The 70,495-nt window shown below is 47.9% G+C and overlaps 1 protein-coding gene and 1 long non-coding RNA gene across 5 annotated transcripts; one reads left to right on the plus strand and one right to left on the minus strand.

The window, feature by feature from the left end:
* Positions 1–1,239: 1,239 nt before the first annotated feature.
* LOC113607645 (uncharacterized) lies at positions 1,240–27,868 on the minus strand. Of its 2 annotated transcripts, XR_003428013.1 has the most exons (4): positions 24,103–27,868; positions 3,287–3,477; positions 3,028–3,136; positions 1,240–1,379 (listed from the first exon to the last, which is right to left on the minus strand). It is a non-coding gene; the product is annotated as an uncharacterized LOC113607645 (long non-coding RNA). The 2 variants fall into 2 exon arrangements; XR_003428012.1 differs by having other exon boundaries at positions 3,028–3,477.
* Positions 22,896–36,883, plus strand: NR2F2 (nuclear receptor subfamily 2 group F member 2). 3 transcript variants are annotated; one of them, XM_027083175.1, is made up of 3 exons: positions 22,896–23,512; positions 31,371–31,898; positions 34,637–36,883. In XM_027083175.1, exons 1-3 carry the CDS (start codon positions 23,470–23,472, stop codon positions 34,909–34,911), a joined length of 846 nt encoding a protein of 281 aa, XP_026938976.1. In that variant the 5' UTR covers positions 22,896–23,469; the 3' UTR covers positions 34,912–36,883. The 3 variants fall into 3 exon arrangements, with proteins under 3 accessions (XP_026938976.1, XP_026938975.1, XP_026938977.1); XM_027083174.1 differs by lacking the exon at positions 22,896–23,512 and adding an exon at positions 28,035–29,793; XM_027083176.1 differs by lacking the exon at positions 22,896–23,512 and adding an exon at positions 30,957–31,210.
* The last annotated feature ends 33,612 nt before the right edge of the window (positions 36,884–70,495 follow it).

A 70,495-nucleotide genomic window follows, 5' to 3' on the forward strand; every position in this document is an offset into this window, starting at 1 on the left:
GTATTGTCTGCACAGCATCACAGTGAAGAAGAACTTGTTAACCTCAGGATACAGATGAGAAAATTGGGGCTTAGAGATGTTAAGCAACATGTCTAAGACACACAATTAGGGTGATATGAAGCATGGATTGGCACCCAGGCCCTGCTCGCCAAACTATGGCACTTTCACTGATTATGAATAGACTTCATTGTCTGCAGTGGCAAGGGCTCAGAATACAGATTAAACCCTGGAGTTTATTGCAGGCTGGGCTTGAGGTCAATGACACCTGATCACTTATAAGGTATGACTTGGGGTTGTCTGAAAAGCCAAGAAAGACCTCCCAAAGAATTACATTAGATAACATGGCAAAAACGTTATGAAAGGACTAAAAATAAAATATAACACCCATGACACCGTCTGACTCAGACTAGTGGCTTTCAAGAGGTGGGCATCTATGTACCTTTGTTGTACCTATTTTAAATATTCTCTATTTAAAGAGGGTCACTGGTTCCAAGATGTTCCTCGAAATTTTGATAAATAAATGTTCTGAGGATCATCTATGTATGGGGAATTTTTCCCTCACATAATCAGGTTGGATGCAGAGCACAGTTTTATGCCCTGTAATAGGCCTTTTTTTTTTTTTTTTCTTTCCTGATCTCTCTGTTTCGGCTGCTTCCAAGTCCCAGGCTGGGATCCGCAGGCTGTGGGATGAGGGTGGTGTGGCAGGTGGCAGGCTACAGTTCTTCATGCTCTAGGGGTAAGATTTCTTGTGAAAACGGACAGCTTTTTTGTTCTTCCTCAGCCTTTTTAACACACAGCCACATCTCTGGCTGCGCCTGCTGTGGTTGTGACTGTACTGAGCTAAATTTATGCTGCTGACAACTCGCACTGAAGTACATCGGTAGCACAGAGTCAGTGGGAGTTGTGTGTATATAAACTCGGGCAGCCCTTGGCCCGCTGAGTGTAATAGCATCTCTGCCTTGGTAGATTATGGGTATGATAACGGGTGATGCGTAATGGATGGGGCAGTCTGTGTACAAATTTCCAATGACTTGCTACACCCCTTTAGGATCGTGGCTGTCAAAAGTGTTAGCAGGGCTGCCCTGGTGGCGCAGTGGTTGAGAGTCCGCCTGCCGACGCGGGGGACACGTGCCCCGGTCCCGGAAGATCCCACATGCAGCGGAGCGGCTGGGCCCGTGAGCCATGGCCGCTGAGCCTGCGCGTCCGGAGACTGTGCTCCGCAACGGGAGAGGCCACAACAGTGAGAGGCTCGCGTACAGAAAAAAAAGTGTTAGTACTTTACACCCACAACAACCACGGATCCTATTACCTACCGGTGGCCCCTGCGCTCACAGACCGCCTCTTCCTCCGCTTCTAATAGGTAATTGCTGCAGGGGTACCTATGGAACATATACAAAGGAGGAAACACGGGTGAATTTTCTTCCTTGAGCTCCACTGTATTAATAGAAGGAGGAAAATACGGAACGTGTTTGAATTAGCCTGGACGGAAGTTCAAAGGGAATTCCATGTAAAAGATATCTCGGAAAGATTTCACATACAGAAACTGAACCAAGGGGGGCATTATGTTGCTATGCACTTAAATCAAGACCTACCCTGATGTCAGCGCTTCATTTGGGGTGTTAATGGAAAGGTACACAGATGTGGAAACTTCCACGCTGTGGATGATGTTTAAAACATTTAAATTGTTTATCATGTCTTTTTGAATGAGTCTGACGATGGCTGGGGAATCTACAAAAGTTTAAACATGAAGATCTGACTAAGGAACGCTAGCATTCTTGGGTTAAGAGACTTTTCATGCTAAAAATAGACAGTGTCACCTCTCAGATTGGGGCAGGCAAACTAAGCTGTATCCTTGCTCTTTTTCTGAGCTGAGACTAAACTTCGTAGTGTGATTTTTCTGGTCTTCCAAGCTAAACTGAGACATAACAGATTAGCATCAATAAAGACACTGGTGACAATGATGATCATTCCTAGAAAAATTGGGGGCAAAATAACCACCCCGATGATGACCTGAGATTGAATGTGGACAACTTCGTTTTTATAATAGTATTGAAAATCTGTTAGCATTGGAAATCATAGCATTGATTATATTATCTGTCTGCATCTAGTGTCTAGAACACTATGGAAACTCACTCATCCATATACTCAATTTACTAGCCCTAAATATATTCCAGGCACAGTGCTAGTCTCTGGAGACACAGATACAAACGAGAGACTGTCCTTGTCCTTAGGGACCCTGTCTTGATTTATTTTCATTGTATAATAAATAGTGTATGCTATGTATCTGTCACTCGTCTAAGTGCTTTACATATATTAACTCATTTAATCATCAAAACAACCATAGGTATAGTTATATTATTCTCCCCCATTTTACAGATGAGGAAACTGAGGTACTAAATCAGCAGGCCCAAGGCCACACACCTGGTATGTCAGCAGACCCAGGATTTAAATCCAGGCAAATCTAGTTTCCAGAAACCTTACTATTAATGGTTGCTTAGGAGCTAATTAAAGAAATAAAGCTTTAACTATTTTCAGCGTAACTACTAGTGACATCAAAGAGCCTAGAAACCCCAGAAATCCTGGCTTCTGCAATATTCAGATCAATGATTGGGCAAAACTGTAAGAGACATGCTAATGCAATTTGTAAAGGAACAAAAGATGAGAGAGATAGACTCTAAAAGCCACCAAAAGCCAAAACAAAATGCAGTTTAATGGGGATAAACATGAGACGTTCTTAAATGCAATAAATCCCCCATACAAGCCGTAGATGACTGAAGTCTGACTCCACAGTATGGGGGCTCCTCCCTGACCAGGGCTCTGATTAAAGTCACGTGACCTGATAGATAGCACTGGTCACGAGACTTCTGAATATTTTATTTTTTTCTGGATTCTTCTTAAGAGACTCTGGCAAACTAAGGCCAACTCAGGAAGACAAAACTTCTGCGTCCGTGTCATATGGGGCACTGGGGAACTTAGCCAATAAAACAAAAGCAGTGGCTTGAAGGGGTGGGGGAGAATGAAAGTTACCTTCAAGGTTTTGAAAGTCTGCCATATGATGTAGGGATGAGGTGTTTCAACTCTGTTGCTTCTGAGGACAGACTCCAACTCTGTAGAAAGATGCTCCAGGGACACCGTTCTGGTTCCCACAGAAGGAACAAAACTTTCTAAAAAAAAGCTCCCAATAGTGGTAGCCTGGGGGAAAGGGAACCCTATCCCTCCCATCTCTTAGGTGGCTGGCCAGGGCTAACTGGCAACCTTCACCCAGACCTTCACATATTTACATTACCTGCCTTGAATTTACAACTCTTGAAAATGCTGAATCGGTGTCTGCCTGACCGTCTGCCCATTTCCAGACCTCTGGCTTCAGTGGGAAGTTGGACCAGTGTCCTCCAAGCTTCCTTCCAAGGGAGCCGTTCCTGACTTCTTGATTCCATTATGGAGCCTTGAATTCCACAATGTTTTAGAAACCGGTTATCCCTGTTATATAGATGAAGAAATATCAGAGGGCTTAGTAACCAGCAGAGTGAGAGGCAGATAACATCTCCCCCTCACACATAGATTCCTGCTCACACTTGAATAGCTACTTCTACACAACCAACCTTAGCATTGTTACAGAGCAACTTAGCCCTAACCTTATTCTAGAAAATTGGTCTGGTCCCCAGTGGCCACTATATCATTTAGCTGAGAGCTTACTATCATTTCTAAGTTAATTTGTGAGTTAATTGTAAATGTCAGGAAGCTCTGACACTGCCAAAAATGGTAAATTATTGAGATAGACCAGGGTCAGAAGAATCCAAAATTGAATAAATTTGGTTGTTGATCAGTTTTTATCGAAAAAATATGTTGACATCCAAGGGGACCGGAATGCCCTCAGATATGAGTTGCCTCAGAAGACAGCCCTCCATAAAGTGGACCCTGGATTACGGGGTAAAAAATGTTTTCCAAAACAAAACAAAATGTTTTCCGATCCTAAGATTCCCATAATACTCCACAATCACAATGCCAATCATGTTTTCATCTAAATGACTATCCAACCTATAGAACTTTAAAAAGAGCTCAGTCCCTACCTCTGGATACATCCAGTTTGATGGTCTAAATGTGGTATCGAAAGTGGTTAAATTCTAAACCTCTGAACACGTGCATTACGGCCACTGGTAAAATAATGACTCGTCTTTTCCACACCACTGGGTTTGGCAGGTCTGTGCTTCAGGAATAGATATGCCTCCCATTCTTCTTGCCTTCAGACCTCTGTGGTTCCTTTTCCCCCGGCAAGGTCAAGCCCTTAACATCAGGATTATGTTGAAAGAAAGACGAATATTTTCCCCAAACTTCTGGAATTATCAGGATTATATAAAGTGGGGGCTGGCCTCCTTAGTAAAGGGAGAAAACGAAATCTCATTCCCAAATGATTCTGACCTGTATTGGCCTCCAAGTTTTGGCCAAATGATGCCTCTTTTTTGCCCACATGGCTGTATTTACCATAATCTGTGTCTCTCCATTCTCAGCAGTACAGTCCTCATGGTAATGATGCCACTAACTCCCATTTGTTACGGATTAATCCACAGCATATTGGAAAACGGAGTTAAAGTGGAATGCAATGGTAATTAAGCAAAAGATGTCAGAGAGCCTTTACTTTTAACTTCTTTTGCAAAAATCATTTTTGAGGAGTGGCAAACTGAAAAACCACATCCTGACACAGCATCCACAGTCAATTAGCCCCTTCCCTGAGTGAGAAAATGCACGCTTTCCTTGCAGAGGATCTGTGTTAAACATCTTACCTGGAAGACAACATTCAGTTCCCCATTCATTGACATTTTAAGGCAAGTAACAACAGGGTTTTTCTAGCTGCTTTTCTCTACCCTCAGACAGACAGGTCAAAAGAGAAGGCAATGTTAGGCTGAAATTTCTGTAATTTACAATCTCCAGCTTGTGGGCCAGAGCCAAAGGGCTCTTGGCTACAAAGTGTAAACAGAGCATTGTTGCCTCTTAATCTGGGTAATTGGTCCCAAATGCTGTTGCCACTTTTCAGATCAGATGCTTTACATACTTTTTAAAGAACCTGGAACTTTTCTCCTTTGGCAGAGAAAAGTTTGGTGCATTAACTCCGTCTTTTCATCAGCACTAAGACTCCTATAAACAGCCATGTGATTTCATTTGGGGGCCTATAAACACAGGAGACTGGGGGCCCGCTTGGAGAGTTCCAGTCCATGTTTGAATGTTCATCCATCTATCGTTTGCTCCCCCATCCAAGCCAACTTCAGAGTGTTTACTTAACATACATAGCTTCTGCAAAAGTTGAGCAGACAGGCCACCTCCTAGAGGGTGCCCCCAGTTATCAGAAGCCAGGTTATGTCCCATTCCAGCAGAACGTGTTCTTATCAGTACATGCCTTAAGTGTGATGCACCGCAGTAAATTTGGCCTAAAACCAGTTGTTCTGTGACATCATCTTCTGGGAGAAGTCCTGGGGATGCTGTGGGAGAGAAGACAGTGTATGGTGTTCTGGGAGGAGACGAGGCTTGGGACGATGCAGGGGGACCACAGGCTGCATGACCCTGGGCAGGTAACACAACCTCCCTGAGCCTCGGTTTTCATATCTACAAAATGGAGCTAATAATATAAACTTCACAAACTCATCATGAGAATTAAATGAGAAAGTGAATATAAAGGTTATGGGGGCATTCCACATACTATTATGAGGTAAACTAATTTTAAAGCCATATGGCTTAAAAAATACTTTACATCATAATAGTATATATATATTAATAATTGTATAGTATAAATATATTACTATCATATAGTAATATATGTAATAGTATATATTATATATATATTTATATATATGTATGTGTATGTATATATATATATAATATATATATGCCTATCTTTCTGCTTCAACCTACACGAGGCAGGGAACATATTTTTGTTTTCCTGTGACATCTCTGATTTAGGCTTCAGTATTCCAAGAAAATATAGCTTTCATTACTGGTCTTGCAAGAAAATGACAAAATCTGAGTTCCCTTAATTTGTTTTTCTCTTAGACCTTCCTCTTTACCTATTTCCAATCTCCCTGGTGACATTTGTAGGCCTTCATTTTCCTTCTAAATATTTCTAGAGTGCTATTGAGTTCTATATTAACTATTGCTTCTCCAAGTTTCCCTTATTTAGTTCTTCTGATCTTTCCTCCCAAGTCAATCTCTCACCCTGTCATTTTTGTACTTTTTTTCTTTGAATTCCAGTCCATTTATCTCTATCTCTTTGGCATTAAGGTATTCTACATATGTAGCATTCCAAGTAGACACTCAGCAAAGACTTCAGGGAGATTTGGGACTTCGACTCCCTTCCTACTTCTGGGTTAAGAAGATTAGACAAGAATGAGCTTTCTCGACCTTGGTTTCTGCCATTACATTTACTTCTGTTCTCAGCAGTTAAAAATGGGAAAATACTTCTCCTATGTATAGTCTGTAGCAGTTTGTTTTCCAAACAACATTGCAATTATATTTTCTCTAGGGAGGCAGTATAGCATTGTGCTTAAGTACAGAGATTCCAGAACCAGGCATCCTGGCGTTCAAATCCCTTTTAGGAGCAGTGTAACCTTGGGCAAGTTATGTAATTTCCCTGTGCCTAGTCTTTCTTATCTGCAAAATGGAGATAATTGTGTTTGTTTGGTACTGTTATGGTCAACTAAGTTGAGTTAATACATGCAAAGTACTTAAAATTGTGCCTGGTTACAGTAAGCACTCAAGAAATGTTGGTTACGGACATTTCATTTAGATTCTCCTTTTTTAAAAAATCGTATGCGTATTTGTCAGTTTCCCCTCTGGTCTCTCATATGTGGTCACATTTCCATATATATCATTGAAAATGGGCTTCATATACTGTTCTTCCCTACTTCAGAATGTTACAGGAAATACGAAATAAAATAGGACAAAACAGCAATTCCCAAAACATCTAGCTCTCTTCCCCAGCCCATCATCTCTTCATCATTAGCTAAAGTGGGATGAAAGTTTTATTATGAACCCAAAACACAACTGTAGTTTACCCCAAAGTGAGTGACTCTGGGTTAGCTTTAGGAAAATCTGGTTTGAATTTTAGGTGAACCTCCTTTTTACTCTCAAATGCCGAAAGAGGATTTACAGTTTCAGGTGGATACCAAATGAAATTTGGTAAGTTCATCTGAGTTTTACTTTGGGTTTGTCATTTGAATGAACTCAAATTTCATGCAGCCTTAATCCTTATATTTATGGTTTTCCTGCCATTTTCACCTCAGTTGATAAAAAACATTTTTAAATAAAAATTGAGACATGCTGTTCAATATTTCAGCAAATTGCAATATTTTAGAGCATATACATTTCTTTGTCTCAATAAAATACAACTATGAGGAAAATACAGTTTTGGTAATATATGCTTTAATGAGTCATGTTATTTTTGCAAATATTCTCCTTTACTTCATACTGTGTTTATTAGCCACAAAATTCCAAGTTGACCAGACATTAATTAACAAGATTATCTATTTCTGTCAACATTTAAAGATCTGCAGCTGCATCAATTTTTAATCCCTGGCTCAGGTAAACCATGACTTTAAAATCAAATTTGTATAATATAAGCTTTCTCCAGTTTTACATTTCTTCCCCCCCAGAAGTCAGAAGCCCAGACTTTAGCTAATTTCCTCAAATTATATGCTAGAGGTTTGAGGAGATTTAAGGATAGATCTTTTATGTCAAAATGGTAGGTTCACAGTTTGTGACTGATGATCTTGGACATATAAATGATATATGCCCATTAAATAAAGAGGCCTTTGGGATGAGAAGATTAGGCAAAAGTGAGTTTAGGGAAATTTCCAAATCCTACATTTGCAGAGATATGGGCAACATGCTTACAGTTTCTGTTTTATTATAAGGCAAAATAATCTTAAATAACTTATATATTGAGACTAATATATCAATGAGATTAAAAAGATTATTTGCCTAGAAGTGCATTTTTCACTCCAATAGTTAACTAGAAGCTTTGCAGTTACATTACTTTGAATACCTACTTTTCTTAATGGAACTAAACAAAGTTACCCTGGGATTTAAAAAAAAAAAAAAATTCTCTTAAGAAATGTGCATTAGATAAAATTTCTCCCAAATACTACTGACACTTTTTCATAAATTAACCACACTTTATATTATTTAAAAAATTAAAACCTGAAAACACACACAAAAAATGTCACACGTTTTTTCTTCTAATCTGTAGTCCCCAAATGACTGGTAATAAAAATAAACTTTACAACATCTTTGAGAATACCAAAGAACCCCAGTCAAGATTATTTTGGCTAGAAAAGAAAGCAATTTTTATATTCAAAAATTTGGCCTTCGGACATATATACGCTACCAAATGTAAAATAGATAGCTAGTGGGAAGCAGCCACATAGCACAGGGAAATCAGCTCGGTGCTTTGTGACCACCTAGAGGGGTGGGATAGGGAGGGTGGAGGGAGGGAGATGCAAGAGGGAAGAGATATGGGGATGTATGTATATGTATAACTGATTCACTTTGTTATAACACAAAAACTAACACAACACTGTAAACCAATTATACTCCAATAAAGATGTTAAAAAAATTTTTTTTTGGCCTTCCTTAGTCAATTCCCAAAAGGGAAAAAATCAGCTAATCTTAGAAAGGTGGTAAATTTAAGTGATTCTGTAATCCAAGTTAGTCCTCAATCATGTTTTGAAATATGATGAAACAGTAAGGACCGGGAAAAGACATAGAAAGTTTCAAAAGTAACTCCAAATAGAAACACCGAGCATTTCTTTAAGAGGCTTTTGGCTTCTAAATTAGAGGATGAATAGCGTCTAACTGGAAAATAGCAGCAAGTTTGTGCTAGCGTGCCCGCTTCATGGTATTCATGGCAACCAAAAAAGAAGAAAAATACTCTTAACGTATTCTATTACCGGATCATTTAAATCAGCATGAAACATATTTTTGTCGGTCACGTATTCCAGGTATCACCCTAGACAGCAAGTCAGCTAAACATGGACACATCCATACACAGGTTCTGACACTCATACAACAAACAACTGGGCATGCACGTACACTGGCATACGCATGCGCACACACAAACATATACGTCCGAAACCTGCCCAGGCTTCCCTCTGGGTCCTTGAAAACTCTGGCATATTGTAAACCCAGGAAAGAATTTTAATCTACATGGTTTGAAAATAGGAGCCTTTTAAATATGCTGCATACAATTTGTGATGGTCATCTCTAAGATGCTGCTCCATTATCCTTTTCCATTTGGAATGAATGAGGCTAATTAATTTCAGGCCATACTTGATGAGGTCAGCACCATACGAGGGGTGCGTGCTAGACATTGCTAATCTCTTTCAGCTGAGAGTGATGAATTAAAGATGAAGCATGCCTTTGCAGGCCTAATTTAGAATGTATATCAAAAAACCTATAGCCAATAATACTATACCCTACAACAAAGAAAAACTGGTTCACTCAAACTCCCTGAGTTGTGTTGATTTTAAAGACATTTTCAGTCCTCTTTCGAATTCCATCTGTGGATGGGTGAACCATATCAAGAAAATCAAGCCATCTCTCACACATAGCCATGTGGACAAAAAGTGGGATTAAAGGAAAGAAAGAAAGAAAACAGAAACAAAATACAACAATCAGTGTTTGATCCCTTATGTATTAAAATTCCACCTACACATTAGACGTTTTTTTTTTTTTTTCTAGAGCTACCAGACTGACAAAGATCCCAAATTAGCAATACCTGTATTCAAGCAATGACCACCCAGCTCTGCTGAGACATTTCAAAGCAACATGCTAAATGAGGCAGCCTGTTGTTTTTAAAGCAGGTATCTTAATGAAGCTTATTAGGTTTTTCCATGTCTCTATTTTGAAAGCCAATAGAGATTGACCAGGTAGATAATGTGATACCTTTTATAAAGCCAAGAAAGAAATTGTAATACTGATGCCTCCAGGCCAAAATGTTCTTATGAAGTTAATGCTAAGCCAACTTCCGAGTTGTGAAAATGGAGATACTCGCTGATCTAAACTCTAAAGAGAAGAAGGAATTAGTCTAAATTTCTCAAAGGTAACTACTCCAAGTCCCTAAGGGTGGCAAGAAAGGTGTTTCAGCCCAGAGAGTAGAGAATACACCTTGAAAAAAGTATTTCAACATACCTAGCAAGAGAAATCCTGACATTCTAATGAGTGGGCATTTCCAACTGGTGGCCACAATAACTCCTGCCTCTGTATCTCGGTAGCCTTCACTAGAAAAAAGCTGCTTCGAATTAGGTCCAATCTACATGCTGAATCAATCTTTCATCCCTTTGATTGCTTCTGAAAATATTTATATTTCTTAATAATGCACATTTTGTCTTGCAACTTCTGATTAAACCCAGACGGGGTTTCCCAAAGCAGCCAATGTATGTGGAAGGGTGATTTGGGACAGGAAAAGGAAGATAAAAAACACAGGTTTTTCCTATTGGGGAACCATTAGAGAATATAAATCTAGCAATTTTGGTTATGTAAGCATAAGAGGAGGGTTGTAATAAATACAGATTGGAATATTACAGTGACCTAATGGAGATTACAGAATATTTTTATTATTGTATGATTCTTCATTGCAGCTTAAACTCTTCGGCTGGTTAGCTTAACAGATTTTATGAAAAATTATTGTGGGAGAGATTTAGGAAGATTTCATATTACAACCAATAATAACCCACACAAATTATCATATCAAAATAATTAGAGCAGCAAAACAGTTATAATAGGGACACGACAAGATCATCTAAAATTTTTTTTTTTTTTTTTTGATGAATAAGGAGCATAGTTTGGAAGATATTGGGGGAGGGAGGGTGGATTCCTGGTTTGGGGCCCAAGAGAAAAGGGGTCTAATTTCAACCCTGTCACCAATCAGCTGGGAGAACTTACAGAAGTCACCCAACCTCTCCAGACCTCAGGTTTTTCTTCTTGCTTTTATCTGGGAAATAAGGGAGGTAAAGTTCTCCTTGTAAGTTTTAAATTCTATGGTTTTGTAAAGCATTATCCTTGTCCTTAAGCATTCCGTGTTCTCTGAAAGCAGAGAGGAAGAAAAGAGACTTTGTCCAGTGCTGTGTCCCCAATGCCAGTCTCTGAGAGATGGCAGTCACAACTTCTCAAAGTACCTCATTTGTCACTTGTCCCTGCTCGCCTCCTCAGACATGGCTGTCACTTTTCTGTTCCTTACGTCTTCTCTCTTAGAGACCATGACAAAAGGAAGCAGCCAAAAGCAATGCCCGTAGTTTCATTTGACCCAACCACCCATTTTAGAGATGAAGAAAATAAAGGCCAAAGAAGTGAAGGTCACATACTTAGTAACTGGTAAAGCTAGAATTTAAATCCAGGTCTGTTTCCAAACCAGGATCTATTCTGCTATGACACACTGCCTCAGAGTCTGAGGGGTTTTTATATTCCACAAATAAGTGGGTTTCTTGTGACCACTCAGTGCAGTTGAAGACTCCTTGCAATTGGAAACGGGAACATAGGATAGGGAAGTGGCTTTGAATGTAGACTTCCTGGATTTGAATAACATGTCACCAACTTACTAGCAATGTGAGTTTCAGGCAAGTCCCTAACCTCCATAAGCCTTGGTTTGCTTTTTATTTTTCTCTTGGATAATGGAAAATAACACCAACATCTACCTCAGAGTTGTATAAGAGATTAAATAAAATACATGTGCATGTTTACCATAGTTCTGGTATATAGTCAATGTTGGCTGATGTTAGTATCACCACCCTTTTCTTCTTCATTTACATAGAGAAAAACCCTGAAAGGATCCTAGGAAACCTAGGTATGAATTCTGACTGTGCTCCTATTAGTTCCATGGCCTCAGATAAGTCTTTGAGCCTCAGTTTACTCATCAGCAAAATGGGAATTTAAAATATCAACCTTGCAGGATTTTAGTAAAAACCAAATGAGTTATGCATGTGCGAATAACTTTCATAAATAGGTAGAGTCCTATAAAAATACAAGGGTTGATGGTTTTATTAAAACATTATTATTCCTAGGTCAGAAAGCCTCTGGATGCTTAGAGCTGGTTAACAGATGATAAAAGAGATAACGCCACTGATTTGTTTCTCAAATAATTCTCCTTAGAAATGAGATACATGCAACACCATGTAATCATAAAAGAATAAATGCGTTTCCTCAGTTATCACTGTTATCCATTTAATCCTATTCTACTGCTCTCTACCTATACTTGCAATTCTCTCATAATTTTATCTTACCAGGGAATTAGAAGATGGTTAGGTTACAGGAACAGGGTTTAGAACAGGAAAACAGTACTCTCTTCTTTGCCTTCCAAGTAATTAGAGAAAGAAATATCTCAAAGTAAAGAAAACACACTTTATGAAATATTCAATGACAGCTTCCAAGAAGTCTTCATACCTTGTTAAAATACTGTCATACTTTGCCATTGACCAGCTGTCCATTGCACGTGAACTTAAAAATATATACATTATTGAGATACAACTTTTTTTAAGCTAAAGAAGCATCATGGAATGGGAATTGTTTTCTGAGTAGGATTAGTAAAGAGTTGGGGCCTAAAGGTGTATGTCTATTTTAAAAAGAAATTTTCTGATTGCAGATAACTTCTCAATTTGATTTAGTGTCGAACGATAGTGATGGGGTTGATAAGTGAGCATTCATCGGTAATTCATCTTGTGCTGGTAGAAATTTACAGCAAAGCAGTGCTTTCCCAACAGTGACAAGCCCTATTAATCTTCTTCAGACACATTTCAATAGGTGTTCCCATCTGTGGCCAGCATCTAAACATTCTGGCATCACTGGCGACTTGAAGACACCTTCATTTCAAGTTACACTCGTGAAAATGTGATACTAGATTGTACTCTATTTTTTAACCTAATTCTCTCTCCTCATTCAATTAGCCTTTCTTGCCTAGATTTTCTGCTCATGTGTAACATCATTTCCCAGGGAGAGCTCTCAAAGATTTGGTTTCTCAGAGATGCACAATCTCCCCCAAGGTTAACAACTAACAACTTTTTTACAAATTAAAATTGCATAGATTCCTGTTCTGGCAGTCACTGGCCTCAGATTGCATATGTCCTTAGAAAGTAGAACCTGCTCAAATACAGCATTGAGAGGCCTGAGGAAAAGAGGAAGGCTAGAAATTCCATTGTGTTCATATTCGGAATGCAATTTGTTATACTGAACTGTGATGCTTAATTTCAGTGCAGGGGAATGCCGGGAAAAGGAGAAGCAATTAGGAAAACCGAAAAAAAAATGAAACATCAGCCAAGTGTTCAAAACAGCCACATGTACTCAACATAGTCAGTCTATAGGATAAAACCCCTCTCCTGTTCTTTGCATCTGCTGGAGGACCTCCAGTTAAGAAAGAAATACAATAAGTACTTTAGGGATAGCTTATTTCACTTAAATTGCCTTTACCTACAAGCAACATGCTCTATCTGGCTGCAAGGTTAGTCTAGGTGAAAAATCTGGAGGGGGTGTTTGATTTTGGATTGCACCTAAGTGCTTTTTTGTGCCATTTCATCCTCATAATGGATTTGGTCTTGCAAGGTGGATTTGAACAGCATTTTTCTTGTTCACTTTAGAAATCATTCAAAAGAGAAAACTGGCTTACACATTCTTAGTTTAGAAAGGTTAGATCTACCTGCATCATGAATGGATATTTTTAACTTTACTGAACTTTTTTGTTTGCACGTGATCTGACATGTATGTGTGTTACTAGTATGTGTGTATGTATATATGCATATGTATGTGTATGTATATGTGTATATATATATGTAATAAAGATATTCATTCTCAGAAAGATCTCCCGCCTTCACACAAACTATTTTTCACAATAATCATCTGAGTTTTTTACAGATCTCAAAAACCTTATTGTAGGTGGCAAGTTTAAATGTGCCATATTAATAACTTGTTACCCAAGACAAATTAAGTCCTTATATGTCAAAAGCACTTGGCACTGTATTATCTACAAGACAAGTATTTATTGAATAAATGTTGAATCCAATTTCATTTTAATGTGACTGACTGTATGTTTCAGCCTCTTAGAGATAAAAACACTCAGACCCATAACTGTGTTGCAACATTACACCTAACTTGTCTATTTCTATTATTGTCTCCTAACTTAGAATATGGAAAGAAGCGTTATTTTGTTTTGTTTTTTGGGGGGTTTTTGGTTGTTGTTCTGAAGAGCAAGGGAAGAGATAGAAAAACGGCTGGCATTCAGCCTAAAGAGAAATCATTGAAACAAATTAATCCTATGCCGTTTAAATTGACGTGGTAATCCATCATCAGAGAAGGCAAACTCTGAAAGCAATCTAGAATCTGCCCTGCTCTTTCACTAGCCCTGGAGGCACAAAGATGGATAGTAAAGGAAAGGGGGGGGAATCATAAAAGTTAGCGATGCCTTAGAAAATAATAAAATTGGTTATATCAGCTTTCACTGTCATGCCTCTGAAAACCTTCTTTGGAAAGGAGAGGTTAACTTTCAACAGTTGCTTTCCAAACTTTACCTCAAAGTGGTAGGTCATCTGCAGTTGAGCTCAGAGAATCTGCCTCCTTCTTGAGGCTGCCAGGCTATGGACTAGAGTCTAACCACTGCAGGACCCACAGTTACACAGAAACTTTCCTTATAAGTGGTAAGGGTGGGGGTTAGGATTGGGGTTTCTTTGGGGTTTTGTTGTTGTTTTGTTTTTTGGTGGCGGAGAGTGGGAGGGAGTCTTTTCTTCTTTTTTCTCCTATAATTATCTTGTTTTGCACCCAATGAAAAAGCATGTTATTGTAATTTTTAAAGTAAAACTTCTGTAACATTCCTAAAAACGGAGGCAAGCCATCATGCCCTGTCACTTATCTGTGTTTTTTTTCATTCTGGAGGCTTATTTTTCAAATTTTCTTCGCTTCAAAAAGCCTGTGATATGTTGTTAAAACTTGCTCAAAATTCAAAAATCATACGAAACTGAAGTGTCCCATCTTGGTAGATAAGATGAAAAAAGCCTTGTAAAGAGCTCCATTGTAAAAACAATGATTCTGTATTTCCAACACACTGAAGCTTAAGGTTTTTGTTTTCGATTTTGTTTTCCTCTTTAGCTTGTATATGTAGTGATGTTTTATTTTTTGTTATTAGGGTTTTTTTGGGGGGTAGTGCAGAAACTCACCTCTTTACTATTGTCTGGACATAGAAATTTGAACACAGAAGTGAATGTTATTTTCCAATTTAATAATGCATTGAGCTATAAAGGCAAGACAATTTGAAAATATTTTTTAATCTCAAAATCTGCTAACAATAGACAGTACGTGAAGACAAAAACCCAGATACCTTAGTGCCAAAGGCAAGAAGGCAGAAGCACACGAATATAAACCATACCCAATACTGCCCTATTTAAATTTATCTAGGATAGAGTTTCTTCTAGTTTATTAAAACTTTACATGTTCCTGAAACTTCAGAGTAAACATCACACTTTTTCTCTATAATTAGAATTTTATTCACTTTTTTTTTAAAGGGGATGAGTAATTCTTGCATATGGACTAACACTTTTTTTAAAAGTATTTAAGCATAAAAGACAAATTAGAGGCATTTCCCTGCTAAACAAGAAGAGAACAAAAGGCTCGTATATAAAATATTCATCCACAGCCATGCCAGTTGCAATTTTAAGAGTTGTTCGGAAAGAATAGATTCAGGTGTTTGTAAGTGTGTTTGTTTTTAATGGAACCTGGGAAATTTAAATAGTAGCTCTTCATTAACTGAACATTCAATTGCACTTTCTGAGAAAGATCTGATGCCTTTGAATTTGTTTTCAATGTATAAACAATGACTTCAGCACAATAGTATATGATTTTAAAACCTATTAAATTAATCAAAATCATATGAAAAAAGTCAATGAGTAACTAAGCATAATTATTGAAGACTATAAAGAAAAACATTGTTTAATATTTTTTAAACCCCATCCCCCCTCGCTTAAATTTCACTTCTTTCTATTTGGATGGCAATATGGCAACAAAGTATATGCAAAATAAAAAATTCCACCATAACTTTTGGAGTCAGTAAATACATTATTAACATGCATTCTGCAAGAAATAGGGTTGCCTAAATTTTTAACTTCTCCCTGACATGCGATGTAATGTGGTCCTGTCAATATATACCCAATGTGACATTTATCACTGAAGTCAATATTTTCTTCCTTCTACATTTTCACTTTTGTTTTAAACTATTTTAAGTGATATCATCTCAGTCAATTTACCTCAGTCAAGCACATTGTACTCCCTTTGATAAGGTTGATTAATTTATTATAAATTGTAATGTAGGGATAGGAAAGGTACCTTTCTGTGTCCTGTATTCAAAATAAAAAAGATCAGTGTAAATTTTATTTAAACATTACACTTTGTAAAGCCTCAAGTTGATACTTCCTATGGTCAAAAAAACTGAATATTATGTTAGCCTCCTCTCACTTTTGCACAGAAGTCCTTTATTTTTAATGTGTATGTTCAACATTTCAAGAAACCATCCATTTAAGAAGAGAAGTGCAGTTGATAGTTAATTAATTATGTTTTCTAAATTCATACATTATGTTTTTCTATTATGGCAGTATATCTGTCTTTGTCCATTTACTTACTTCTCTAATTATATGCTTTATATTGAAACTGGGGTTTTTCTAAAAACCAACAGAATGGAAATTAGCCCTTGTTTTCTCCTTCTGAAATTCACCTTGAGTTTGTGGCTAAAGAAAATTAAGCAAGATAAATCCCCTTTGTTGTTCTGTTTGTATTTTCTTTAAGTACACTGATGCAGCTAATTAACAACATAAATTTACCTGGATATTTGCCTTACTAACTAACACCTGCACATTTAAATGACTGGCACTTGATACCATTTGATTAATGCCTTTTTTGACATACCAAAAATGAACTGTCATTTTAAAGGTTTCATTACCAGTCTCCTAAGAGAAAAAAATACAGAATCAGACCACCTTTCCTCACCCTGTCCACTTCTAAATAAGAACTGATGTCCACATGGCTTTAGATATCTTTAAAACTTTCTCAGCTGGAGTTGCCTTGCAATATAATATTAAAAGCATATACAGCCCACATCAGACTTAGTTAAATGGGCAACAAATCCCTTATGCTAGCATCTATAGCTAGAGCCTATTCTCTTTTAATTCTTCAATTCATTGAAAAGTAAAATAAACAGAGTAGCATATTGTTGAATTTTAAAATAAATGTATTAGGCAAAAGATGTTCACCTCTTGTTTAAATGCCCTGCCAAAGCTACCAAACTGAAAACTGACGTTTTTACCTTGAAGTATCTTTCCATGATTCTGCAAGGCACAACAGCTTTACCATTACTAAGTTGCTTCAGCTTGTATTTCAACAATAGAGGTTCCAAGGAACTCATTCAAAACTCTTTTTTGCACTGTTTTCTGCCAGACCCTCAGCATGTACACATGAGTGACAGCCTCTGTCTAGTGCTTGAGTATATAAACCTTTAATCTATCATGAAACTTCTACCACCATAAGAATATATACACACCCATGTGCATATACCTTCATTCACATAACTATTATATAACTACTCATTAAAAATGCCACCAGGTGTGAAAACAGCAGAATGGATTTTCCTAATCTCATCTAGATTTCATGGCTATAATTTGGCTACTGACAAGATTCTAAATTAGCTTTTACTTAAATGAAAGAAGGTAAAACGTATATTAGGATTTGTATTTTTTTAAAAACCTCTCCCACAATAATTAATTGTTGCATATATGTTAGAATTATTTTTCAAGTGAACTGGGTGGTCAGTTAAATAGAAGAAAATATTTCACTACATTGTGTTTTCTTATTCCCTAAAGTCCATCTCCGTGGAGTGAGCTGCCTTGATGGATGAAACTGTTGTCTCTCAGAATGGAAACCCGCTTTCGTAGGAAGGGTGGGGGTGGGGGAGGACCAGTGAAAGACAGAGCTCTAAAATCCTTGCAACTAGAGTGAATTTACCTCCCCTCTCTCCCCCTTCTTCCCTTTCACCCTTCCTTCCTTTTTTGCTACAGCCCCTTTGGTACATTAGTGTAGTTAACCTTCGCTCTGGCCGAGACCAAGAAGGGTTAATGGAGACCCGGCTTCTGACAGCCTCCAGGTCAGCGATGCTCTCGAGCTTCCATCGCAGGAATTAGAGGATTACCGAGGAATGAATTCGAGGCACCAATCGCCTCACACCTGAACACATCACTCCAAGCCACTGGGATTCATACTTAAAAAAAAAAAAAAAATTCTCCCTTCTGAAAAACGGTTAATTAGATCTGCAGTTATATTTCCTGTTGCACCGAGGAGCCAAGTAGGGCAGCCTGAACTGAATTCCTCAATCTGCCAAGGAAATCGAGCAATTTGGGGAGAGGGAAAATAAATAAATAAATAAATAAATAAATAAATAAATAAATAAATAAATAATAAAGCCAGCAAGCTATCGGTTTCTTCAGCAAGGGCAGATTTTTAGGAAAAGGTTAAGAGCGAGAAAGGGAAGAAGAAACGAAAAAAATTCTTCCCTTTCCTCACCTTCGGTCTCCCCTTTTCCCCCCGAAATTAGTGCCTTCTTGATTATTTGCAGCTGTTTCGAACCTCAAGGTTTGTTCACAGCAGCGACCGATGCCTCCCGCTTCCAGAAGTGAAAAGCCATTTTCGCGCCAGGACTTTGCTGCTTGAGTTTGGGGAGAAGGTTTTCTTCTCCTTCCTAGCAAACTCCACCCAAAGCCTTGCTAACTTCAGCGAGCCCCGCAAGCCTTTGCGCCCTCGCACTTTAGGCTTCTGCACCCAGCCTTGGGGCCACAGAACCATTTCCCTCGCTGGACTGTCGCTTGAGACCCCCAAAAGCTGATTTCCCGCCCTGGAGAGGACGGGGACATCCAGGGGGCGTCGTTGGTGTGTGTCACCCTACCTCTGCCTTCCTGCTCCCCCTCAGACTTCCTCCCACCTGCCTAGGAGCCCCGAACCTGGAATCCACTTGCCCTGCGGTCCGCAGCGGGTTCCGCCACCCGGCGGCCGCCCTTGACACTGGGTGGGTGGGATGGAGAGGCAGCCCGCTGGGCTGGGCTGGGCCGCTGCGTCCTCTCTGGAACACTAGGGGAGACGAGGGGGCAGAGGTGCATCCGGGAGAAAGTTCGGGGATGCTGCGTGGCGCGCCGGGGGAAAATGCAACCCGTTTGGGCCACGTCGTTACTCCGGGAAGCTGCCTGGAGAGCCCGCGCTGTGCGGGAACCTGCCAGCATCTCCACGCCGGGCCTGCGATCCCCTTCCGTGGCCACCTGACCACTGGCACTCGCGACGTAGAGCCCCGTGGCGCCCAAGCGCTCTGCCCCGCGGCGGCCCGCGCAGCTCTCACCCAGCGCCAGCCCAGCCGCGCCGGGACGCGGCGGACTCCCTGCCGCTGGCTGCGCCCTCGCGTCTCCCGTCGAGGAGGGAGGGACACAGGCTTGCCCCCGGATGCTCTCTGGCGGTGGTCGGGTCGCCCCCCTCGAGGCTCGCTCCCCCCTCTCAGCTTCGCCAAATCCCTGAAAGCCCCGGCCCCCTTCGTCACCCCGGGGGCTTCTAATCACTCCGTATCGATTTCCCTAACTCTTTTCATCCAGTTGAAGACACATCTTAAAACACTCCAGCCCGGAGTGTGCTCTGGGCTTTATCCACACTAATAAAATGATTTACCCTTCTCTCTGCGCTCTCCTCACTGAGGAAAATCGTTCGAGCCCCGGCTATTTGTGTGTGATCAGTAAATATTTAGTGCGGTGACATCCTCAGCTAGGCTTCTGATCGATTCGGGGCCCACCGGGAGGTGCGCACGGTCAGGGCGGGGCCGCGCCGAGCCCGCCGAGGGGGCTCCTCCCGCCCTCGCCGCTGGCCGCTGATTTACGGCCTCTGCAACCAGCAAAGGGGGGCGAAAGCGCGCCGGGAAAATTGGCTTTTCAACCTTTTCACTTTTGACATTCAGCTGCCTCCCCAGGCTCTAATTCTCGCCCTACTCCCCCCTCCTCACCCCAACCAAGGGCGCCCAGTGCGCCCTGCGCGCCCTTCCTGCGGCAGCGCGCTGCGCTCGCGCCCCCGAGGCCCGGGGACCACCTAGCACAAGCCTACGCCTTGACACGGGGAGGCCCAGTCCCCTGCCCTGGGAGTCGTCGCCTTCGGGGCGAAATGCACTCTGCCCGCCCACACCTCAGAGGGTGGAGGGGTTGTGGAGAAGCCGAGAGCTGCGGTGGCCCGGACGGGGAGCCACTGTCCTCGCTACCTTTTCTCCGACCCTCAGTCTTTTCCCCACTTCTGTGGCTGGTCCTCGACGCCCCTCGGGCCGGATGGCGTCGGGCGGGAACTTTACTTTCCTCGCAGAGACGCTCCCGTTTCCTTAGAAGCGGAAAAAGCGCTTAGCTTGGAGGAGTTGGAAGGGGGCCTCCTACCCTGATCTTGGCTGCCAGAGGGTTGCGGCCGCGGCAGTGAGAGTGTCCTCACCCCCACTGGCCTCCCCGCGGCGCACACTCCTTCCTTATTTCAGGGCCGCGCCCTGAATCTAGACACCAGGCAATGGGCCGACCTGGAGTAAGGCATGACACGCTCTCGCCCCCTCCTACAGACCCACCACCTCGGGCCGCTGCCTTGTCAGAGGAGGAAGATGTGAAAGATACTAACCCCCTGGGCTCCACCGCTCTGCAGTCGGGGGCACGGGCCTGAAAAACTCCAACACTGTTGCCCACCTGTTAGCGGCCCTGATCCCCTCTCACCTGAGGCCGAGGCTTCTGCAATTCCCCCCGGGTCCAGGGAGGGAGGTGAGCCACATCGCTGGTTCACGCACCCCTCCCCAGCGCTAGCACCCTCTCCTTTGTCGCACACGTGATTTTCTAAACCACTTTATCTGCAGACTATATCTTTATACTAATGCATACTTAATTGGTCCGTCTTGACTGTCCATATAAAACAATTTAATTAGGGTGCTTTCTTGCTTTGGAAAGCAAAGAAAAAAATCTGCCCAGTGCTTATTGTATTTAGCACCAATACAGGCAGAAAATGTAGCACAAGTTTTTGGTTGAAAGAGCACCTCTGTGCCCATTGAAGGGCGTTGATCCGAAAAGACAGAAAGGACAAGTAAAATCGATTTGAAGCGACCCTCTCTGTCCCTTTCACACCATTCAGAAACTCCATTCCTTCTAAGACAAAGACCAGAGCCTTGGGAATTCTCAGGGAAAAAGAGGACTCCAGTCCCACAAGCCTAGGGCACTTTTTAAAAACCTTCAATATTGCACTTAAAACCCGCTCTCGGTTCTGTGCCCCCTCCATGCGGGTTTCACTGGCACCCTCTCCAAAGCGTCAGGCGGCGTGGCTGACAAGCCCCCACTCCTCTGCGGGCTCGGCCTTCTGGCCAGGCCGGACCAGGCTTTTAGGGTTAGTGCAGCCCTCACCTTTGACCCCCAAGATCGAAGTGGCTGCCACACTGCAGAGTGCAAAGCTACAACCCAGGCCAGAGTTAAAACAAAACAGCAAAATATTTCTCTACTCCCAAACCCAGGGAAACCAGTTCTGGTTCAGCCGCCTGAGCCACCTTACCCAGTAATACCTCACTCAACTTTTTTTTTCTTCTTCTTTTGCAATGAACTGCCCTAGCCCCCTCTAAAGCAGGGAACTTGGGTTGTCAGGGCTGCATCGCTGGGTAGCGGTGAGTTGTCCTCCATTAGGAACCCAAACACCAGGTTATCCGACAGGCGCCCTGGCTGGGGAAGGCAGTCATCGATCAGACCTGGCAGGAAAGGGAGGAGGGAGAGGAGGAGAGAGGAGGACGAGGGGAGGGGAGGAAACAGGCTGAGCTGTGATCACCTTCACCTGCCCTGAGCCCGGCCCCCCTGTTCAACTATCCCTCGACCTTCTGCTGGGGTTAAAGGGGGCGGGGGTGAAAGGGAGGGGGGCATCCCCAGTTACACAAGTGGCCTCCTTCTATAAGAGAATGAGTTCATCACCTCCCCAGAGAAGCCTCACCATCCATCCACTCGTATAACTGATGAGACAAACCACAAGGAAAAACTTCTGTAGCCCATATTTATGGTATTAATGAATAGTTAAAAAAAGATTTACACTTCTTATGATCAATATTCTGAGTTATTTCCCTCAAAGTATATAATTACAGTGTCTTCAGAGTTTTCATCATTGTTTGAGGTGGCAAAACTATTTGTAATTTTCATTAGCCAGTAAACATGTAATTAACATTCAGCACTGTGTTTAACTTAATTCCTGTTTAAGACAAGGACAAGAAGCAGCCGAAGAGGGTTAGTTCCATTTGTCAAGTCTGACATACATCTTACCATAACAGTTTCCTAAAATAAAAGATCCGTGTTTCCCCATTATTCTTCTCTTAAAACAAAACAAAAAAATTCCATTAGTTAAAACGGTATTAAACTGCGAGGGGAAGCATAGTTTATTCTCAAATTTTGCTAGTTACTGTATTCCTGCTTCCTTTATTCATTTTGGGAGGTGGATGTAGAGAGGGGGTGAATTAAGCATGCATTATCTGAAGACAGAAAGTGGGGAAACCCCTCCCCCCAAAGAAATAGGTTTCCTCTTCAGGAAAGTTCTAGAAGGGGAACTGGGAAGGGGGGACATGAATCTGCAGGGGAGAAGGAAAAATCACTTGGGGGGGGGTTGAGTTAAAAGTAGAAAATGAGGATTTCAACGGATTCCTAGGAAAGATGTTGCCCTCCTGTTTCAAGTTCTATCTTTGATCTAGGGTGAGGGGAGCCTGTCTGCCAGTCTGCGAGGCTGCTGCTTTTTTCCCCTCCTCTCCCACCTCTGTTTTTTTCCAACTTGCTTTAGGATTAGCCTCCATCCCTCTCGACCCCAAACAGTGGAATTTGGCTGTGCCTTGGGTCGTCTTTGCTCTGCAATATCGCCTATAGTTGTTGGCGGTTTTCTGCTGAGGCTGAGCCGTTAGCTCCAGCCTCCGACTAAACTCATTAAGTTGGGAGATTTTTTTCAATTGGACGGGTGTTTTTAAAGTCTCGTCTTTCCAGCCCCAAACAAGGTGTAACAACGCACTCTTCCTTCTAAGGAATGAGATGAGAGACAAGGATCACTCCAGACATCTCCTACCTACGGTTTGGGGTTTTTTTTCTTAAAGGCGAGGCTTGCATTCCTCAGCAGCTATGTACAAAGCTCCCTGAAACCTCGTCTCTCTAAAGTTACTGTGCAGGGCTTTCCAAGGCTGAGAGCGCCTAATACATGGGGAAGCACTTCCCTGAGGTGGAAGATCTCTCCCTTCACCTTTCCTCTTTTTCCCTGCAGGCTAGTGCCTACTTTTTATCAGTTTGCACAATCGCTTAGATAAACACCGAGGAGGAGATTCTCTTTAATTATCAAAGACACATCTTTTCAGGGGGCCAACAAAGCATTTATTTCACCCGCCAAACTAAAGGAGAGTTATTCCAGTTTAGAAGGAAGATGCAAGCGGTTTGGGACCTTGAACAAGGCAAATATGGTTTTGGTATGTTTACTTACAGTATTTTTTTCTCTCTCTCTCTCTCCTTTCTCACTTTCCTCCTTGTGCTGTGTGGGGTTGGGGATGACTTGGGGATTTTCAAAAAATCGGATTGCTAACGTGTATGAAATGCCTAGGACTGTGGTTTAAGGTGTTCGGGGAAGGGGGGACAGTCAATTCAATGCCTTGCCATATTTTATTACATGTGTGCGGTAGGAGAGGTGGTGGGGGGCGGGGAGAAGGGGAAAATACAATTGCGAAGCTGCCAAAATATGATTAAACCGAAGCGTAAAGACTGCGGTGCCTCCCATCTCCTCAAACTCATTTCCTTCGCTAGAGCAAACTAAAAACCAGTCCTATAAGCGTGTTTTTCCAAGCAATAGACGACTCGGTTTTCTAGCAAAGGAGCTGCTAGGCTCGCACTAAGCGTCAGAATTTACTGTTCGATCTGCCTCTGCGCTGTATTTTGCAACCTTGTGCAACTGACATCCAGCCAGGCAGGGAGGGAGAAAAGCTCTGCCCGGCGCCCTCGCCCGCGGCTCGGGGAGCAGAGCGCTCGGTTAAGCTAGGAGAATCGCAACGAGAAGGGTACTCACCATCGGGCGGGGTAGTGGAGCTGGCGTGCGGATTTCAGGCAAACGTTTACCTTTTTGCTGTCTATTACAACCGTGTCGGGCTGACTTAAGCAATTCTGTGCTCTGTCCAGAACGTTCAAGGAACGGTTCCTCATTTTTAAAAAGCCAGCGAGAGAGACGACAGAGACAGAGAAAGAAAAAAGAGAGGAGGGGGTGAGGGGGACGCGCATAAACCCAGTTCAGAAAAAAAAAAAAAAAAATCATCACCTCTCCGGCAGTGACTCAGGAAACGCAGAGGTGGCGAGATCGGAGTCCGGTCCAACCAAGCCAGAGCCAATTAATTTTAAACCCTGAAGAATTATTCAGATTAAAATGTACAGAAGTTTCATTCTGCTATGCCTACGTGAGCTCAAAGTCGTTTCCCTTTAAGAGCTCTTTTCTTTTAAAGTTGCGTTTTAGGCAGCGAGGACTCTTACACTAGGGGGCAGACAGATACTGTACTTGCTCCAATCTTAAGCAATTTTTTCCCTCCCAGCATATGCTCTGATTTAGCACTGTAAATTTTTCAGAGGACCCAACTCTGACAGCCCCTGGTGATTTTCAAAGTACCACAAGCCAGTGGTTAAAAATTGCATTGACTTGGAAGTTCAGAGAGACACAATGGAAGCCCCTTTCTCTATTCATGGAGCTCCAGTGTGGTGGAAGAGAAAAACACACACGGACTAGATTGAGGGGAAGGAGGAATTCAATGAATCCTGGTGGACAGAACTGGTTTCTACTGAGTTCAGAGTTAATCTCGACATTTGCTGAGGTCTGTATTCATATTATGATTTAATTTGTGGAGAATTACAGCCACTTTCTGGAAGAAAATCATATTCCTGGGTGGCTTTTTTTCCCCCTACAGTAAAACAAATGTTTTTTCAACTTTCTCCGGCCAAATTAAAGCTTGCCATTCTTCTCATTAAAATAAATTTACATCTACAATAAAAGACTGGGCTGGATTTTCTTAAAAAAAAAAAAACAGTAACAACATATTGATATTTATCTTTTAGCCTTAGAGCTGTTTTAATCAAGGAATATGAGCATCTCAGAAGAAGACATTTTAAAATATTTTCTCCTTGTTTTTCTTCTCAGTCTGCAGTCTTCTCTCTTCTTCTATACAATAAATTAACTACAATTGAAATGGTCATTTTTTTGTTGTTTTTGTTTTTTGGCTTTTTAATAGCACCCCCATAACTGAATGAGTCCTAAAATACAGAGTAAAACACCTCTGACTTATTGGCAGCCCTGTGGTTGTATGCCTATCAGGATCCAGAGCTGTAGGAGATGGTTGGGAAATCCTTCATTTTAAATCTGAAGCCATCAGAGCGTACTTCAAATACCAAAAATCTCAAAGTGTCCTGGAGAAGCTCTTCTTCCTCAAAAATTTCCGACTGCATGTTTGTAAAAGGTGCTCTTGCCATGGAAGTGTCTGCACCCAAGAGGCGAGTTTAGGATTTCCTTATAATCAGTTATATCTTCTATTAAATTGAGATGGGGATGCCCATTAGATTTTCTATCTCAACCTCAGCCCTACCACATCTCTGCTGAGTTTGCCCCTAATCTACTGACATTTGTAGCATTAGGAAATTCCTCAAATCATAGAGGTTGAAAAGAAAAAGAGTAAAAAAAAAAAAAAGCACAGCCTTCTCCGAAATGATTTCTTTTCCATCCTTCTCGTCCTCTTTAGGAGAAAGTTATATTGTGTCTCTAATCAACCTGAAATTTTCTGCCTGGCTTTGCTCTATGGCAATCTCATTACACACCAGGTTTATGATAGCTCAGTGTCCACTATAGTTCTTTTTTTTTTTTTTTTTAACAACTTCCAAATAATCCCAGCACCTGCAGCCTTAGTGAAATATGTGATTTCAGCGGAGGAAGGGTGAGGGCTAAGGAGGTTTCAAGAATGAAGCATAAGGAGAATCTTTCCTTCCCTATAAACTAGTGCCTATCTGCCTACATCTTCATTTAGTTCCTACCTCGTATTCTCCCCATGTGTGTAAAGGGTATTGAGTGCAAAGTGCAATCTATACATGTCAGTTATATGTATGGTTTATTATTTTTTAATCCTTCATCACTCCGATTTTTTAAACTATCAAGGATGCTTTCCTATGGTCATTAATTTACTCTTTGTGTTCATGTTTCCTGAAGCTCAACATGTTTTGTGTAAAATATCTTGTTCATAAACCTGGTTGCATTACCAGTCTACAGTTTTTTCTTGGTGCAAAGAGTGTATGATGGAGTCACAGTTTTGTTCTATAAATTTTGAATAATCATAATCCACTAACTGGTCAAAATCCAACAGACAGGTTACTGATTTGGAATACAGTGTGTTCTGAGGGGCAATTCTAGATGTTTGATGTTTAAAACCGAAAGCCCTGGAATTCAGAGACATAACTGGCTTGATGATTTTAGCACATTGAGCAGAATGGCACAGGAGATGAAGTTGTTCTCATTGCAGTGAATCTCCTGAGGAAGAATATGGCTTGTGCGTGATTCCTGTGAGTTGTACTTGTTATTATTCCCAATTTGGGGCAGAATCTCTGGGTGTGTTTTAATGACTGTATGAATGCTTAAAAGGAACTTGAGGAACAATGAAGTCGTACTCAACTGTTCTATTACCTAGAAGCATAGTCGCTGAAGCCTTTGTCTGTGTACATTGACAAATGCGCATCTGATATATGTGCGCTTACATATGTGTACAGAGGGTATGCACAGGGGACGCTGGGAGGCTGCCTCCGCTTGTCCATCAGCGGGCAGAAAGGTCTTTTCACCTCTCACCACGACTGGGTGTGTGGCAGGACGTGGGCTTGGGAGTTAGCTGAAACTAACGAGAGAGGATAAAGTTGAAGAAAATTGATTTTAATTGCATCATGACAATGAGATGAAGTCTATTTCTGCTTCTCAGCATCCGAGATGCTTTATTTGAGCAATTAAAATGTCAGGCCACATTCCTGTGAAATGTTAACCCTACAAGGAAAACACAGCCACTGACGGCTCCTTTTCTCTAAAAAAACGAAAGAGAGAGAGAGAAAGAAAGAAAGAAAGGAAGGAAGGAAGGAAGGAAGAAAAGAAAGAAAGAAAGAAAGGAAGAAAAGAAAGAAAGAAAGAAAGAAAGAAAAAGAAAGAAAGAAAGGAAGAAAGGAAGGAAGGAAGGATGGAAGAAAAAAAATAGCCACCAAACCAAGCAAGTGATCAGAGTAGACTAAGGGAAGGGTCTACCATCACCCGGATTTGACCAAATGTTTCGTTTGGAAAATGCCTGCAAGCTCGGTTCGAGGCACCTTCCCATCCTCACCCACTACCCCTCTGCAAAGAAACCGGGGAACTTTTCTTTCTCTGGTACTGTGGGCATAAAGATGCGCTGGGAGTCCCGGGTGGTGCGCGAACAACGGATTTGGTGGCATCGCCAAGTTGCGAGAGTCGAAGTCCTCGATTCCATCCAAAGCCTCTCGCGGAGCCTTTAAGAGGCGTTGTGTGTGCGCGCCGCGGTCCTCTCCCCTCTGGAGCGGAAACCTCGGGTGCGGGGTGCGGACAGAGCCGTGGCCGCGCGCCCGGGGCCAGTGTGGGCCCATCCCCCGCTTGGCAGTGGCGGCGGCACAGCCGCCCCCTCCCCGCCCCCCTTCGCCCCCCGCGCCAGGGCCGCGACACTGCTCGCGCTAGGACCGGGCTGAGCCCGCGGCCGCCATGGCGGGGCCGCCGCGCTCCGGCCAATGACTGCGAGGGGGCGGTGCGCGCGCGCCTGGCCAGGCCAACCCCGGCTGCTGCCTTATAAGGCGCGCCGTCGCCATGGCAACGTGCGCTAAGTTGCAGCAGTCGTGTCAAAGTTCACTATATAGAGAGCTCAGTGAGCTGATCGCGGAGAAGCCACTTCTGCCAGCCCCGGCGCCTATAAATCGCATTCCCTCCCGCGCCCCCCTTTTTAGCATATTTGATCACTTTGATTCTCTGTTCTTTTCTCTCCGCGGTGTGTGTGTGCGTGCGCGCGTGTGTGTTTTCTTCTCCTCCTCCTCCTCTCCCCGAGTTGTCTTCTTTCTCCGGGTGCCGTGCTGCCTTTTTTCCCCTGTTTCATTCTTTCTCTCCGTCTTTTCCTCCCCCCTCTGCGCACGAAGGATGTGCTTCTAGGTGGTGATCTGCCCTCCTCTCTCTCTTTTATCATTTCTCCCCCGCCGCCGGCGAGTTGACTCTTTCCCTATGTGTGTGAGGCGGCGGCGGCGGCAGCAGCAGCAGCGGCTCCGGCGGCGGCAGCAGCGGCTTCAGCGGCGGCGGCGGCGCTAGACGCGGCGGCTCCGGGCCCGACCCGGCGGCTTCGGCGGCGGCGGCGGCGGCTCCAGCGGCGGCGGCGGCCCAGGCGGCCCGCAGGGAGCGGCGAGCGGCCTCTATCCGGCGAAAGCGGGCGGCGGCGGCCGGAGCAAGCGAGGCGCGCGCCGGGCGCCTGTGGCAGGCGGCGGCGGCGGCCCAGCGCCAGGACGACGCCGCGCAGCGCCCGACGCGGACCACTTTCATGCTGATTCCCCCGGACCCGGGCAGCGCTCCGGCCACTCCGTGGGCCGCCGGCCTCCGCCCCGGCCTGCCTGGCTCTCTGGGTGCGCCCGAGACCGGCGCCTCTGCTCTCCTAGTCCTCCTGATTTCGATGGCTTTCCTGAATGGCTGACTGTGGGCTGCCCTGGACTTGGCCCCCGGACAGTCGCCTCTCCTCCTCCACCTCCTCCTCCTCCTCCTCTTCCTCCTCCTCCTCCAACTCCTCGGCTGCACACCAGCTCTGAGAGCGAGAGAGTGAACGAGAGAGGGAGGGAGAGAGTGAGAGCGAGGGAGATCTTTGGAGAGATTTTTTTTTTTTTTTTTTTTGCCTCTTACTTCTGTCTTGAAGCCAGACAATCGACTTGCAGCTCTCCCTCCCCTCCCTCTCTCTCCACGTTCTGCTCCCACTTGCTCTCCCCCGGCCCCATCCCCTCCCCTCCCGGCGGAAAGCCCCCCGAAAGCAACAAAGCTGAGCCGAGAGAAACAAACAAAACAAACACACCGGGCCAGACAAGCAATCGACAAAACTTTGCAAAGCAGAAACAAAAAAGGAAAAACTAACCAACCTCAACCAACCAGACCCCGAGCCACCCGGGGCGCCCTCTCGCACCCTTGCACACACAAAAGGCGGCGCGCCGGAGCCCGAGACCCGGGAGCCGCCGCCGCCAGCAGCCAGGGGAGCAGGAAGTCCGGACGCGGCCCCCATAGATATGGCAATGGTAGTCAGCACGTGGCGCGACCCCCAGGACGAGGTGCCCGGCTCTCAGGGCAGCCAGGCCTCGCAGGCGCCGCCTGTGCCCGGCCCGCCGCCCGGCGCCCCGCACACGCCACAGACGCCCGGCCAAGGGGGCCCGGCCAGCACGCCGGCCCAGACGGCGGCCGGCGGCCAGGGCGGCCCTGGCGGTCCGGGCGGTGACAAGCAGCAGCAGCAGCAGCACATCGAGTGCGTGGTGTGCGGGGACAAGTCGAGCGGCAAGCACTACGGCCAGTTTACGTGCGAGGGCTGCAAGAGCTTCTTCAAGCGCAGCGTGCGGAGGAACCTGAGCTACACGTGCCGCGCCAACCGGAACTGTCCCATCGACCAGCACCACCGCAACCAGTGCCAGTACTGCCGCCTCAAAAAGTGCCTCAAAGTGGGCATGAGACGGGAAGGTATTGGCCTCTCATTTCTACCCCCCTCGCCTGGGGTCCCGGGGCCCTGGGTGCGTTTGGCTAGCCTGCTCTGGGTAAGGACACGGAAGCCCCAAGCTCTTCTCTTCGTATTGCAGCTGAAAGGGGTTTTATACTAGAAGCAAGTTCTGCATTGGAACCCAGATCCCCAAATCCGCATGCTTTGGCCGACTGATTTCCTCTTCTACTCTCTCTTCGGGCTCTTTTAATTTTCTTTGCATTGACTGCCAGTTCATTCGAGTTCGCCTTTCTGCAAGTGATGGGGTGTTGTTTGTTGTTGTTGTTTTAAAGCCTGGTTTACTTCTCTTTCCTCTCAGTTTTTTTTCTCTCTCCTTGTTTTTCCTGCATGTTCAACACATGTCCCTCCTCCCCACCCCTCTCCCCAGCCCCCCCCCCCCCAAAAAAAAAAACCAAAAAAAAAAAAACCCAACAACCTGAGATTGTACTTTTGTACAGGAGGTTCAAATTACAAATGGCAATTTTACGCACTTCGCCGTATTAACGCTGCCGCCCGGGCAGCACTCATGTGACCCTCCGTGGATTAACATTCGGCTGAAAAAAAAAAAAAAAACCCTCTGTTTTCTTTTTTCCTTTCACTTTTGAAAGGAGGAGAGCGCGATAGGGAGTTAGGGGAAGGGTGGGCGAGGGGCCCTGGGCGGCTGCTTTCGCTCTGAGCGAGTTGGGTCTTTGTGATATGAAATTCGCCGAGCGCCGCAAGCCGTGCTCGGCCAATGGCGCGCTCGGCGCCGGGCGCGGGCTCCGGGTTGGGGCGAGCGAACGCCGCGGTTTCTTTGTGTTTCTGCGAGAGCGACTCTCCCCGTCCGGCGTCAGATAACAGCTCGTGCCCGAGCCTGGCCGGCTTTCCCCGGCCCTCCCCGGCCCTCCCCGGGCTGCGCCGGCCGCCCGCTCCCCGCCTCTCCCCGGCTTCCTCTCGCCTCGGCCGGCCTGTCTCTCCGCCCTCTCCCTCCGTCTCTCTTCCTCCGAGCACACCGATTAGGATGCCGCCAGACCTCGGTTCTCAGCTTGTCTCTCACCGGGGGTGCCCGCGGGGCTGGGGTTGCGGGGTTGGGGGAAAGCGGTTCCGGGGTGGCCACAGGCCGTCCGGGGTGCAGCTTGATGTCTTTTGCAAAAGCGTCTCACCCTCCCCCCAGTCTCGCCCCTCCCGCTCCCTCTCCTCCAATCAATAAAAAATAGCCGTTTAGCAGTAAGGAAGAAAGATGCCCCCAGAATGCTCCATCCCTCCCATCGTGCCGGGGACCGCGAGGCAAAGCGGCCAATTCTGGGTCCTCGGCCGCCCAGCCCGGAGTGGGCCTCCGAGGCCAGTGTGCCGCCCTGGCCGCCAGAGCTTGCCTGGGTGGTGATTTGAGAGGAGTGCAGCCGGGCTCCCGGCGACTCCCAGGTCTGTGGCCCTAGCGCGCTGGTGAGAGGGGCAGGCCTGCCTGTTCCTGCGCCCCGCGGGGTCTGGGTCAGGTGGGGGTCGGGCTGGGGCAAACCCTGACGGGGGAGCAGGGGAACGAAGCTGGTCATTAACTGCGGAGTGTCTCCTTTCCTCCCTGCAGCGGTGCAGAGGGGCAGGATGCCGCCCACCCAGCCGACCCACGGGCAGTTTGCGCTGACCAACGGGGACCCCCTCAACTGCCACTCGTACCTGTCCGGATATATTTCTCTGCTGCTGCGCGCCGAACCCTATCCCACGTCGCGCTTCGGCAGCCAGTGCATGCAGCCCAACAACATCATGGGCATCGAGAACATTTGCGAACTGGCCGCGCGGATGCTCTTCAGCGCCGTCGAGTGGGCCCGGAACATCCCCTTCTTCCCTGACCTGCAGATCACCGACCAGGTGGCCCTGCTTCGCCTCACCTGGAGCGAGCTGTTCGTGCTGAACGCGGCACAGTGCTCCATGCCCCTCCACGTCGCCCCGCTACTGGCCGCCGCCGGCCTACACGCCTCGCCCATGTCCGCCGACCGGGTGGTCGCCTTTATGGACCACATACGGATCTTCCAAGAGCAAGTGGAGAAGCTCAAAGCGCTGCACGTCGACTCCGCCGAGTACAGCTGCCTCAAGGCCATAGTCCTGTTCACCTCAGGTAGGAAGGAGCCCTGCCCTCTCATGCCCATGCGCTCCTAGCTCAGAGTTAGGGCCTAAACTCTTCGGAGCCCCCAGAACTAGCCCAGCCTCCCCCTTAAAAAGCCAAACTGTCTGTGCAACTTGGAATGGGAACTTTGCATAGCTGTTGGGGCCCCACCAGGCCTGTCCTGGGGAGAGGGGAGAGGAGAGGAAGGCTGGGTTGCAGGAAGGATGCTTCAGACACAGACTCTCAAAATAGGCCATGGGGAAGCCTCTCAGGCCTGTTCCCCTCCCACCAGACTAGGATGCATGCTTCTGCTCCTTCCCTTAGCTCAGGCCCTCTGGGCCAGCTGAGCCTGTGGAATCTCCTCTACCCCATGGCTGTCTCTGTCACCCTGGCTGAACCTCTAGAAGATGCCCCTAGGCACTGGAGCAGTCTTGGTATCATCCCTGCAGGGGAAAGTTTGCCCCTGCAGGGGAAAAGTTTGCCTGCTAATTCAGTAGGAGTTGGAGCTCCAGGCACATCCAACCTGAGGGCAGCAATTTTCAAAATTATATTTTTATTAAAACAATGCAGACTGCCAGGAGAGGGGAAAGAGCTGTCAGAAAGGGGCAAGAGGAAGAAAGGGGCCATCATAACTCTTCAGAATGCCTGTAGGGGGTTGAAGACTCTGGCCTCTCGCTTCCCCTGCCCAGGCAAACAGTTAAGGCAATTTTCAAATAACCCAAAGTGTATGCCAACTTGGGCTGGGTATGAGTATTGCTTGAGATATAAAACCATCATTGACTGCATTATGAAATCTAATTAGTTTGTAGGTAGTTTAACCTGTGTGAGTAATAGACCTAATATTAATTAACTCTTGAGGCCAAACGATTGTTGAAGGTGTCTGGCTTACCACTTTGGGCCACACCTGAGCCTTTTGGCTGCCTCCAGGCTGAGTTCAGCAGAGCCCAGGTGGGTGGAAATCACCCCTTCCACATTCCTGTTCTAAGTTGTCAGCTGATCCCTTTGTCACGGCTGAGAGGGGAAGGGGTTCCCAGTTCAGGATAACAAACATCTGGACCTGGGTAGGGCTTGGAACCTAGTCACCCACTGCAGGTTTTGCAGCTTGTAATCAGGACACGAGGAGAGCTGTGGAATTCCTGTGGCAGACAAAAAGATCCACAGTCTCTTCCTTACTGTTCCAAGGAATCCTGGGGGCCCAAGTCATTAGCTGAATCTATTGCAGGTTCTGAGTCCTTAACCCACTGTCTTTTACATATTGCTGCTCTTCACATAAAATCCACCGCCTCCACTGCCACCCCAAATTCTGCCTTTGAAAGTCCTTAGGTAATCAATTAAAGGACAGTGTCTGGGCAAGGAAGAGCTGTATGCAGAGGCTTGGATCTGGATTATTTTTCTCGGGGGACCTGTCATAACTAGAACATTTGCCTGATGCAGAGGTACAGGCAGGATCTTCCCCTAGCCTATAGCCACCTTCACCCCTTCCCAAAACCCTAACCCAGCCCAAGTTCCCAGACCATCTGGGTGGTGGTTCATTTCTTGATATCCTTGTTAGCTCTTAGACTTACCCTTGGTCTTCCAAGGAAAGAAATGTCTGATACTGTCGTAACAGTTTAATTTATTACTATTTGCAAAATGTAGAGGCCTGTGTGGAGAATGCAAATCACCTCACAAAGAGATAAAGGTTCCTGTTATCTGATTCTGAGACAGTCCGCTGTAAGAAGGAGTCCTATGCAAACAGATCTTTTAATTCCTGATCACAGACACCAATGCATTCTGTATACATGCAAAGTCCTAGATCCACACATGAGGAGATTGTATGTGTGTTCTGTTTCTTGGGGTGGACGTGGTGGCAGCTCTTTTTGAATATCTGCTTTAAGAATTCACAGTATGCATGTGTTAGCCCTCGTCTTGCCTGGGGAGCCCCCAAAGGTCAGGTCACAACCTGCACTGCCTTCACTGAGAAGCCTCTCATTTCAAAGGCACTTATTGTATTTTCACGTATCCGAAAAAGAAAAGTGTTTTCCTGAAGATAACGGGGAGGGGTCTCTTCTTGCAGGGACCTGGGTGTAAAAAAAAATAAATAAATAAGGGGGGGCTGGTAGTTGGAGAAAAAGGGAGAGAGAAGAAAAGGAGGGAAAAGAAACAGCTCAAATGAACAGAGAGATCACAGTTTGCATGGCTGCCCTTCAATAGGCTAAACTGACAAGATCAGTTTTAAAGGGCCACTTAAATCAGTTTCAAAGACTGGAGAAAAATGAGTCGCCCTCTTTGGGGAGAATCTGAGGCTGGGTCGTGGGCGCCATTACCCGGGGCTGGGCCAGGTTGTTGCCCCCCCACACACTGTATAATTATAAGCCAAACTATTATTTACAGAGGAGGAGGGGGCAGAGCACTGGCAGTTTTGGTTTCATCTGTTTGTCTGTCTGTTTACTGACCTGGGCCAGATTTACCCAATGCACTTCGCTTGGGCCTCCCAGTGACCAAGCTTGAGGACTCGGACAGGGAAAGCCTGCAACGCATTGAGCTGTGTTTTTATTTTAAAGCAAATACCCCAGGACCATCTCTTGCGGTCCCCACCCCCCGCAACCCCCTCCATCCCAGTTTTCAGTATGTAGGCATTTGCTCCAACTCCGGTTGGGGCAGTTTGACAGAGCACTGTACACACACCTCATGTGACCCATATCAGACCTCTTAATCTGATGACTGAATTCTTCGTCTTCTTCTTCTTTTTTTTTTAAACTTTCTTCCAGATGCCTGTGGTCTCTCTGATGTAGCCCATGTGGAAAGCTTGCAGGAAAAGTCCCAGTGTGCTTTGGAAGAATACGTTAGGAGCCAGTACCCCAACCAACCAACGCGATTCGGAAAGCTTTTGCTTCGTCTCCCTTCCCTCCGCACGGTCTCCTCCTCAGTCATAGAGCAATTGTTTTTCGTCCGTTTGGTAGGTAAAACCCCCATCGAAACCCTCATCCGGGATATGTTACTGTCCGGCAGCAGTTTTAACTGGCCGTATATGGCAATTCAATAAATAAATAAATCAAGATAAGAAGGGGGAGTGAAACAGAGAGAAAGAAAAGGCAAAAGACTGGTTTGTTTGCTTAAATTCCTTCTATTAAGAAAGGATATAAAAGGATGTTACAAGTTTGCTAAAAGAAGAGAGGGGAAGAATTTAATGGACTGTGAATTTCCAAAAAAAAAAAGACTGTCAAATGAACTTTTACAGAATGCATTAAAAAAAAACAAACTCCTGTGTCGTTCAGAACAACTTGCTACTTATCATTTTTGTATAAAAAGGAAATTAGTCTTTTTCTTTTTTTGGTAAATTTTGGAAAAATATTGCTAAAAGTGCATTTAAGGAGATTGGGAGAAAAATTAGCAGAATGGCGAAAGTAAGTCTTTTTTTTTCCAAATTATTAATTGTCCTGTGTCTATGTACCTCTAGCTGTTCTTTTTTGTACTTTTCTGGTTCCAAACCAGTTTATTCTGTGGTTCTATAATAAGTTTTGATATAATCTTGGCTTCTTAAAAACTGTGTATCCTTAAAATATATGTTCTGCAAGAATTAAAACTCAGTCCATGAAAATATCATAGGAAGACATAAAACTTTAAAAGGCAACTCAAAGATGATGGAAACGCACTTACAAGTGGTGACCAAAAATTTTAGGTGAAGTTGAGCACTCTAATTTGAGAACTGGAGGAACCACATACAACACTTAACTTCCCCTACCCTCCCCACCCCCCCAAAAAAAGATACCATGACAAACCTAGCTTTTTAAAAATATTTTAAGAAAGAGAATGAACTGTGGAATTTATTGGCAGCCAAGGAATGTGTCCAAGACACATGCTGAGGTTTTGAATAAAAAGTGAACTTTTGTAATTTGAATTGGGTCCCGCTTACTTCTTGAATTGTTATGAAAATCCTATATCTGTTTGTATATTTGCAAACCCTTTGTATTATAATTGTTGATATTTTCCCTTTTTAAAAAATACCATTGAAATCAGCATGACAAAATAACACTGTTGGCACTTATAGGTAACGTGATTGATTCAGTATCTTAGAGTTTACAGTTTGTGTTTTAAAAAAACTGAAGGTTTTTTTTTAAGTGCAACATTTCTGTATACTGTAAAAGTTATAATAACTGAACTGTTTGGTCGAGTCTTTGTGTGTTATATTCCAAGGAAAATTGAAAGTATTCAGAAATTAAAATATTATTTGATATCTGAAACCTGTTTGGCTGTCCCCACTCACTGTCTTTCCTTCGAGAAGCCCCTGTGAGCTCTCACTGAGCTGGGCCGGGGGCTCTATTTGTTTACTCCCCTCAGCCAGTTTGTTCAAAGGTAGACTAGTGTCTTTGCCTGTTTAATTTGGGTGTGTGTGGGGGGGGGAGCTGAAGTTAATGGTTTATCTATGGTTTAGGAAGTGCCATACTGATATAGTAAACCACCCCTATTCACCTAATCCTTCTTTTAATTAAAAATGGATTTTCCAGGAAAAAAAAAGGCCCTTATATTTGTCACACTTAAGTGCCTGCTTAGGGAAGGTATTGTGAAAAGTATTAGAAATCTTGAGATCAGTATCTATTTTATGATCAGGAAAAAAATACTGTTTTGTACATTTCTGACAGTTACGCAGAAGACCGTTCAAGCAGGCTATCACAGCCTTGTAAATAGAAGGCAGTTGTTTGCAATGAGTTTTTCCTTAAGTAGGTGTGATTTTTAAAAATATTCTGTGGTTCTCATCTAGTGTGGTTGTTGAGAGGATTTCAAATTCAGTGGTATAGCTTAGAGCGGCTGAAGGGTTTATTTTTAATGTATATATGATAACTTGCAGTTGGCCTTCCTCCCCCCTCCCCCCGTACGTTCATTCTGTGAGAGCATGACCACAGGTCAAGGGAATCTTTTCCATTGGAGTTCTGTACATAAAAACACGTCGACATTTTGACATTTCAGATTGTGTAGATGCAGCCTGTACTGCTCTTGGGATCCTTTGTCCTTAAAAGCCAAATTAAGAAAAGGAAGAGAAAGAAAGAAGGAAACTTTACAGGGTGTGCGGATTTGGAAGTATCTTGTTTTGGAGTCTTTTCCTCTTTCTCTTTTCCTGGTTCGGAGGAAGCTCGGTGTGTGGGAGCTTTTGCAATTTTTGTTCCTATTGAGGCTTTGCAGCAGCCCCACCACTATCCCTTGCCGTGGTTTGATTTTAAAAGGGGGTGGTGGGTAAGGGGATGTGAAAGAAAAGGGATCATTTTGTAAAGTGTATTAAACTTTGATACTCAGTTCCAGTCAATACATGTAGACCAGAAAAATCTGTCTGATTTGTGCATTTGAGCGGAGTTCTCCATCTGACCCTCAGCTTCTTTCTGTAGATATATACATACATAAATATAAGTATGTTCTTATGGCAGAACATCGCTGACCTCTAGATCGAGGTTTTGTAGGTTGTTGTTTTTTTTCTCCTCTTGCAAGTGCTATCCATGTGAGTGTGTGAAGTTTCTCTAATAAGTAAAACACAGGCCCTTTTCCTTGTTTGTTTTGTGTTAGTTTATTGTAAACAGCCATTTGTTGTAAATTATTATTGGCATTAAATTATAATTTATGATTTTCAAAGCAAAAGACAGTCCCTGTTTTATTATGCTTTAAGCATGTGTTTTAGACGTTGGAAATCTCTCTCTCACTCTCTCTAAGTTTCAGCAGTGAGCTTGGGGTCTGCGAGGCAGAAAAACAGGACCCAAAATTTTTCAAACGGTTAAAACAAAACCCCTTGTATATGTTTAGAGTGGCCGGAGGAGGATCTGTTTAGAGTCTTGAGTTTGGTTTAAGTTTATTGCATTTAAAGAAAGTTTTTCTTTTCACGCTGAGTTAGAACAAAAGATCTTTGCTGCGACTGAATTGGACAAAAGACGAGGGCTGGGACCCAGCGAGTGCGTTCTGTGTGAAATTGACGAGATCTTTTAAAAAGCTGCTAAACATGGCGACTCTTTCCCTTTAAGTGTCTCTTTTTCCTTGCTGGTTTTTTTTTTTTTTTTTTTTTTTCCTCCATCTGATCTGAGCTCGCTTTATTTCTTTTCCCAACCCCGCTCCCCCTCCTCCTGTTGGTGCTCGGGGGAGTGAGAGAACCCAGTTAGAGGCGAGATGCAACAATAGTCTGAGGAGGGAGAGAGAGGGAGAGAGGGAGAGGGAGAGGGAGAGAGAGGGAGAGAGAGAGAGAGAGAGAGAGAGAGAGAGAGAGAGAGAGTCGGTCGCTGCTTCTCGACACTTTCAAACAAACCTGGGGGGAAGACTAAGCTGGGGTGGGGGACGGTGAATTCTAGCCTGTTCGCTCGGCTCGCGGTCGTCCTGCCTCGGCCTTTCACCAAGAGTTCTCTCTGGGCCGCCAGGGACTGGGGCTCAAAGTTAGCGGGCGACGTCCGGGGCTGGTTCCGCGGAGACCGCTGGGTTAGCATCCGGCCGGCTGCGGGGACGGGAGCCTGGAGTTGGCAGCAGCTGCTGAAAAGTGCCTGCCCCCCCAGCCCCCGCCCCCCACTTACGTGCGGCGGAATTCCGCCCGCGCCCCCGGAAAGTCCGGGGTGCCGGGCGCGCGGAGCTGCACTCCTGGGATGTGCATTAAGCGGCGACGGGCGGGGGGCGGTCAGGGGGAGCTGGAGCGTGTGAAACTCTGCCTCGAAGCTCGCTTTTGACTTGGTCCTATGAGCTGAGCCAACATGGCGTCTCCCATTGCACCGCGAGCGCCGGGCTGCCAGGCACGGCAGGGCCGGGTAATAGAAAACACATTGGTTACCAAAAAGAAAAAAAAGGGGGGGGCGGCTAAAGGCCATTCCATCTGCAGGCAGAAAACCCTCTTTTAAACTCTCTGGCGAGTGAGTGCGGTCCTCGATTATTCTGTAATTAAAGCAGCAGAATTACTAGGGAACATATTGGTGACACAGTATCCCCTTCTCTGTTCGCCCCCTCCCCCTTATAATCCGGAGAGTTTATTTCAGGCCTCCCCTCCCAACAAGAACCAAATGAGAAAAAGTCTGTATCCTCAACCGTGATCTTAAATGTTTGAATGGTATAGGGGGAGGGGGAGAGGCCAGTATTAACAGACCTCGGTCAGTTCTCGCGCTCATTAATGCAGGGGCTGCGCCGGGGGGTTGTGCCGGGGCCTCCTCCGAGCTGGGGGCTGGGGACCGGGCTGCGATCCCCGCCGGACGTGGGCACAACTTGCTGCTTGCATGGCAAACTTAGAGGAAAGCTGGCTTTCTGGGCGGAGGGCTGACTTGGGGGTGCGCAGGGGCCGAGGGCGGGTTCCGGGCGGGCGGTCGCAGGCGCTAGAAATGTGTGAGCCGGCGTGGACGGCGCCCCTGACAGGAGCACTTCACAGCGGGGGATCCCCTTTATCTAATAGGTTTGAGAGGAGGCGAGGTCGGCCGTGGGACAGACCTGGCCGCCCAGAGAGGGTCTTCTGAGAGCCTCTGGAGAGACAGTGTCTTGGCCCGGGCTGAGCCTTCAGTCGACGGGGGAATCGCCCCTTACGTCCAACTGCAACTCCAGCCCAGGCCTGGAGACCCTTACCCTCAGCCGCCTGGGAGGGGAGTGAGGTACTCTGAATTCTGGGCCGCGTCAAGATTTATTGAAGTTAGGTTTAAAAAACGTGCTTCAGATGATTTTTCCCATTTTCTCAGATTTCAAAGGCTCCCTGCAGTGCGGCTGCCTAATTAATGGTGAAATTCAACTAAATCTAATTATGCAGTAATTTTAAAGCAGTTAGTGCTGGGCGTTGGTTTGTAATAGGACCCCAGTTTTTTAAAGTTTGCTTACTCTGTTGGTTTAGGGGAAAGCTATCTTTTGTAAGGCAAAGAAAGACGTGGAAATAGTTTTACTGCGTGAACTGGAGGGCTGAGAACGGCCCCCACCCCGTCCATTTCCATCCCCACTTCTATCTCCCTTCCCCTCTCTCTCTCTCTCTCTTTTTTTCCTCTCTCAAACTCACGCTCAAAAACTGAGCGAGGTGCTAACCCAGCCAGGGGACCCGGTTTCATAGCCAAAGGGGAAAGAGAATTTTTCATAAGGAGACACAAAGGGACTTGGTATCTGCCCTCTTGGACGCATCTGTAAATGCCCGAAAACAGGGAAGCTACTCTCATCTCTTCTAATAGAGAACAGATTTCCTCTCCTTAACATCCATTGTCATTAAGGAGAAAAGCTGACTCTTGGAGTTATAAATCTTATCGTCCTTCTGATAACACACTTGTAATAAGCGTCTTATTCAAAGTGAATTGTAAAACTGCCTCATTTAATATGGCATCTGTGTCATTAAAACTTTTCATCCCCCCCCCCTTGCGTCTTGCAGGCTTGGCATTCGAGCAAGCGCCTAGGTGCCATGTGGGCCTCTGGGGTAGGACCAAGGGAGAGAGAGGTGTAAGAGATGGGCTACCCGGATTTAGCCTGTGGATCTTAGTCTGGGGTGAGAGACCCCTGAGGCAGAGAGGGCCTGGTGAGGGGGGGGGTGCTGTGTCCCCCTTTCCCATCCCCCGGAGCAGCCCCCTCTAAATGACGTTCCTTGAAAGAAACATGCTTGTGATTAGCTAAGCAAACACATCTGCTTTCGGAGTTGGGCCTTCGTTAATTAGCTGAACAAAGGGCCGTTTTGCTTTTTACCTTTTGCTGGGGGAGAGGGTGTTATTTCAGGAGTGTCGCGGGCCCTCCTCTTTTCAATTGCAGCCACGACGTTAATTTTATTGGGATTACTGATGGGAAATGAGGTGGCGCAGGCTTCCGAGAGGAAAAGCTTGATCATTACCCCCTTTGGAACTATATTTTTCCACCCAACCTCCTGCTCGCGAGGAGGGGGTGGGGGGCGAACTACGCAGCAAGTTCGGAGCAATTGGAATCAGGTTCGCCGTCCGCTGATATCGGGTGACAGAGCGTGTGTTGAAGCTGAACTCTATAATTTGCGCCTCTGTTTCTTTATTAGGCCTGGACAACGAACTAATGAGCTTTGGCCCAGCACAGTGTCACTTGTATTTATTTTCTTATGGCAACTTTGAGATAGCGGAAGTGTTCCTTACCAGGAGCCAGAGAGGGCTCGGAGTCCTGACTCAGGCTGTCCCCGGCCGGGGTTGGTGGCTGCGTCCCCGGGGAGCGAGGGCCTGCGCAGAACTGACGGAGCCCGGAGACTGGGCCTTTAGGTGAGGCCCTGGGGCGCTCAGGAAGGGGTTAGGCCCTTTGTAGGCCCAGACATTCCCGCAGGCCCAGCTCCCTGAGGTTGAGGTCGAGGGGCGCGGGGCTAGCCTAGGGCAGGTCCCCAGGCAGGATGATGGTCGGAGGTGCAAAGGTGGCTTGGCTCCCTCCTGGCGCCGGGCGGAGGAGGGATCCACAAGCAGAGCGTGTCGGGCCAAAGAACCCTTGGAGCGAGCGGGACTATCCCACCCTGAGGCCAAAGCGTCTGTCTGCTTTGTGTTGAGGGAGCCCTGGCTCAGCTCTCTGGTTAACTGGTTTGGGGGGTGGGTGGGGGAGAGGATGCTTTAAAGGAGCTCGCGGGGTCCTGAAGTGCGGGGGCTTCCCTTCCCTCTCTCCCTAGTTTGCTCCAAAGAGTCTCAGTTGGAGAGGCCTGAAATAAAGTAAAGGAGAAGCTGGGGGGTGGGGACCGAAAAGGGTCAGCGGAGGCAGCACGAATATCCCTTGTGCTGTGGCAGAGAATACGAGCCCCCCACGCGGAAGGGGGGTGGGGTGCAGGGAAAGGGGAAGCCCAGGGAACTGCGAGGCGAGCCAGGACTTCTCCGCTCCGCAGCAGTCGGAGACTTCCCGCGGCTGCCGCCTTGCTCCCCACCAGGCAGCCCTGGCTAATAACGCCCAGGCTCTGTGTCCCCGCCCGCCCCATCTCTCCTAGCTCCATCCCTCTGCCTTACTAGCCCCCTCCCCACCTCTTCCTTCCTTCCTGCAAATGGGTGTTAACGTAGGTCTTTATGTTCTGTCTATAACTAGGATGTAATCACGCGCCCCATGCCTCTCTCTAAAAGCATTTAATAAATGTCTATTAAAGCGCTACAAATGTAAGATGAATTTAGTGGCGCGGCTGCCTCCCTGAATCCGAACGGTAATGATGGATTTATCAACGGGGATTCGCCTTCAGCCCAGCAAGGGAGGTTTACTCAGCAAATATGTCGTTGAGCACCCACCCAAATACAACCATTTGACCCCCTGCAGGCGTTACCCACCTCACCCCTTCCAGCCCCTGCCTGGTGGGCCAGGGTTGCCCTGGGGCCAGCGACGGCCCGAGGACCAGAGGGGCACCGCCCCTCTCCTGGCCTCTCGCCCCCTCCTCTGCCTCCTCTCGGCCTGCGGGTCTCATCTTTTGGCGAGTGGGGGACCTGGCTTGAAGGTTTAGATGTGGGCAGTGGGTGATAGCAATATTAGAGCACATGACGAAGCGTGGGCTGTCTTGGTGTTGCCGACTCACATCAGTGGGCGCCTTCGCGCTCCTGTTGGTTTTTAGGGGGTAGCAGTTGTTCCTGAGAGTGGGCTCTTGAGCACTCAGGCTTTGACCAAATCTTAGGTTGTGAGATCCTCGCTGGGCCCCCAGCCCATCCCTGGGCAGCATTCTAGGCGAGATGGCTCGAGGACAGAGGCCTCGGCCCCCAGGCCCTCCAAGGGCCCTAAGTGTGTCCAGAGTGGGTGCCTCTAGTGCCCACATTCTCCAGGCTCCCCGGACCCGGCCAAACCAAACTAGAGGCGGCTATTTTCCAAGGTTAGGGTGTAGCCCCCAAGGCAGAGGACAAAACTTCCAAGTCTCTTCCCCTAAACAGATCTGGCCTCTCTCCCACCTGCCCTGGCAGGGCCCACCGGCCATTTTAAAGTTTCTGTGGCTGTGGATTTTATAGAATTTGGTTTGGACTGTGATTATTAACGCGCACAAACCCCGGTGACCACCACTTCTTTCTTTTTGTCTTTTATCTTTCTTTGCGAGGGGGAGGAAAGTGCTGGCCTGTTCCGTCAAGCCCAGTTCGCATTTGCTTTGGCCTCTGATTTCTTTCTTCTTTGGAAATTTCATTGAGATGTCTCTGTACTTCGCTTGTCAGTTATCTTTGTTCCTTTTAAATAAAGGGCTTTTAAATGGACTTATTGCTCCCAGCGTGGGTTCCTCTCTCTAAATGTTAGAAAATTGTGCCATCTACCCGCTATGCTGAGTACTGTCACACTCGGAGACCTCGGGGACCTCCGGGCCGGCTTCAATGCAGCGGTGTCAGGGGCCGCGGGCGGCAGGAGGAGGGGTGGCTCACGTGGATTTTTTACAGATCTCCGCCTGCAGTCGGCCCGCGTGGCCGCGGCAGGGCACGACCAGCAACGCGCGCAGCCGCCGGCTTGATGGCGGCCGCGAACTTGGCGGCTGCGGCTGATCCGGCACCACATCACAGGCGTGGCTGGGACTCTTCCCTTCTCAGAGATGCCCCGGGCCGCGAAGGGGAGCGCCGGGGCTGCTTTTAGACCCGAACAGCCGCTGGGGGTCGGGGATAACAGTGGACAATGTGGGGGGAGGCTACCAGGGAGGGGCCGAGGGGGGGACTTGGCCACGCCGCTTTGGAGCGCTCCTACCCGCCTCCAGCCCTGCTGTCTCCCTCGGGGAAGCCGGGCCGAGGCCTGCGGAGAGTCACAGCCGCCAACTGGCTTCCCAGCCTGGGTGAGCGAGAGGAGGGCTCGGGCCAGGCAGTTCGGTTGCAACTTTCAGCTCTGTCTTCTGGAAGGCCACAACTTGCTTTGCTTTAGGGGAGTGTAGTTTAGTTGGACCAAGTTTGAACGAATCAGAGGTCTGACGTGGGGTCTCCTCGCCCCGACCCCTTCTCTGCAAAACATCCCACCCGCAACCGCAGGTTCTTTTTGAATGAGTTAGAATGGATTAACAGTTCCGATTTTATTATGTGGCTACCCCTCTCAGATGCCTTTCTTTTTTAAAAAAACCCATTAAAAGTATTAGCTAAGATCTTCAAGTGTCATTTGGGTATTTATGCTTGTGTGTGGGAGGGGGTGGGGAAATCTCCGATACGGTTTATGACTTTTATTACATGTTTCACACTGTTCGAGAAATGGAGTTTTAAACAACATACAATTAAATCTATATTGCTCTTTGGAGAAGGGCCAAGGAACTCGACAGTCAATTAGTTTAGATCTTTTGATACTTGTTGCTAAAATCAAAGTGTGAAACTACAACCCCAATGTAGAGCTGCTTCCCCATTTTTCCTAAGGTCGTGGAGCTACCACATAAGAAATGGCAGTGGCTTTTTTCCACCCCGGGTTGTTTTTCCTGATAATTCTGCACAGATTATTCTTTTAAAAAATCAGACTATTTTCTATGTTTTTCCCCCATTTCTCTCGTCTCCTGACTTTATCAGCCCGATTTAGTTTTTAAAAATACATTTACTTTTAATTTGTGTTATTTGAAAGTGAATTTTCCATTCACCCTCTCTCTCATCCCTCCTCTCCTTGCCTGACAGTAAGAAGGGAAGCCAGGTTGTTTAATAACCACAATAATACAGTGGTTTCCAGACAAAGGCAAAATTAAATTCTTTATAACCACAACAGGACGAGAATCGGGGATTCATTCTCCACCCCCACCCCCCCACCCCCGCTTTCTCTCATCTCTGTCTCTTTCAATAAGCAGTTTAGGAAATAATCTGCATTGAACAGAAACTGCTTCCTCCTTGAAAATGTCACCGTTCCCACCTCCCTGACTCTCTCTGGGCCAATCCCCTTGACTGCCTGGTGGCAGTCTGCCTGTCCTTGGCCCGAGCAGGGGCTGATGGGGGTGGGGGCGCCTATGGAGACAGAGCATCACGAGAAAGCGGTGGGGTCCAGCTCGCCTGTACCGGGCCGCTGAGGCAGGGCTGCTAGCAAGTTCCAAATAGGGGCTTGCTAATTGATTAGATAATTCTTACTTCCCCTCAGCATCTTCTCCCTATAGACACCCAGGTTTTCAAAATGAGGGGGAGGGGTCTGAGGTCTCATATCTGTCCCCCCATTTTCTTCTCCATTTTCCAGGCTGGGTTGCCCTTTCACCAGCTTCATCACTGATTTTAATACCCTGTGGCTTTGGGACTGAACAGGCCAGTCATTGAACTGTCATCTCCACCAGGTTAGAACATCCAGAACCTCCTCTCTTCTCCAAAAGAAAGGTTCTGAACCGAGTGAAGTGATTGGGTGGAATGTCATTAGCCTCTCTCCAGAAGCCTTCCTTTTCCTCCCAGGGAATGAGGACTCCCGGGTGGGGAGGAACTTTGCCTCCACCAGTGCTGTGGCCTTGCAGGGTCTGGGCCTCGAGTTTCCACCCCGTCTTGTGCCCATCCCTATGCTGTGGCCCTAATTGTAAGGAAGGTCTGGGAAACATTTTCTCTGCTAATTTTATATTTCCCCTTTCCCCCTTGCAACATTAAACATAATTTTGCGCTGTCACTGTCACTAAGATTGTGGTTTGTTGATGTCTCTACTTGGAAACATGACCCCTTCACCTCCAACAGGGAGTCCTCCCTGTGCAGCTTCTGGGAGGCCCCTTCTCCATCCGGGACTTCAGGGTTTCTGGAAAACCCTGAAAGAGAGAGAGAGAGAGAGAGAGAGAGAGAGAGAGAGAGCGCGCGCGAGCACGGGAGAGAACTGCAACAAAGGCCAGAAAGGTCCCTACCAGAACCCCACAATCATTTCAAATCCCCTTTCCCTATGACAGCAGGGGCCAATGTATTTTTGATGTGCGTTTGGTTGTTGGCTTGTTTGTTTAATAAAATCTGTGTGTGTGTGTGTGTGTGTGTGTGTGTTTTAATGTCTCAGTGTCTGTGATGTGTAACCATAGCCACTCCACTTTAAAAATTTCCCTTCAAATTTCTTTTTTGCTTGTTTGTTTTTGTGTCTGTCCTCTTCAACCTCTCTCTGTTCTTTATCCCCCCACGCCCATATATTTTCTTTGCCTAAGCAATAATCCCCTGGCCCAGTGACCACGTTCCTGGAGATAAAATCCATTTATCCCTTGTGTTGCTTCACCAACGCCCAGTTATCCGGGGCATTTGGTGACAGACTGGAGCAAGAGAGATGAAGATATTTTTTATTTTGCAGGCCCTGCTCCTTTCTTTAATGTGCCAGCCTGGAGGGGCTTGGGAGTTAAGCAAATGCACCAGGGTCTATGGGTTTGCTCTCTGTGCCTGGTTGTGGTTCTGGTTGCTTCTCATCTGTTTTCCTTTTCTTTGGAAGAGCTGCTAGCTACTCTGCACTCTCCACAACAGTGTTTCAGAGCCTGTGTGCACCAAGGCTGGTGAGTTTCAGGGCGATTATCTCATTTCGCTGGTGCAGAGTGAAGCGGCTTGCAGCCCCTGGGTAAGGCATTCAGCGGAGGGCCCATGTCAAAGACCCAACCCGAAGGTTAATTTTCCCTCATTAGCATGTCCATAGTTTGCTTCTAGCCCAGGATCTCAGGTCCTTGCTGTGTCACCTCCCTGCTCCCCTCTCAAAGTCCCTGGTATATTCTGTCTCTCTCCTGGACCCTTCTTCACAACCTTACAGTCTGCCAGGTTCCTACTGGGTTCATAGACTCTAATCACTGAAAACCCATTTCATCAATTTTCAGTTTGTCTATTTTTATTCTAGAGCCTCTTTCCTCCATCCACCTCTCTCTCTCTCTTTCTCTCTCTCCTCCATGCACTTCATTTACAAAGTATTCTGCTTTATTTGAATTAGTTCACTTCTCCTCTTTTACTTTCTCTCCCCCCCCCACCCCTTATCCTTTCATTCACTGCTAGTAAAAGCAAAAGATACAAAATGGCCAAGTTCAGCTGCATGTGCGTGGGGGGAGCCAACCATCCCAGCCACCTAAAGTGAAGCTGGAGGTTTCTAATGACAGAAGAAACAACAAAGAAAAGAGAATTGCATTTGCAGCTTAAGTGGGGGCGAGTGTGTTTGTGTGTCTATATCTGTGTGTGTTTTTAAGATTTTTTTAAACTGCTTTTGTGCTGACTTGACAGAGGCGTTTGCCGAAGCTAGTCACAGTATAGGAACTTTGAGTTAACCTCTTATATCAAATGAATCTTCTCATTTAGAGACCAATACATCTCAATCTCTAGCTACGTTGTGTAGACCCAGCCTGAGCTCAATGATACAAGACTGGGGCTTATAATAAAGACCAGATAAAGTTTGCCAAAGTTATTTTTTCCCCTCCATCCTTTTTTAACTAATCTAAAAAATTCCCCCATCTAACAAATAAAAGTTCGAGGAAGTAGCAGCTTTTCCTCAGTGAGCAGAAGGTTGGGGATTTCTTTACCTTTTCACAGCAAGCCTGTTGACTGAAGTGGTTTTCCAAGCTCAGACGCTGAAATGATTTATAGTTTTTCAACGTCATTATTTTGGTGTGTTGTTTAGGTGGGGCTGAGACAATCTAATAATCAATGTAAGGCTGGGGGGAGGGGATTGCCTGTGACCAAGAGGAGAGTTAACACCAGAAACATGAAAGCCAGTCCGGTCTCCAGGGATGGAATTTGGGAAAGAGCCTGCACACGTCTGCTCCTGGGCTATAAAGAAATACATTGTTAACAACAACAAAACAGACAATGCCCTGAGCTCTGCCTTGATTCAGAGCTGAGCTACTTTCAAGATTTTTTAGCAGCACTGTTCATTTTGATGGGGTTTCTGGGCCATTTGAAATTCAACCTTTAGCCAGCCTGCTCATGGGGTATGGTTACAGAATTCATTTTCTGATTTACTACCCCTCCTCCTATATTTTCTTTATTTCCTGATGGCCTCCCATGAGGCTAATTTTTTTCCTTTCTTTTATATTTTCCAGTTTTGTTCTCCCCACAAACGACTCAGTGTTTTTCCTGTTTCTACTGATCACTCATTTGCTTCCTTTCTTTCCTTCCTCAAGAGACAGAGGAAAATAAAAAGCATGGGAGGGGGATTTCCAAATCGTTCCTCTCTAAGTGTTATTAATTACTGTTACAAGGCAGGCGATTCTTAACTAATAACAAAGTTGTAAATTATCCCTGACTTTCAAATATTTCTCATTTGTCAGCTCTGATTGATTTGATTAATATTCCGTTCTTTGAAATAATTTTAGCCACACTTACAATCAGCTCTACTCATGAAGCACTGAGCAGATCATCACCCCTGCACAGGACCCTGTCCCTCTGGTTTTACTTTTCAAGTGAAGTGTTGGTTTTCATCCTGAGGTCCATGATTCTGCCTGCAAAGCAGTGCTGGAAAGGCTCATGGGTAGTTAAACTGCAGAAATTGAGTGGATGGGGTACCTGCGTATGTTCAATGATTATATGTAATTTTGAAAACATTGTTGGGGAAATTAATTGTATTGAAAGAACCAAAAAACTTCATTTCCTAGGTCTCCTAAACATATTTTTCCCCCCAGATTCAAGGCTGAAGGAATGGATGTTTAAAGGATGCCTAAACCCGGGACATTCACCCAAGCTAAGACCTATTTCTCCTTATTCTCCTCCATACCATTTCTAAGAAAGAGCTGGTCTACTCCTAGCTCACCTAATCAGAGATGGGAATTACTGATGGGGAAAAAAGGTGTATGTTGGGAGTGGGGGGCAGAAAAGGTCAAAAGGGCTCCCGGGACAGGAGCACTCTGAAAACCCCACCTTTGGGAAAGGGGGGTTATATTTTCCAAAGGTCTTTTTCCCTTGCACCATCATATCCAGAATGCGATTTTTGAAGCTATCAATACCTGCTGCCTCCAATACCTCTGGAGTTTTAATCTTAATTATATTATTAAGTGAAGTACTGTGCTGTCAAGGAATTGAACATGATTTATGACGTCTGCCTATTAAAGAATCGATTGTGAATATCGCTACTATCATCTGTCAATATTCTTAGGCCGGGGGTATTTCTCGCTCCACGGTTGTTATTTGTAATACCGAAATGATAGACTGCAGGATAAGGCTATTTCTTCTTCGCAGGACTAGCTTTCCAGGTGCGGCGGGGAGTGAGCGTGCGGAGACAGGAAACTCCGCGCGGCCCACCACTTCTCTCACCCAGGGAGAGTTTTAAGTTTTTTTTTTTTTTTCCTTAATGTGAAAACCAGTGAATTCTCCTTCGGGCGCGTAGTAGAAGAAAGAAAGCCAGAGTCGTTTTTAGGGAAAGAAATAACCTCTGCAGGTCGATATCAGGAGCGAGCATTTCCGAGCTGCCAGGTGATTTGCAATGAGACCAGAAGCAAAAAAACAGAGACGAGGGAGCCCCTTTATAGGAGAATGGCTGGATGGGGGCTGGTGGAGCGGGCTAGGGCAGATACCCGGGTCGTGGCTATGCCCTTGGACTCGGAGGTGTTCAATTTCTGGGATCAATCAAGGCTCTCTACTACGAGCCACCCCTACCACGACACTTCCACCTGCTCCCGGATGCTCTGCATAGGTGGAGGCGGGTGCGAAACGCGCAGCGGCTGAGCCCGGAGGAGCCTGAGCGCAGAGGCCTTTTGTCTCCAGACAGAGAGCAGCGCCTGCTTTTTTCCACCCTCGCGGGGCACGGCACGGGGTCATCGGCGAGTCTCAGCCCCTGTTTTAGGGGGATGGGAGGGAGAGGCCATGCATGGCGCCAAAGTCCGGTTCCCGGAGAGGCCTCGGAGCGGAGGCTGGAGCACCAGTGCGGCGTGGGGCGTGGAGAGCAGCCCGAGCGCGGCCAGGGGGCGGCACGGCCTGCGCCCCGTTCCTGCCCTGGGGCCCGCACCGGGCCGCGAGGGCTGCGGAGGCCCCGGAGCCGGTGCAGTGTCCCCGGCCCCGCGAGGGAGGCGCACCTCGCCTGGAGCAGCGCCGCCGCGCCCTGGGCCTGGGCGGGAGGAGGAAGCGCGGAACACGGGGCCTCGGGCTTGGCTGTGGGCCTGGTCTCGGCGCGCCCAGCACTCGCCCTGACCCTCGCCTGGACTTCGCCGTCCTCACGGCCCAGTCGACTTGCCTCCAGAGTTCCAGCGGGAACAAATGAGCACATCACTGAAACTGTTGGTATTCCTTTTCCCCGGCCAGAGATTTGGGGCCCACACCGTGCGTGGGCACGCGGGGCAGAGGACCACAGACAGGGAGGGAGGATGCCATGACCCGGCTCCTGGCAGCCCGCAGTGCCCCCTTCTCACCGGGCAGAAAACGGATTGCGGGGCAGAAACCTCTATCCTCAGCCATGGGATCCCACCTAACTGGCTACCTGCCTGCTCCCTCCCGGCTTCCCTGCTCTGAGGCCTACCCTTGGCCACGATGGTGTATCCTCGGCCAAGGGTAGGCCTCCCTGGGGGGATGGACACGATGTCTGGTACATAGTAAGCACTCAATAAATGTTAGCTGTGGTTCTTATTATTATGAGGCTCGTCCGGTTTCCTCCGTGAGCATCTCCTCTCTCCTACACGTTGATCCCAGATCAACCACCGCATAGCTGCGGTCCCCAAGCCCCCAACACGTGCCTAGGTGTCCACCAGCTGCTTCTGCCCCCTCTAAGCCCCAAAGGCACAGCCCTCCACCCCTAACATACGGGGAGAAAACCCGAGGCCCCTGCCCTTCCTCCCCCAGCGTGTTTGTTCAGGCCTGGACCACTGTGAATGGAAGACACGGAGGCCTGAAGCAAGTGTTAGCAGGTTTCTAATGCGCCCTGCCCCGGTCAGCGCCAAGGGAAGGGAATGTCTGTTAAATAAGAACTTCCTGGGAAAGGGGGTGGTGGTTTGTTTTTTAAAAGCAAACAAGAAAAAAGAAAAGACACTTCAGTGTGGGGTTTGGGAGGAGCAAGGGCAGGCCGAGACAGGGGGAGCAATAGTAGCTGGGTCAGAAGCATCGGAATGACACCTTTTTCTTCCAGAAACAAGTTCTTGGGTAAGCCTTTAATCGGCCTAGGCCGAGGGGAATAAGTTGTCAGAGACAGGCCACTAAATATACATAGGACGCCTTGAGGCTGGAATTTATCTTAAGACCTCAAATAAATATCACCCCGCCTTCTAGATTCTTCTTATTATCAGTAATACTCCGAATATTGTCGTTATTGTTTTGCAAACGACGTTTCGGTCCCGGACATCCCCTGAATCCTCAGCAGGAGCCACGCCCAGGACGGCGATCACCTGCAGCGCTGGGGCTGGGACTTTGCCCCCATCATCGTCCCTGCCCTCCTCCCCACTCCCCTTAGGCTGATAGATATTCTTGGATGTGGACCCCTTTGAAAAGGACAAATGTCTTGTCAATACAGACCATCCATCCCCTCTTGCTTTCTAATTGTGTGTCGGAGCGAGGAGGGACCCAGGCGCAGGCCCAGCGGCGCGTGTTACGCGGCCTGCGTTGTACTGTAATCACCAAAACGTTGGCCTAATTTACAGCTAATAGATCTCGAGCTAGGGAGTCGGGAAGAAATCAGTGGCCCAAGGAGCTGATTTAAGCTTTGGAAGGATCGGAAATTAAGGGACTGGAAGGAGGATGTGATTCATATTATTCTCTCCCCCCTCCCCCTCCCACACAGGACCAGGCGTCTCCCGGCTCGGCTTTTGGGGATGCAGCCCTTAGCTCTCCGCAGCCCGTGTCCCTGTCGCTCGCTTCCCTCGATCGGGACCACTGTGCGTCTGGGGCGCCCTTCCGTGCGCTCAGACCCCGCGCCCTCCGCCTGGCTTCTCCCAGCCCCCGAGAGGAGGCGCTGGCGCCCGGGTCGGCCTCTGATCCCTCCCAGCCGGCGTCCCGGAGCCCCCATTCACAAAGCCCCGCTTGGAGGAGACGACACACACACGCACACACACACACACACACACACACGCACGCACACGCACACGCACACAGCGAAGAGGGGAGCTTGATCTTGTCTCATTGGTGTCTCGGGCCTGAAAGGAAAATCGTTTGGGTAAACAGCCAAGCTTCCAGGCTTAACGCCCGGCTCCCGCCTCCGCCCCCTCCCCCTCCCCCCTCCGCCTCCCCCACTCCCCTTCCACCCCACCCGCCACCCACACTCCGCGCCGCAGCCGGGCCCCGAGCGAGCTCCGCGCGGCGGGCCGGGAGCCCAGGGCTCCCGGGTTCAAAGGGCCGCGGCCCTGAGGGGATGCCCTTCTCGCTGTGCCCCGGGGGGCAGAAGCAGACTGCAGGGCGGTGGGACCGGCCCGGGCCACGGTAGGAACCGCGAAACCTCCCGCTTCCCTAAATAGAGCTGGTCCCGCGGGAGGGCGCCGGGGAGTTCGGAGCCCGGAGGGACCTTTTCGCCAAGACCAAGCGGAGGCCGACCCCCGGGCCCAAGCTGGGCCTGGGCGGCCCCGGCGGGTACCCTGAGCCCCAGCAGGCGTTCCCAGGCAGGTGTGCAAGTGTGTGCACGACCGCGGGCGGGGGCGGTGACCCTCTGCAGGCCGCGTGGCGCTCCGCACACCCCGGGGTGATTACCGGGTCTCCACCTCCCTCCAAACGGGGCGGCTCCTGGAAAAGCCTTTAATCTGATATGAAGCGTTTTCCGAAGTTAGATTCTTTCCGAAAGGAGAGTTCTTCACTTAACTGACTGTAAACATAATGAATAGTTATTAACATGCAAAAAAAAAAAAAAAAAAAAAAAAAGCAACCTTTGTGGTGTTTAAAAGGTTACTGCTCTCTCCCTAGCTCATACTCTCAAGCATGGAAAGAACCTTGAAATCTGAAAATATTCTGATTAGATTATTAGACTTGATTATACGGTGACCCCCCCTTCTTCTAATGAAATTCCTCTCTCTTCTCCTTTCCTCTCTCTCTTGTTCTCTCTCTCTCTTTCTCCTTCTCCCAGTCTCAATCTTGCTCTAATCCAGAAGTCATTAGCAACACCCTCTGGCTACATGTTTTGCATCAGTGAAACATTGTGACATAGTTGTAATACAAACTCTGTCGCCTTGCACTGCATCTTGCGGTAGGAAGTGTAATAGCAATAAAAATCATTTTTCGTCTCTAGGCATTATTCGGTGGAAAAAACAAACCCCAGAAAATCTTAATGTGAGAAGTGGAGGGGGTGGAGGAGAGAGAAATGAAAGGAGGGAAGAGAAGGAGGGAGGGAGAAAGAGAGAGAGAAGAAAAACCTTTCCAATTTAGACTGCTCGAAACTAGAGACACATCAATTCAAGCATATTATTTTCTCTGCTTTCCTCTTCTCTGGTTTTGTCCCTGGTCCCATGGCTGTCCCTCAGTGGACCCCTGGACCCTCTCAGGAATTGCCTCTTAGTTCCCAGGATATCTCAGCAACTCCCTTCTCCCCCAGCACAGCATCCCTTTGGGCGAGAAAGCCCCAGGACTCCCAGGGTCTGGGCCACCCCTTCTCAACTGTCTGGGGTGAGGAATCCTTATTCAAATCCTGCTAAGAAATTGGGGCCTCTTTCCTGTATTGTATCTCAGGAATGTTTCCTTGCCTGATGAAGAAGGGACAAACCACCCAGCAAGCCAACCTGTCTATTTTCCTGACGCAGCCCTATAATTTCTGAGCAAGGGCTCTCTGAGAGCCTCCTAATCTTCAGTGAGGAGTACTGCCTCCTTTGCCTGCTGGCCCTTTGGGAACTCACCCTGCCAACTTAGGGAGGGCAGAGTTTCAGAGAAATGGTCTCTATGTTGGATTTGCTTAGGCAGGGAAATGCAGGGGCTTACACACCACCACGTGCACACTCCCCCACCCCCCCACACCATAGTTCCCAGTTCAGCAATCATTCCATATGGGATCCACCGAGTTCCTTTAAACAAAAACAAACTTGCGTCAAAACTAAATTAGAAAAAGTTTCTGTACCTGCCTGAAAACAAAGAAAACACACAAATTTTATCAACATAAGGTATACACTCTATTTTTAACAGGAAAAATCTTTTTTGTGTGTGAAAATATTTTACTATAACCCTATCTCTGGGACAGTGCACTTTGAAAACAAATTGAACAAATTCACATATGAGTTAAATTTTCTGTATATTTTTAGTCTTGTGGGCTTAAGAGTAGGGCAAAACTCCTAAGTTACCAACTGGATAAAATAGGGTCAAACTTGCACCTTAGAGAGAAATGCTGTGTGATTTGTAACTCTTGCCGTTCCTGTTTTCACTGGCCCACAGGTGTACAAGTTAGGGGCTGCATTTTGTGGTTATTTTGTCAGCAGAGCCAAGGGCTGCAGGGAACAAGTCCCAGTAGGCTGGCGACTGGCATGGCGCAGCCCCCCTGATGTCCGTCTGATCAGAATGAGTGGATTTCGGTGGAACTCGTAATTGGGAAGGGATGACTTCATAAGCACCCGCCTCATGGGAGATATCTGCATTGGCCACAGCTGAGTGGCCCGAAACACACGGCGGCCCCAACCCGTGGCAACCCGTGGCCTCCGAGAGGACATCGCTCATTTATTTTATCTTTTCTATGAAAGCAGCATCACAATTTAGACTTGGAGATATTGTACCTATATATTTGTTCCTCTTTCTCCTGTTATTTGCCCTTTATCCCAGTGCAGACATTACGGGATATGTCGGTCACAGATCACGGGTTTTAATTGGTGGGAAGAAGGCCTGCGCGTTTCGGCTTCTCTTAAGGTTTAGATGAAGGAAAAACTCCGGTGACGGTCAAGTTAGGCAGGAGGCTGGGCGGCATGTCCGCGTAATTCCAGTTTCCGCAGCGAGGTGGCGCTCCAGGGTACGGCAGCGCGCCGGGCTGTCCGGCGCCGAGCGGCGTGGCCGCGTTCCCGCAGTGAGGCGGCGGCCACCGAGCATCGTTCACGCCGGCTTCCTTTCGCCTCGGCGTCAAAAGTCGGGGAGCGCTCAGGCCCGCTAGGCCGACCTGTCCTCGGGGTGGGCGAAGGCCCGAGGCCACGACGGGGAAGCTGGCGGCGGCAGGGAACGCGGCGGGACCCAGGCCGGGGCACATTCCGGGCGCCTTGGCTCCGGGGAATCTCTGAAGTCCGTATTCGCGGTGGGACCCGGGCGGGGCCGGTGCAAGGGTGCGGGGCCCGCAAAGCCCGGGGACCGCGCGCGGGGTCAGCCTTGGTCCAGTCGTGGAAGGCCGAACCCAAACACACCGAAGGAGTCGCCCAGCTCCTTCTCCCCGGGCTCGGGAGACTTCGCTTCTTTTTTTTCTCCCCCCGCTTTTTAAAAAATTAATATAAAATAAAGGAAAGAAAATCTAATGCATTCGTTATTGGTTTGTCCCCAAACTAGGTAGTTTTCCAGTTTGATAGGTTTTTCTTTTTCCTTTCCTTTCCTTCTCGTTCTTTACATTTTTCCCTTTCGTCCCCCACCCCCCGTTTTTCTTTCTTTTCTTTCTTTATTCTTTTTAAAACCTACTTCTGAGAGCTGGTACCTTGTGGGTGGGTGGGTGAGAGAGAGGAAGAGAGAGAGAGAGAGATTAACACCAGCCCTGGAATACCCAGAATTGGGCAAATGGCAGCGAAATTGAAGAAGAAACTATTTTGGTTTATTGAACTACTTCCATACATGCGATTTCATTTTCACACAATTGCCTTCCGTGGGTATCTCACAAGCTCTAAGTCAAAGACGACTGGGAGGAAATGCTTTTCACCCTGTCACTCTCAACTTGTGGTTGTTGGGCCCATTACGACCAGTTTGGAAAAAATACTAGAAATAATAATACTAATAAATAGTCACGATGAACAGCATTTCCATCCTGCATGAACTTTCTCCTACGTAGCTCTGTGCCTGGATCTCTGGGACCCGGGCGACACGCGCAGCCATTTAGGCTGGGCCCTCTTTTCAACAGTTTGATCCACTGGAGGGCCCTGCCCCGAGAGCTGCCCCCTTACCCGGTGGCTTTGGGTGCCCGGCCTGGGCCCTGGCCGCCACCGGGAAGCTTTCCTGAGGCTGCACCCGGTCGCTGACTTGTCACCAGCTGCACTTCTTCTTTTAGTCCGTACTTTTGGCCACCTCACCTTCCTTGAAGTTTCCTGGTATAAACGCAGGAAATTTCGGCATTAGGAGTCTGCAGAAACTCAGAGGGTCAGGTCATGAGGAATGTTAACGTGGCGACCAAGGATTATAAACATGATCTAAAAGTCTCTTCCAATTCATTTCTTCAAGTATTTATTTGAGTTAAGCGATGAAAAGTGACAGTTGTGAAATAGACAGCTTTTAAAAGTAATGAAGTCAGATGAGGATTTAACCTGTCGATTGCTATAAATCAACTTTGAAAAAGACAAATTAAGAATATTACTTGGGCGCCTAACCGCCAGCATTCGCTGTGCGGGCTGCAGACCCTGAAATCTGCTTGCTATTGCCCTGGGAGCAGCGGCCCCGCAAGGCTCTGAGATTGGAGCTTGGCCCTTGGGTGACTGAGCGGTCCTGGGACTTGCGCTGCCTGAACATGACATTTTGGCAGAGGTGGGTGTCCACTTCCCCTCGGACTTGGGCAGATTTGGGCCACCGCAGTGTGTCTTGGGCAGGTGACCCCAGCCCTCAGCACAGCTGGAAGTTCAGAGGGGCCGCCACCCACAGTAAATGCCATGATATAGATGGGCGCTTAGCCCAGCTCCCCACCCAGCTGAGGGTGCCAACTTCCTCCAGCCGAGCGGAGAAAGACCGGGGCCTGCCTGACCCCCAACCCCTGGCCTGCCTTAACTAACCCTTTGGAAATGGCGGCAGAGGCAGGGAGGAAGGTGAGGAAGAAGATCAGGAAACTAAATTTCCCAGGGGCCCAGGGATCCTGGGGGTGGGGTGGGGAGGGGAGGGGAGGGAGGTGCTTCGGGTTCTCAGTGACATCAAATGGCCTTATCTACAAGGGAACCCGGAAAAGAAAGGGACCGAGACAGGCATCCGGAGGTCTTGTGATGGGGAGAACGATCTTAGTTCTCCACCTGCCCCAGTCAAGGGGTTCAGATATGGCTTCTAAGGAAGGTGAACTGGTGGGGTGTTTTGAAATAAACTGGACACAATTTCTTGGAGATCTTAAGTTTCCCACAACTGCAATTTTAGTCAAAGCCAGGCTTGGGGGGACAGTCCCTTTCCCAGTGACTTCACCCCCAGGTCCCCATCCCACCCCAAGTCTGAAGGAGCATGCCCGGAGCTTCTGGCCCTCTGGGTTAGCTAGGGTCTCTTTCCTCCAACACTTCTCCCAGATGAGGAGGGCATAGAGGTTCCCCCCTTTTCCTTTGCCCCTCTCCGACGTTGCTTCTTGGAGAAGTCGGGCATCCGATATCCTCCCGGGAGAGGCGCCGCTCTGCTGGAGCACCAGCAACAGGTCCTATGCACTTTATCCCCTGAGTCCTCCACCTCTTTCCCTCTCCATCCTCACTTCTTGGGTCAACTGAGAAGAGGGAGTACCTCTCTTTTGCTCTGTCCTGGGACCACCGAGCGCAACCCAAGGAAAGTGAGGAGACGGCGCCCGAGTTTGGGGGCAAGTGCCAGGCCACTTGGCTCTTAGAGACGTTGTGTTGCCCCCGCCTTAGCCCTGCTCTGAATTCTGACTCTAGGCTGAAGGCTGTGACTCAGAGGACTGAGGATGAGACCCAGGAGAAAGTGATTGGGAGAGAGAGCGAAGAGGACCACACCCTCCCCAGGGACAGTCACTAGCGACGTGGGGGCAAGTTGGGCTGGTGGCTCCACTCGGCCCATCGTGGCCTGCGACGCCACCTCGCGGCCTGGGGGCCTGCTGCCGACCTCGTGCAGCGTCCTCTCCCCTTTCAGGTCGATTTCCCTTCTCTACAGACCGCGACTCGGGGAAGGAGGCGCCCCACCCGGGCGCACAGGGCTCCCGCACTTCCCGCGCCCAGCCCGCCCTCCGGGTCAGCCGGGCTGGAACCCGGCGGCTGGGACCCCGCCGTCGGCTGCGCGGCCACCACCCTCCGCCCGCCCCGCTGGCGCCAGGGTTCCCAGTGTCCCAGGCTGGGGCATGAGGGGCACAGGGCACGTCCGGACCCGCCGGGGTGGAGGGTGGAGAGCGGGGACGGCGACTTCCAGTTTCCGGCCGGGCGGAGGGAAACTCGTCGGAGGGGGCAGGTAGAGACTCCTCCTCCACTCCGCCCCGAGGCAGCCGGACGCGGCGAGCAGCATTTCTCCGCCCGCCCGAGCGTTTCCATAAATCAGGCTGCTGGCAGGCTGCTAATTAGCTCAGGCCGAAAAGAATAGGAAGAGGGAGAGTCCAGTAGCGCTCGGTGGGGTGGGGTGGGAGCTCAGTAGGTGGGAGATCAGAATTTCCCGGGGACCAACAGGAGAGTCCTTGGGACACGTCAGCAGCCCCCGCGGAGGCCACTGCAGGTCACTCCCTCCGCCCCCCACCCCCAGCCAAGGCCTCCAAGCTGGGCCTCCAGATCACCAGCCCCCAGCACTGAGCGCACCTCGATGTTCGACCCGGCCCGCCCACCCACGCCGACTCCCCCTCTACCCCTCGCTGAGCCAGCCCCGCGTTAATTAACTCTCCCCTCACCCCCTGCAATATCGCAGGACTTTCACAACTCATCCCCGAATGTTTCCTCAAGGAGGGTCAGTCACCTCAAGGCTTTTGGAATAACGGGGTTCTCCCAGGGATGGAGGATGGTGTGGGATAGGATGTTGTAAACCTGTTCTTCCTCGCCCAATGAAAAGGCTAGACGGGTCATTCAAGATTAGAAATAACAGTAAAGTTGGATTATTGATTTCCATGTAAATCCAGAGCAGAGGACGCAGCGAGTGAGAGCAATTACTGTTTATTTTCTCTCTTTTCCTCCACTACCCTTCTCCCGGTCCGCCTGGCTCTGGTCCCCCCCCCCCCCCCCCCCCAGTCCTCCCCGCCCTCCGCCGGGAAGGGACTCTGCGATGACATCACCGCGGAGACGCGCGGCCTCCCCGCCCCCGGCCCCGGGACCCCAGAGCGGAGATTGACAGGTGTCGCTCGCAAGGACAATGCTTTCCAGGTGTCACCATCACAGTCTCAGCCCTCTCAACCTGCCCTTTCTACCCCCTTCACTTCCAACTCTGCTGCCCCTCTATTTCTCCTCAGAGAGAAGCCCTCTCATCCCCCCCCCCCCCCCGCTCCAGCTCCTCGCATCTGGGCAACGGGGCCCGGGTCTGGAGATGCGGGCAGGGGTGGCGGGGTCTCTGCCTGCTGCCTGCCGCGGGGCGGCTGGGAGATGCCAAGACCATCAGTAAGGGGCCAGGCGGCGATAGCCCGAGTGGGCAAAGAGGGAACGTGTGTGTATTTTAAAGGAACCAGAGCGGTCTCTGGACTTCCCTGCCTTCGCTCTCCATCCTCTCCCCCACCCCGACACACACACACACATAATATAACAGACGCGAAGATAATCCTGCCATCTGGCAAATCCCAAATTTGGCGACCAAGCTCTGAAAGCCACGGCGAAGTGTCATCCTGGGAGTAGATGCCTAGTCCTGCCCGGCTCTCCGGAGCTGGGACGAGGGCTCTGAGGTCTGTGCCTGCACCTGCCCGTACCTCGGCTGGATCCTCTATCCCTGCCCGGACCCCACAGATTTTGTGAAGTTTTCCTTCCTCAGTGGACAGAGGCTCTGGGGGTCGGGAATGGGGACGCAGGAATTTTGCCCCCCCCCCCAGTTCCCACCAATACTGCTTCAATGAGCTAAAACCCAAATTCGGCTTCATTATGTAACACCAAATGTAATTTATAGCTGGGCAGCCAGTCGGCGGCGATTTAGATCATTTGGTGATAAGGATCACACTTATTAGATTTCTTCAAAGCCGATGGGGGTTTTCTTTTTTTTTTTTAAAGGAGGGCATTTGTGCTAAATTGCCCAGTGCTGGTGTGATAACTGTCAAAAGTTTGACATCAAAAGAGCTAATATTATTCAGTTACTAGAGAAGCTGTCTGTCTAAATAAGAATATCTTAATTACTGCATGACAAAGGTAGGAAGGGGTCGGATCTGAAAAGGGGAGAGGCATTCAGCCACTCCTTTTGATGCTCTATCTATATTAGACCAATGTGCCGCTCTTAATCAGGCCTAGTCCGATTTCTTCTCCTCTCCCCGTCGGTCCTCTGAACTTTATAACTATATGTAAACACGTTGTCAGTGGGGACATAATCTCAGGTTCTTATTAGAAGAAATTTCCATCCTTTCCCGTTCTAGATTAGCAGTGGAGTCCCTCCATCAATGAAGGGACTAAGGTTTCGTGGACAATAATGTGGCAATTGTTGATGGTTTGTGACCCATAAAATGTGGAGGTGACTGTTCTGGCTTTGGTATGTAATTATGCAAAACACTTACCATAAAGGCTTGCCATTCGATCTAATGGCAGTCCCTGCGGTCTATCTCAAAAAGGGAGGGTCTATGTACAGAGAGAGAAAAGTAACATTTGTTTTAACACAGGTTTTATGGGGGGGACAGATAAATACAAACACATCGCAACGCCGCCCAAAGTATTTTTTCGAGTCAAATTAAAATAATTACGAGGGGATTTAATAAGTTAATCATAGCAACACGGCCCATCCAAACACAGAGGGAGGGTCGTTCAGGCTTCAGCCCACCACCTCCCCGACCTGAGACTGGGTTTGTGGGTGGCGATTCACCTCCTGCTCATGCAGGGTGGTGTGTGTCTCTGTCTCAGCTCAGTCCACCTGGGCGACTGGCGAGGATCTAAAGCTCAGTCTGGGGCTGAGATTGGGGGAGGGGTGGGCTAAGTCCCCACCCCCAAATCTTTTCCACAGAATTATTTGACAGAAGGCATTTTAATAAACCAGTTCTCTCCCAAGAAGCCCTCCCCCACATTCCCTTTGCCTCTAGTGCCCTCAAGCCCCCAGGATTTAGGGGCCCACAGAAAGGCTGGTGGCAGGGGATGCCGGGGCAGGAAGGGGTGCCCGGCTGATTTGGGTAAGATGTCTAAACGCAGCGTCCAAGCTCAGGGTCGTCAGCTCGGGGGCCGACTTCCAGCAGCTAAAGCAGCACCTTTCCAAGCCACCTGAGGGTTTTTCTTCTCTTTCTTTCTTTCTTTCTTTCTTTTTTTCTTTCTTTCTCTTTCTTTCTTTCTTTCTTTCTTTCTTTCTTTCTTTCTTTCTTTCTTTTCTTTCTTTCTTTCATAATAGAAGGAATTAAAAAGGGCTTGAAGGAGGAGAGGTGGAAAGAGATGGGAGGGTGGTCACCGGTCCCGACCCAGCCCTAGCCGCTGGCTAAAAAGCAAGCGTTTCTCTGTAATACCACGGGCCCCCACCCTGCCTGGAGAGGAACCCCCCGCACTCGAATCGGCTCTGCGTCCAGCTCGGCGGCCTCGCTGCCCGCCGCGCAGTGACGTTGCAGTGTGAGCCCGGCAGAGGCAGGCAACAGGGGATTTTTTCAAGGGGGAAATGATGATTAAAAGGGAGAATCATCTAAATATCAAAGTGACATATGGGGAGACCTGGAAAAAATATTTAAGCTATTGAAAAGCAAATAAAGAAGCAGGCACTTAGGCTGGGAAATTAAATGTTATGTTTAAGATGGTGCTTTTGTGCGGGCTTGAAGATTTCCGATTCATGTACACATAATAAACACTCAGGTTTGTCATCTGGAGGTGCAAATCTGAAAGATATTCCAACAAATGAAGTGCTGGCAGAGAGAGGAATAAAGAGATCGGCGCCTGTCAGGGGTCAGGCAGCCTGAGATTGCTTCTAGAGATCTTTTGAAAATTTCACACGATTGAAGGCTTAGGGGCTTCACTGTGCTTGCATTTCAAACTCAGATCAGTGGGATCACAATCAAAAATAGAGGTCTGGAAAATTTTGATGCAAAGATGGCCACGGGCTGCAGCATTTCGCTCACTAGCTCACTCTCTCTCTCCTTTTTTTTTTTTTTTTTTTTTCTTTCCAAGACAGACACCCTGACATGGCTGTGATCCTTTGGATGACAGAGTTGTCAGAAAAGAAAGAGAAAATTGCATCTTGTCTCGTAATTTCCTTTCAGTCAAAGGAATTTAGGATCTTATTTCCAATAAGAGAGAAAAATGATTATTTTCTGGCAGGCAAAGGACTCTAGCTCAGAAGAGTTTTGGATTTCATGATTAGTTATTTACTCCTAGACATTTAGGTCTGGGGTCTCCTCTTCATTTATCCAGAGTATTAAGATGATTTCTCATTCAGCTTGTGTTCCTACATTACATTAAAATTTCTTACCACTGTCAATCTTATGCAAGTTCGGGTGGATAAACAAAAGTATATACTTACACATACATATGTATATGCACACACAACTGTAATTGTTAAACCTGGAGACTGGCCTAGCTGCTTCATATTTTGTGGGATTTCGTGCTCACTCATATTTCGTCCACCCCTCAAGATGTCAGCACTTTCTGATTCAAACAGGACACAGGAAAATCAATTGTCTCTGTGATTGATCCATGGCGGGCAGGGGGAGAAAATAAAGGAACTGGGGAGGGTGGGTTCTATGAGAACAGTTCTAAGGAACTCTGAAATGGGACCAGGCTGAGTAGATGCAAAGAAGCTGGTTTGACAGGGCTGTAGAAGACTTTGCGAACAAGCATAAATAATGCCAATTATGCTAAAGTTGGAGCCATCTAAAATCAATTTCTATTAGTTGGGCAGACTTTAGGAAGAGAAAAAAAACAAGGACTAATTAATCATCAATTTGCCAATTTTAATTTTTACCTAGCTGTGTTAGACAAACGACAATGTACTTTGGGGAAATAATCTAAATTATAGTTGGGTTTCATTAAGTCTGAGACCAGGATGAGCAGAAATTAGATTGCTGAGAACTTCTCTAAAGGGCATGTATTAAGAGCAGTGATCCCACAGTGGAGGAAGGGACCGGAATAAAGAATGTCTCCTTATCCCTGAATTATGGAGTCAAACCACTTAAGAATGTGTGTTCTTTAACAGGTGGGCAGACAGGGAAAACTGTAAGAGTTGCTCTAACTGGTTTTACAAGTTCAAATCCTTGATTCCTCTAGTTTCTGTCAATTGGAGCAGCCGCTGCCAGCGCCTTGGAGTTGGGGAGTGGCGGCAGGACCCGGGAGGCCGCTGGGCCGGTGGGACAGGCCTCAGCTGTGGAAGCTTTCTCTCCTATGCCAGGTCGAGGGGGAGAACTTGGCTTCTGGAGCCCCGGATTTAGTGATTACAGAAGGAAGGCGGGGAAAAGTAGACTGCCCCTCAGACCTCACATTTAGAGCCTTAGCAGACACCCAAGTTGCCAGGGCAGAACGTCCCACTCTGGAGGTTTAAGGAGGGAGTGGCCCCATGTCGACAGGGCAGCCGCTACCCTCAGATCAGCTTCTCCAATATATATATTTTCCAGACCCACAGTAAAGGAATAGACAGCAGGTCCTAAGTATAACTTTTAAAAACTTGAGCAGAGATGCAAACGAAGGGGAGCCTTCTCTTTGCAAGAGGGCCACCCACTGGGCTCTTCAATCTCGCTCTTTCTCTGTCTTCTACGAGGGACCAAGGCCCCCAGCTGGGCTTTAAAAGCGGGGTTTTGCACAGTGAATACGGTGGGGCCTATCCTGGCTTCCAGGAAAATCGCTTAGAGTGAAAAAGGGCAGACGGGATAACGGGCAGAAAGCAGGGGAGGCAGGAGGGTATCCTTGGCCGAATGGAAACTGTGCCGCCTCCGAGCCGGAGCCGCGCGCAGGCCCCAGCGGGGAGGGGCACAGCGGGGCGAGGATTCGGCGGAGATCAACGCCACCGTGGGCGCGCCGAGTGCCCGCGATAGCCCCTGCGTCAGGCTGGAGAGGGTTCGAGGCTCCTCCGGTGGGACGTGGGAGTTCTTGGGGTAACCTTCCCTACAGAATGTAGAGCTGGCAGGAGGCTCCATAAAAACAAACAAACAAACAAAAAACATCATGAAGATGCGGTCTTGAGGGCCGCCTGCTTTGCCCACAACAGAGGGGTTTTCTCGGGCCTGAAGGGGAGGTGAAACTCATGCATCTCGGATCCCACCTGGGACCCGCGAGGAATGCCCCTTCTGCAACCTATTAACCAGGAACTCCGGGACGGGGGGAGGGGGGGAGGTGGAAGAGGGTGACAACTCCAAGTGAAAGGCTGCGGGTGACCTCCCGGTCCTCATGTTCTACCATCTCCAGTCCTGGGAGCTGAGGACACGAGAAACCTTCTCGCTGCCCTATTCCCGCCTTAAAAAAAAAAAAAAAAAAAAAGAGTGAGGTCACAGGGGAGAACGGCAAAGTGGAGGTCAGAGGCTTCAGGGAGCTTGAAAGGAACCCGTGCCTCTAGGTTTTAAAGCATACTAAGCCGAAAACAGCCCAAGCGCCTCTGGCAGCCCATGGGCCAGAGCTCGGTATGTCTAGGACAGTGCGGGCGCCGAGCACTCTGCTCCCGAAGCGTCCCGGGCCAACCCCTGGGCTGGGCCCCGCGCGCCTCTGCCTGTCCGGCCTTGAGTCAGGAGACCCTGAGTGCACCCCTCTTCTCAGCTTCTGGATCCCTTCGGACAGGGTGGCTGTGGGGGGCGCTGCCAAAGGCAGGGAGAGCGCGGGGCTCAGGTGGAGAGCTCCGCGGCACTGGAGGTTGGGCTTCCACGGCCGGGGCCCCATTCCAACCCCTAAGCCGCACGCTCTGCCCGCTCCAGGAGTGAGACATGCAAACATTCCCGGGCCTAGCCGAATGCTGGAGAGGGGGAAAATGGAGCGACCAGAGACATCTTCCGGCTGTGTTACCACTGGCGCGGAAAACTGAGCGTTTCCAACGTTGGAAACCTCCCGTGTGCTGGGAGAGGCCGGCCTCGCGGGGCGGCGAGAAAGCAGTCGAATTCCGTCATTGCCATCTTGACCTTTTCTAAAATGATGTTTTTTTAAAAAATTATGAAACTAAGAACTCCAGGCGAGGCAACTCCTTTCTTCCCGTTTTGATACGACATCCACTAAATAAAATCCGCTTTTAAGCCGTTTATACTCTAACTTCAAAGGAACACATGTTAATTTTACCTTTATTTAAATTATTGCCCGGCTGACTTGTGAGGGGTTCTTCCCCTCCTCCAGCCCTCCCTCTAGATTTTAACATATGGAGTACTGTAATGATTCAGCACCACTCTGAAAAGCAGGCAGCTTTTTTGTTGATATCATTAATTAATATCACTTTTGTTGAGATTGTTAATTTCATGGAACCCTCTTTAAAGTTTAGCCTGAAATGCACGTGCCAGGACACAAATGGCGAGTGTGTCGGTTATCTCCAATGACCTCTAAGTGGCGACACACCAGGAACAGACCCGACGTCTCCCTGGGTCTCCATGGTCTGCTCCTGCAGACCATGCCATGTGGGATTTCGTGGCACGATCTCCTGGTGCCCATGGCTCCTTGATCTAAGCCCAGGCATGAATATTTTTACGCTAAGCACGCCCAGGTGACCACACTCCCAGGTGGTTTGCCACTTGGGACTAAAACTCTGTTCCTTGAAGGCAAGGGCTGTAGACGTGGAGGGAAACACGGGGAACTTCAGGCGACCTTTTTGACACCACGTCCAGTTTCTAGGATCTCGTGCCAATTTCTCAGTGTGTTTCTGTCCAGATAGACTAAGTTCTTTGAGTTAATTAACCTGTGGTCCAGCTACGATTAATACAGAGCGAAGAAAAGACGGAAAGAGGGGGAATTAGAAAGAGGAGAGGGAAATAAATAGCGTGCCTTTAGCGGCATTCCTTTATACCGGTCGGCCACAGTTAGTTACCGACTTTCCAGCCGCGAGGACGCTATGCGCCATTTACTGTAATTGAATTGCTGTTATAACACCTTTCAGAGGGACAGCAATGCGTTTCAAAAAAGTTGCGCGCGCGGCCTGAGGCTGCCTGTCCTCCTCCTGCCGTCGTCGGCCGCCCGCCAGGCAGAGCTGCCCCTCGGGGATTGGGGACACAGGGCTCGATGTGCCCCCGGGCGGAGCTGGAGGAACCCGGCCCCTGGTGAATCCAGCCCAGGGCGTCCGTAGCCCAGCAGATACTCTGGGACTCTGGGGATACCGGGGACCCCGAGAGAGCCGGAACCCGAAGCCTAAACTGAATAAGGGATGAGGCATAGGACCTGGAATTGCAGAAACTGGGGAAATCAGTATGCGTCGGGGGTAATCTCCGAGCCACCAAGGCCTCTGCCCTCACTCTTCCATTGGATTTGGATTCTCCGGCGCTGCCCGGGGTGCTTAGACGGCACTACCTTCCCCTCCCCCATCCCCCAGACTTGGCCTGGCCTCTCTGGGGACCTGCTTGCCCTGAGGAAAGAGGAAAGTTTCCTGCCCAGGGCTAGGAACCAGAGGTTGGGGCCGGGTGCTGAGATGCCCTGTCGTGTGTCCCCCCCACCCCCACTCCGACTCTGATAGACCTCCCCAGCCTCGGATTTTGGCCACGCGGTTCTGGGCAAAGCCTCGAAGGCAGCAGGATTCATCACCTCGGTCTCTTGGCAACAGCCTCTGGCTTCCTTCCTCGTCTCCCCTATCCCTCAGCAGTGTCCTTGCTGAGACCTCAGGCCCAGCCAATTCTTTTCTCCGGTACCCCTCACTCCCTGCTGGCCCACTCTTGGGCTCCACACAGCTTTCTAGGCGCAGAGAGCAAACTTTATTCATATGCGTATCCCTCCCAGCCCCAGGACAGCCAAGGTCTCCCAGCCTTCAGCGCAGCCTTTGGCTTGGTCTCCAGGAGAGTAGCAGGTTGAGAGAGAGAAATGTATGTGAGTGTGTGTGTGTAAGGGGAGTGCAAGGGGATCTCCCCACCCTACCGCCCCGAGTAAGATCTCTATGGCTAGTTTAAAGAGGCAAGGAAAAGAGAAAGGTGAAAACTAGAGGCTAGACTGTGTTTCACAGGCCCTGGGAGGTGAGCAGAGTACTTCTGGGACCAGAGCACTCGGCGGCGAGAATAACCCGCGGATCTAAGCATCCTCAGACTCATCTATACGGGTCAGCCAGGGAAGCTGAGGCTCCCCCAACCACCCAGCGCCATATGGGCGAGGATCAGTGAGGCTCAAAGAACTGTCCAAGGGGGACTGGGACGGAAACCAGAGGGCAGAACAGGGTAGAAGGAGCAACTGCTCGAGGGGAGAAGGAACGCCCTGGGGTTTGGCCCTCAGCGATAGAGTGGGGAAGCCTTATGGCCTTCGTTTGGGGTACACCTAACCGGTGTGTGTGTGTGTGTGTGTGTGTCCCTGCATACGCGAGGTGGTGGTGGTGAGAGGGAGACACTGGGGGGGCAGGGGGAAGGGGTGGCTTGGCATGCACGCACATCAGTGTGACTCCAGTTGACCTTGTCTTTTCCTGGGGGATCTCTAGCTTCCTCTGGGGCTTGCTAGACATAAAGTTTTCTTCAGAACCAAAAAGTCTATTGTTCTCGGAGGCATCCAGCAATGAGAGCAAGCATGTGCTCTGCGGCCCTGAGAGCTGGGGTGCATTCACCCCTTCCCCCACCCACGCACAACACCTCGACGCCTACGTCTGCTTTTCTGCAAAACCAAGTTCTTTGCCTTTCCGGTGTGGCCAGGAGATGGGATGGGGAGGATACCTTGCCCTTGGTCTCCCGTGGCCTCCTGAACAATTAGGGGTGGAGTTAGGGAGGGCGATACAATCTGCAAGAACTCTGCAAAGTGACTTTAATGGGGAGGCCTCGGGAATGTTGGGGGTAAATTGCCTCAAGGCTCAGTTGAGAACAGGAGAAAAAAGCAGGTCCCATCCGCCGGTATCTGGACCCAGTTTTCTTTGCCGGGAACCGAGGTCTCTTCGGTTTGCGCTTCGGAGTCTTGGAGACAGAACAGGTTCGCGCCTGCCTCGCTCCGCTTCTTGGCGAGGGCGAGGAGGTCGCCCCAGGGAGAGAGGACTACAGAGCGCGTTTAGGAGTCAAGGGCAAAACCTCATTCCGCTCACCCATGGTTAGTAGCAAGGCTTGAGGTGTGGTGGTCTGGCTGGTATGAGACTCCCCTTCACTTGGCACTGCAGCCAAGGCTGGGCTTGTGAGCTACTCGGCTCCCGTTCCATTGCTGGGCTCCATGTACTCCCGCAGCCCTGACAAAATCCACATCCTTGCAGTTTTGACGTTCCCATTCCTAGACCTTGCTCAGGGGTGATTTTCGCCGGGTATTAACCTTTGCGCAACAAAGTTGATTGCCAACAGCTAGAAAGATTCTTTAGGAAGAGACATGGACAGAAATAGAAATAAGAGGACTGAAGTGAGCCATGAGCCCTGCACGAGGCTAAGAACCTTACTGCGTTATCTCTTTACATCCTCACAACGCTGCCCCCCCTCCCCCCACCGCCAGACATAGGTGCTACCCTTTTCTCCTTTTTGCTGCTGAAGTAGCTGAGCTTCAAGGAAGTTAAGAACCCTTACTAAGTTTAGCCAGCTAGCAACAGGCCAGTCCTGGATGGAACCAGGCCAACTTTTCTGGAAACCTGCTTCCATCCCAGACTGGACTCAGGAGAGAAACCTGCTCACTTGGAGGGCTAAATGGAACTTCTCTCTGGGACAAAGTGGTGCTTTTCCCTGGAGATCTGTCCCAGCCCGTAGGGAGCCAGGAAAGGGTTTTCTAGCAGGCACCAGCCAGTGGACCACTCAGTTGAGAAGTAGCAAGCGAATGGGCCAGCAATTCCCCTCCATGGCACAGCCTGCTGCTTCCAGGGCTGCGAGTCAATATGACCCTGCATTTCCTGTATTTCAGAAATGAACCAGAGATGAGGGCTTCCCTGGTGGCGCAGTGGTTGGGAGTCTGCCTGCCAATACAGGGGATATGGGTTCAAGACCTGGTCTGGGAAGATCCCACATGCCGCGGAGCAACTAAGCCTGTGCGCCACAACTACTGAGCCTGTGCTCTAGAGTCTACGAGCCACAACTACTGAGCCCACGTGCCACATCTACTGAAGCCGGCGCGCTCTAGAGCCCGTGCTCCGCAACAGGAGAAGCCACTGCAATGAAAAGCCCACGCACTACCACGAAGAGTAACCCCCGCGCTGCATCTAGAAAAAGCCCACGCACAGCAACAAAGACCCAACAGCCAAAAATAATAAATAAATAAATTTATCAAAAAAAAAAAAGAAATGAACCAGAGATGCTTACTGTGTCATGTGTCCCCCCCACAAAAGAAGCACGGGATAATTATTCCTTTTTAAGAGCCCATTAAAAGAGCATTTCGATTTGTAAGGGGGGTGGGGGAGAGGGAGAAAGGAAAGAAAGCACCTGTGACACTGGGGCATATTTATCCTGGAAGATGAGCACAGACTGGCTGCGGCAAACAGTGAGATTTGCCACAACAGAATAAACAGTTCCATTTCAAACATTCTGACATGCTTCCTGTTCTGATGGGGAGAGATGCTGATGCAAACACAGTCAAGAGAACTTCCCTTTTACTAAGAAGTCCCATTCCCCACAGGACCCTAGGAAAATGTTCTCAGGGTAGAGCAGACAGTCGTCCATTTACATCACCAGAAGTACCTGTTTGCAGGTGCTAAGGGACGCAAGGAGGGCATCTCCCTGCTTTTTCCTTTTAATCTATTTCCATGGTCTTTTCATGGAGTTCATGAGGAATCAAACCTTAGCACTGCTTTTTTTTTTTCAACTAGGAAAGCAGATTATGCCTTAAGCATAACCGCAGCAGACTTATGTCGTAGTGATGATAGAGAATCATTAATTTTCCTACCAAACTGGTGTGGGTAGTATTTGACCTAACCTTTTTTCTTTTCTTTTTTAGTTTTTCTTTTTTTCAATTTTCTCATGAGGGTGAAGTGAATTTAAGAAAATACTCTCCTTAGAATCTCTCTTTCTCTCTCTCTCTCTCTCTCTCTTTCAATATACATATACATGTTACATCTCCATGAGTCTACGCCTCTAATAGTTTTAAGGCTGATGTGGGAAAAAAAAAATCAGTGTACCTAGTTAGCCATTTTTTAAAACTTCAAAACACCGGAATGACAGATAGTATTCAAGTCTTCAACTCATAGGAAGGAACCACCTGTGTGTGTTACTCATTTGGAAGGAGGTGGTCTGTTTGGGTCAGCCAGTCCTAGGGGAATATTATAAGTCAAGATCAGCTGCGCCTACCTGGTGACACCCCAAACCTATTCTGCATTTAGAGCTTCCTAGCTTGGGAGGTGGGTCATGCATGTTGGGAAGAGGTGGAAGTGTGGGTGAGGCTGTGGGTATAGCATGGAGAATACAGGAATCTAGTAAGAGGGGGAAGAGTGATTATATTCCTGCTCTCCATGGAAACTTTCTCACTTATGCATTTATTTAACACCCACTTATTGAGTAGGTAGGATGTTCCCAGCATGGTACAAGGCACTTGTGGACACAAAGATTAGTAAGTCATGGGCCCTGGCCTCTAAGAGTTTTTAAGTCTGTGGGAGAGAGGCAAGCAAACATGACATACTACTCTCTGATAACGGGTACAAGGAGCTTTGGAAGCTTGAAAGAGGGTGGTTCTTTCTGCCTCGGAGAACTGCTTGGGAAAGATGTCAGAGAGAAGGTGATTTGATCTGGGACTCAGAAGGTGTGGGAGGTGGGGCAGAGAAAGGTGAGGAGGAGAGAGAAATGGGAACTCTAGCTGGAGGGGGCACAGAGTAAAGGTAGGGAAGGTCAGACCAGGTTCTTATGCCTCTGGGGGGACAATCAAGTTCATTGTTCCCTGGATTATTGGGGCTTGTGTAAAGAAGACGGAGGTTACTCACATAGTTTTTTTTTTTTTACATCTTTATTGGAGTATAATTGCTTTACAATGGTGTATTAGTTTCTGCTTTATAACAAAGTGAATCGGTTATACATATACATATGTTCCCATATCTCTTCCCTCTTGCGTCTCCCTCCCTCCCTCTCTATCCCACCCGTCT

The sequence above is a fragment of the Aethalodelphis obliquidens genome, unplaced genomic scaffold, assembly GCF_003676395.1.
Source record: "Aethalodelphis obliquidens isolate GAN/ISIS:26980383/991018 unplaced genomic scaffold, ASM367639v1 scaffold49, whole genome shotgun sequence".
NCBI lineage: Eukaryota > Metazoa > Chordata > Mammalia > Artiodactyla > Delphinidae > Aethalodelphis > Aethalodelphis obliquidens.

What these genes read in the sequence shown, in the direction of transcription:
- NR2F2 (XM_027083174.1), top strand. Translation starts at nt 29,352, where the DNA reads ATGGCAATGGTAGTCAGCACGTGGCGCGACCCCCAGGACGAGGTGCCC. An exon ending in AGTGGGCATGAGACGGGAAG is followed by an intron (nt 29,794 to 31,370) that starts GTATTGGCCTCT and finishes TCCTCCCTGCAG; the next exon opens with CGGTGCAGAGGGGCAGGATG. An exon ending in CATAGTCCTGTTCACCTCAG is followed by an intron (nt 31,899 to 34,636) that starts GTAGGAAGGAGC and finishes ACTTTCTTCCAG; the next exon opens with ATGCCTGTGGTCTCTCTGAT.